Source organism: Siphateles boraxobius, unplaced genomic scaffold (assembly GCF_051911475.1).
Source record: "Siphateles boraxobius isolate OS27281-9 unplaced genomic scaffold, OSU_SipBor_1 141, whole genome shotgun sequence".
Taxonomy (NCBI): Eukaryota; Metazoa; Chordata; class Actinopteri; order Cypriniformes; family Leuciscidae; genus Siphateles; species Siphateles boraxobius.
The window spans coordinates 714,760-786,848 of NW_027508746.1; the positions used below are offsets into that span (position 1 = coordinate 714,760).

Sequence of the window (72,089 nt, forward strand, 5' to 3'; positions counted from 1 at the left end):
TTGTTAAACTTTATGGATAAATTCGTTATAATGTACAATCTCTGTTACATTAATTTCCTATTATCACTGCAAAGCTGCTTTGACAATCTATATTGACAATCTTTGACGATCTACTACAATATTTGTTTGTTTTATCCTTCAGAATGTTTTGCATGAAATTGCAGCTATAATATCCAAGCATCCTTCTTAACTGTATGCTGAAACCTGTTAGGCTATGTGACATTTGGTTCAATAAAAAAAAACTTATTTGTCAAGGATGTTTGTTTCTGGCTGTTTTTTTTAAATAATTAATACTTCAATCTAGCTTTAGACTAGTAACACAAAATAATTCCTCTCAGCACCTTCAATCATACTGGCATATACAAGTGTAGAATATTCAGTTGGATGTTAGGGTCAGTAGACCTGAGTACATGCATGTTCTGCTGTTTAAAGTAGTCAATCCTTTTATTCCTTAAAACTCATATTTGATTACCAAAATTATATATTTAAACGTTTTTTCCTTTAAAATATTTAGTATACGCGATTCTATGAATATGCACATGAGCCGCGCCTCCACTACCTCATAGCAGCTCAGCAATGATGTTGACTTATGAATTTGCACATGGTTTGTATTAAAGCATATATTTTTTAAAAACACATAGACATGATACAAACAACATTAAAAACTTGATTTGCGCCACAGAGGGGACTTTTATTATGACACGCCGATGTGACGCGCATGCGCAGCTCAGAGATCCTGTGATCACGCCTAGTGAACCGAGAGTCCACACGATCATGTATGTTCTCCGCTTTACTCCCCGTTTAAAGCGCTTTTATTATTGATATCTCTAAACATTCACTCTTAAGAGGATGTTAAAAACACCGAAAGCTTGTCGCTAAGGAATAAGGTAGATGAACGTGTTATTTTATCATCTGTTAGTGTGTTTAGGTTAGGCCTGTTTACAAACTATCATACACAGGCAAGAAGGCTTACAATAGAGGACAATCGCACATTTATCAAGTTAAAACACAATAACGAAAAAAACAACAAAATTCTTCTGCGGTGATGAAAAGGTGTAGTGTAAAAATCCATAAAAGAAGGATGCTAAGCTAAGTAAAAGCTGTTCAATTCACAATGGCTCTCCTAATCAGCGAAGTCTCTTATAGTTAGCATGTTACAGTTAGATAATAGGAATGACACCAGACCTATTCATGTAATAAAACCAAATTATGTTTATTTTCATATTAAACATCAAAACACAACATTTATCACTCAGTTTAGCTCTTTTAAATATGGTTATTTATATATGTTAAATTAATGATTACATCTATAGAATGCATTATGTACGTGTATATTAAATAAAAGTATGGGAATTTATATCATATTTTTTAATGGAAGTACATTATGCCATCATACCGCATACGGGTACTAAAGCATTTATTGTGCAGACAATATTGTATTTAACCAGGTGTTTTATCTTGAGATGTCACATAATTGGTTATGCAATATTAATATATTTTTTATTGTTTGAGTGATGGAAAGGGTCTGGGGTGGCCGGTGCTGTCAGACAGGTGCAGCGTGATCTCAGAAGCATTGGATCTGACACAGACTCTCACACACACCTCATGGCCTCCATCTACGCGCCGTCACTGGAGGACTCGGCTGAGGTGAAGGAGGGCTTCTTGTGCCCGCTCTGTCTGAAAGACCTTCAGTCCTTCTACCAGCTACAAGGCCATTATGAAGAGGAACACTCTGGAGACAACCGGCACGTCGGTGGTCAGCTGAAGAGTAAGTCTGAATTTAAAAGAGATTAAAATTGAAGTTTTTTAGCTTTTAGTATGAATATGTTAGTCTTAAGGTTATGAAAAAGCTAGGGTGTTCCAAAACAATGACGGAATTCGCTTTAGGAGATATAAGCATTCAAAACTTGCAGTCTCTCACTACTGCTAAAATGGATCAGGGATTTTTATGACATCACCGCGGACTTCAGCTTCTCCTCACATCTTCTGTCCAATCACATGCTCTCTAGAATCTGAAGCTCCGCCCCCTATGCTTTAAACACCACCTCGCCGAAGCGAGTGTTGACACGTCACGGAGTAATATGGGTTGAGATGTGTGTGTTCAGTAGGGCTGTCAACGAATATTCTAAATTCGAATATATATTCGAATAGTTTTAAAAAACATAATTTCGAAGGGAAAATTAATATTCGAATGTGGAAAAACACGCCCGCGGTAGCAGTGGCGCGGCTGTCTGCTTTGCGAGTGGGCGCGCTGCCTGAGGGATCCATAGGGACACGAGGGATCAGTGACAGGTCACAGGAGTCGCACTGGCACAGCTGAAAGTTGATTTACATGGAAGATGGCAGAAAGTGCAGAGCCCAACTCGACCGCAGCAGATTAAGTGACTTTAACCCCCCAAAATCTAAAAAGCCATGTCTGGAAGTAGCCTACTTTGGATTTTTGTCGGTAGAGGGTAAAATTGTGGAGCCGCGAGATGAAGTTGCATGCAAGCTATGTAAGATACAGTTAGCATACCATTCGACCACTAGCAACATGAGATCACATCTCGATAAAGTCGCGACCTTAAATTGCTTTCAAAAAACTCTTGATCAGCACTCAACATCTGTTTATTGTTGTTGTTAATTTAAACCATATGCGCAGAGGGCGTGAGGGCGAGAGAGAGAGAGAAAGAGCCAGAGTGAGATCTGCGGTCTTGGCCATTAGTTGATTTACTTGTTTTTGTGTAGGTAATACATTGTCAGATATGTTTAAACTTAAATAAACTACCTATACAAGTAGTTATGTATCTTTATATTAATTTGTCCTGTTATTGACGTAATGTGCGTCATTGACAAAATGCGCAACCAGATGTTCGAATACGTTTTTTTTAGAGGGAATATTCAAACGTCATTTTTGAGCAATTGTGACAGCCCTAGTGTTCAGTAGCTCAAGCGCTCCAGTTTCATGAAGTTTTCCAATTGTACGTTGGTTAAGAATGAAATAGCTAGAATTTATTCACACTTCTACTATTGAGTCCACTATAGATTTGGTCCTGTCAAGTATGACTCGCAGTCTGTAAACTATTTGCTATTTGAAAAGGGGGAGGAGCCATTCAATGATTCGATTACGATTCAGAGGGCTGCGATGCTAAAACGATTATCGGTGCGTCTTTTTTTTGTGTGTGTGTGTGTGTGTGTGTGTGTGTGTGTGACTATTTGGTACTTTTAAGGCAAAGAATTTATAATGACCCATAAAGGATTTACTTCCAATATCTTTTAATAATAAAACAAATGGAAGTGATTTGGCAGGTCAAATGTAAGGTTACATTAGCCAGCATATGTCCCAACATTGCAAAGAACCAACAGGAAAATAAATGTGTGTCTGTAATAGCAGCAAACTTGTAGTCAATGAATACAAACTTCTGAATCTCTAACATAAAATATTAGACTTCTAACCAACATCCTCCTGTTATGTGCAATGAGCAATATAATCTTTCAGACAAAAAAAAAATTGAATCCCAAGAATAAAATCACAAACAGCTTTCATACAAAAATATGTAATTATGTACCAGCAGCTCTCATACAAAAATATGTAATTATGTACCAGCAGCTCTCATACAAAAATAATGCTTGAGGACTTACTCATATTCTGAATAATTAGTGACATACAAAGCTCTCCAATAAATAATTATTCTAAGACTTATGACTTGAAATTTTTGCTGTATACCACAATCAAAAACAGCTTATACAAAAAAAAGTACATGATACAAGTACACACTGTGCCTGTGGAGGCAGTACAGTAAACCTACGTATAACAGATGTGTTTACAGCACATTGATGTGAGAACTAAACGATAAAGAAAGTAGCTCTCATACAAAAATAAAAATGGGCCATAATGAAATTATGCCAATTTTCCAAAGTAGCTTTTAACAAAGCTAACAGCCAGCCATCATGCGTCTCTGTTACGCACAGATTGCGCACACCACCGACTTCCGCGCTTCAGAGTTACGCCTTTTTTGTTTCGTCAATATTACGTTATTCACATTTTTTTTAAATAGATTTTTGAAATTTGTGAATCGATTCAGAATCATCCACGTATCCCGACCCCCCCCCCCCCTCTGAGTATTTACTTTTTCCCGAATAAATTTCGCACATCCAAGTACAATTTTGTAGTTTTGTTTCATAAATACAGTGTATACATTTTTCTTTCTATTTACCCCAAAAGAATGGAAGTGAACTGTGACAACATGCCCCATAGGTTGGGGTACATTATAACATGACCATATGACAGATTAATATGTTATCTGATCTAATAAAAAAATAAATGTAAAAGTTATTATGAACTTGGTCCCAAGTCAGCAAAGTTACTTGCTCGTAGATTGCGGAAACAACCAACGGAACACTGCAATTCACAAAATTAAAAACCCAAAATCACAGAAAATTGAAACTAAGCCTGAGGAGATTGAAAAGATTTTTCCTGTATTCATTAGATTTACCTAGCATTGGGGAGATACAGAACAAAACAATCACCGAAGAGATTTCACTAGAAGACGCTGGGAAAAATGAAGACTAATAAAACTGCAGGTGGTGATGGGTTTCCTGCGGAGTGGTACAGAAAATTTTGTGACAAACTGAACCCTATTATATTAAGATCCTTCAATTGGGACGATAAAGGAAGGTCGTATACCACCATCTTGGAAAGAGGCCATTGTGTCTTTGATTCCCAAGGAGGGGAAAGATAGAGATGATTGTGTTAATTACAGACCCATCTCCATTTTGAACGTGGATTATAAATTGTATACTTCAATTACAATTATTGTATACTTCAATTATTGCTAAAAGACTGGAATTATTTGTTACAGAATTGATTGATGAGGACCAAAGCGGGATGCTGAAAAGGCATTCGATAGGGTGGGGTGGGAATTCCTGTACCAAACGCTGGAAAGATTTGGATTTTATCAAGATTCAATAGATATTATTAGGGCAATTTACCAACAGCCTACCGCCAGAATCAAAGTGAATGGGTCTCTAATAGAGCGTTTCTATTTGAGCAGAGGAAAGAGGCAAGGCTGTTGTTTAAAGGGGTGGTAAAACACAATTTCACTTTTCTAACTTTAGCTAGTGTGTAATGTTGCTGTTTGAGCATAAACAACATCTGCAAAGTTACAGCGCTCAAAGTTCAAAGCAAAGGGAGATATTTGCTTTTAAAAAATTCAATTTCTGAGGACTACAGCAAACGGCCGGTAGGGACACGACATTCCTCCAGGGTTGCTGATGTCAGCATATCCCATTATTTACATAAACCCCTCCTCCGAGAATACTTAATAAGCGGAGCGAGGCCATTTTATATTGTTGTTTTGGAGATGATTTGCCGCAATAACGTCGAAACGCTGCTGTTATTTTCATCCGGATTTCAGGTCCGGTTTGTTCAGCTTTCCTAGTGACGCGGGAGTTAGGGATCAATGGTTAAAATTTATTTTTTACTCGGTCTCTCATAATTATGATCCAAATCTCGCTCTCTGTGCTGCACATGTTACGGAGGAAAGCTTCCACAATCTTCGCAAGTTCAATGCAGGATTCGCACATCGGCTTGTCCTGAAAGTTTGAGCAGTTCCAACTTTAAGAACAGAAGCTGTTGTTTACGGGTCACAACCTGTAAGTATTATTTATTTTTCGTCGATGTGTTTTCCTGTAATAGTTCCTATTGTTAATTATACGTTGTAGCAAGAAGTAAACAAATGACAACGCTGTTTGGCTCTGCTGGTTTGTTAAATGCTCATTCATACTTAACATTATCCGACAAACACCTAACGTTACAAACTTTTTTTTTATCTCAACAGCGAACTTGGAATTAGTGTAAATTATTCTTTGATTAGAGCTTTTATGTTTATCTACATGCTTGTTTATCTACAGGCATGCTAAACATGGTTCTGTGTTTGATTTGGCAGCGATGTTTAGTGTTTGTTTTGGGTTAATAGTTCTTTCGACAGATATTTGTCTACAATCGTTCTAAAAATACAAGAGTAACGGTGCCGTACAGTCAGTAACGATCACTATAGATCCGCAGTCTTTACTCAAAAAAATCCCTTTGAGGACTGTGTTATAATATGTTAGAACGATTATATGAAATTCTTGTTTATGAAGCTTATTTTTTTTTTACAATTAAATAACAGCGTATCTAAAAAGTAATGAAAGAACAACAAAAAACAAACATTTCTGAAACGTCGTTTAACAGCCGTTCTTGAACAGGTTCTGCTTGATCATCTTCACTAACATTCTCTTGGGCCGATTGGTTTTATTGACGCCATTGTTTATAATACACCAAAGCACAAACTACGGTAAAGGTACGGGGCGTGACGTTTCCGGGAAACGTGCACTAGACAGTTAGCGAATCACAACACACTGGGCCAGCTAACCAATCTGAGCCCATTGCGTAGTTTTGAGGGACTGGCTTCATAGAACCCGGAAACCATCAGACCGTTTTTAACAAGGAGGGGCAGAGCAGTGTAGAATACAGGTAAAATATATGAAAAATTATGCAATTTTTAAAAAACGAAGCATGAACACATGTTACAGTGCACCCCACAAACACAATCAAGCCTTCAAAAAATGTATTTTACCACCGCTTAAAACTCCATCCTCTTTGCTCTGTATATTGAACCACTGGCACAGGCCATTAGACAAGAGGAGGGATTAAAGGGTATCACTATGGGACAAATGGAGCACAAAATAGGACTATTTGCTGACGATGTTATACTGTACTTGGAGGATTTGGATACCTCTCTTCCTAAACTTTTGGAGGTAATTGAACAGTTTCATGTTTGCTCTGGTTATAAACTAAATATCACAAAAACTCAAATTATTCACTTTAATTATACCCCAGGAGAAGAAATTAAAAATAAATTAAATGTAAATTGGAAAACAAAAACACTGAAATATTTAGGTATAATCATAACAAAAAAACCTGAGCTGCTATATAAAGCAAACTATAACCCAATAAATGATAACATAAAAAAAGCTTTGGAGAGGTGGTCGACCTACCCGCTAGATTTTAGTAGCAGAATAAATGTAATAAAAATGATATTCTGCCAAGGATCTGTTCCAGTCGCTACCAGTGGAAATACCACTTCAACATTTTGCACAATGGGACAAAATGGTGTCAAGGTTCATATGGGGAGGAAAACGCCCCAGAATACATCTCTCTACTTTACATCTGCCGAAAGAGAGAGGAGGAATGGCTCTGCCAAACTTAAAACTATACTTTCAAGCTGCACAACTACGACCTTTGTGCCTTTGGTGTGATAACTCTTATATTGCACGATGGAAAGATATTGAAACGCATGTACGAGATTATAATGTTCAAACCCTGTTGGGAGAGGAAGGCCTAGATGACACTCTAAGGAAGGGTCTGAATCCTATAGTTATATTTTCCCTTGGGATATGGTTCTCTCTGATTAAGCAATCGAAACTTAAAAATGATCAAAAAATACTGAGATGGATTGCACTGGATAACAGATTTAAGCCGGCTATTTATGACAGTGCTTTTAAAGATAGGATGAGTAAGGGCCTGACAGCTCTCTGCATAGCTATCAAAAACAACAAGATGAAGAGTTTTCAGGAGCTAAAGGATAGTTTTGGTCATAACCAGGATATATTCAGATACTTACAGCTGAGGGATTACTACTGCAAAGAAATTAAGGGATTTTCTTCTGACGTGGTAAACCCTCTTATTGAAATAATGTGTGGCGCTTATCAACAAAAGACTAATAACATTGTGTCTAAACTCTATCGGAGTCTGATGGAGAACTTGAAAAACACTACACTCTATGTAGAAGCAAAATGGGAGTGTGGATTAAAGTTTGTCCTCACGGAGGAGGAATGGTATCAAACATGTTGTCTACTCCAGACCTCCACCAACTCCCAACAGTGGAGAGAATTTAATTGGAAGTGTTTTATGAGGTTTTTCATCACTCCTCATTTGAAGAGTAAACAACTTGGGTTACCGCAAGACTGTTGGAGGGGCTGTGGAAGTAGGGACGCAAACCACGCCCACATCTTCTGGACATGTCCTAAAATTCAACCATTTTGGTCTAATGCTAACAATATTATACAGAAGGTGCCGTGCTGGGGTACAATATCCCAAAGGAATGTAAAGTTATGTTCCTCGGAAACATCACAGAAAGTGTGCGGGAGGACGACCTGTATTTATCCAAGATTTTATTATCTGCGGCCCGAAAGGCTATTACTTAATTTTGGCTCAAATCGAACATCCCAGATCTACAGCAATGGACAAGTTTAATTCAAAGCATTTTTATAATGGAAACATTAACCTACACTATAAGGTTAAGAGAATCATCATTTAAGTTAAAAATGGGTCCATTTTCTGGCACTAGAATCTGCAGAACTGTTCTTCCCAATACAACTGTACTCTGTGTGTTAAGTTTGTGTGATTCTACTGATTGGGTTTCCGATAAATTTATGTAAAAGATGGTAGAAGTATTGTAAATGTAAGGTTATTGATCAGTGATTCGATGAGTACAACTGGACTTATTTTTGTTTCAATTGTACTAGGTACCTCCTCATTGCCTTCCTCTGATTTTGTTCAATGCATGTTATTTTATTTTTTTTGCCTTCTTTTTTATTGTTGTTGACATAAAATTCTAATAAAAATTGAAAGTATAAAAAAATATATATATATACAAGACAAACTAAAATATTTTCTCAATAAAAAACAATTAGTTACTTTTTCATAAAAAAGGCATTTTTTAATGATTAAAAATATAAAAAAATATTGAGCTGAACACTGACTCTGTCTTTATTCACCTTTTTCTCATGGTTTCTCAATCGAATTGATAAAAGTATAGAATAGAATATCATAGTTCTAATAGAGGCTCATTGTAAAGCAGTGTGACAACATGCCCCGGCTGCACAACTGGGGTTTAAACCCGGCGAGTGTCTTCTGCTGTTAGATCAGCATTAAATAACTATCTCAACTGTTAAATAACAGATATAAGATTAAAGTAATATCAGATTTGTCTCATTTTAAATAAAAAAACGTTTAAAAAAAAAGTTTTGTGATATATTCAGTGATATCTTCCAAAGATTTTTGGTGTAATTTTTTCTCTATATAGTGTTGATATGGCAACTAGTAAATATAATAAGTTTCGTCATCCTTGCATGTGTGGAAGTATTTAAAACAAGTGTTGTACAACTGGCCGTGCGTTAGTTTGTGCCCCCGCACTCCTACACTGATACTTCTAACACACCATGTTAGTTTACATCCTAGTTTCCAAGCAAGTGAAGGAACTGACGTATTCAGTTGTATTGTTCATTGTTTCTCAGGCCTGATGCAAAAGGCAAAGAAAGCCAAAGACAAGCTGTTAAAGCGTGACGGAGATGAGCGGACAGACAGCAGCTATGAATCGTTTTATTACGGAGGAGTGGACCCGTACATGTGGGAGCCGCAGGAGCTCGGTAAGACTCTTACTAACAAACACAGATCTATAACGTTCTTCAGCAAGAAGTCCTTCACACTGCTTTCAGTGCTATGCAGTTAAATGTTGGTTGTTATTGTACATGCTAGTGCTGCACGATTAATCATATCGCAATCGTGATGTCAAGCCTATGCGATTATATGACGCAAAATGCTGCGATTTTATATGAAATAAACAAATTAGGGCTGTTAACGCAGCATCTGTTCTTTTTTGTCATTTTGTCAGTGTTACATAATCCCGCTCTTATTCATGCGAATGCTTTTAAACCATTCATGTGCGACAAGACAAAAAGAGAGCGCGCTGCCTGTGAATGTCCTGACTGTGACTCACAGAAAGACGCGCGCCAGTGTCATGCGCAAGCACAGACCGCACGCCAGAATACAGTTCTCTTTCGCGCTTGAACGAACAATAACACACACAATTATGCCAAAATGTCGTTTTGTCGAGTATCTTCATAACATAAGGGCAGTCTTATGAACGTAAAGAGTTGTGAGAGAATGAGGCGCGTGAGACCCTCGTCTCTGTCAGCAGCGGCTGCTCTTAAAGGGCCAGCAGCCAATAAAGCTTTCTATCAGTAAAGTTAATCAAAGAACAAAGGAAACAGAGAAAATTACTCACATAAACTTGACTTAAGAACTTTTGTAGCTTTAATAAGGATTAGTCAATATATAATTTATAATTTATGCAGCGCATACTGTTCATTTTTGTCCAGACATCAATGGCTTATCGATCATTATAGGTGTTATCAATCATTTAGTTGTTGTTGCTAGTTTGAGTTGAGAAATACACATTTCAGAATTATCACTAATCTGTGTGTGCATTTTGCTTTAGAACCAAGCAAGTTGACTAGGGCTGGGCATTGTTAGGAATTTCACAATTCGATTCGATTTCAATTCTTGAGGCTTCGATTCGATATTGATTTATTAGCTTCAATATCGATTCAATAATAAGTAAATACACAAGTAATTGCATACTGAGTATATTTTTAAATAATGTGTGCAGTGTTACCAATGTTTAAGAACAAATTGACCCCAGCATGTTTCCTGTCATGGTTTATTTAGCAGAACAAACTGTACAGTATTGTGCATGTGTTGAATACAAACCACAACTGTAACAAATAGTGCTTTATTAACACCTCTAAAGTGCATGTAACTGTAATTAGTAGAAAGTATATTTCTTTCTTCCTATACATTCAAGTTATAAAAGAAATGTAAAAAGAAGCACAAAATGTGCATACTCATAAAAAAAATGCGCTTCGTGCGGCACACACACGCAAGGACTCTCCCTCTCTGTCGTGCGCGCGCTACGCGGTTTGAAGCTCGCGAGCTCTAGACTTCGGGAGATTTGAACTAATTTCGGACATCAGGGAGCCGCTATAAATATGCCGGAGACTCCCGGAGACTTATTGTTGTTGTTCTTATTATCATTTAGGGGGGCTTAGGAACATTTTGGGGTAGCTTCAGCCCCCCTAAAATAGGCCTAAAGACGTCCCTGGTTGGTGGTGCAGGCTTGAACGGAGTTCAGCTGCTGTCCGTCATCTTGCTGTTTAAAGCGCGTCTTGTACATACAACGCTGAACGCTGTCACTAGAGTGTTGCCCACAGCGCCGCCACTGGCCGCTAGGCTGAATCGATTCATAGGATTTGATGAATCGATATTGAATTGAGAAACAATTAATTGGAATGCATTGATGAATCGATATTTTTACCCAGCCCTAAAGTTGACTGATGAAACAATTTGTTTATTATATCGCAATATTGACCTCAATAATCGCAATATGACATTTTCCCCAAACCGTGCAGCCCTAGCATTCAAGCTGTTTCTGGATCAGTGGGTGTTGACTACAGTCAGTTGTCATTGTCAGACTGTAATGTGTCTTCTGTTAAAATAGGAGCCACTCGCAGTCACTTGGATTCTTTCAAGAAGCAAAGAGCTGCAAGAATCGACCATTATGTTATTGAAGTCAATAAATGCATTATACGACTGGAAAAGGTGAATGTTTTAGCATTACGCTCCTAGTATTTCATCTTACTTGATTATTGATTTACTCTAGGCAAGTATTAGACACTAATGCTTTACCAGCAGCACATTGCATGTGCATGGCTCTGTTGAACATGCTTAAAGTGCCCTTGTTTTGTTATTTTAAAGGTTCCTAATTTTTTTTTTAGAGTCTCTTACAATACGTTTACATGCATCCAAACATTTCATAACATATATTGCACATCACCTAATTTCTCAAAGAGCCTGAAAACAGTTTATTGGAAGATTCACCCTGCATCCCGTACTATCCACCCTAAACAGTGTGTGAGATTAGAATAAGTGTGTCCCAAAGCATAGTATGTTGAAAAGAGTCTGTCAAAAGTCCCTGGATGGACTACTATTCCCGGTGGATATTATATTACCCACAACCCATTGCACTTCGTAGGAGGAACTACAAACACCAGGAAAAAGACATGGCGGATATTCGCGACCGAGATGTTTAGATAAAGGTTTGAGTGAGTGATCAAAGTTTAACCTGATAGAAAAATATTTATTTAATATTATCCGTGTTACATTTCATCAACAACAATAACAATGTAGACTTTTATAAAGATCTGCTTGGCCATATTTTAAATGCATCATTATGCATTTATATGAGGAGCGTCTCCACATGAACGACCCGCGACTGCAGATCAACGTGCTTCTGCATTCCTCTCGATACGGTAGGATGAAAAGTGGAGGATTTTAACTGTGAAAAGATGATTGACAGGCCAGTTTACGGCGACAGAGAGCAACAGTTAAAGAAACAATTGTATGTTGTGATAGTGTGTCTCAAAGCTTGTCTACTCTTCTGCTACACACTCAAAAGTATCTACTTTTCCTTCACAAAAAGAGTACATACTTTTAGGGCGTAGTATAAGTAGGCGAATTGAGACGCCGCATCAGTCTCTCTAAACCCCGCCTCTCTGAGAGCTGCTCTGCTCTGATTGGTCAAATGGCTCAGTCTGTTGTGATTGGTCGACTGCTTTCAGTGTGTGTCAGAAACCAAAAAACAGAAACCGGCCATTAGCAAATCTGAATCTCAGCTCTTGATACACAGTGATACGGACAGTAACGATGGCGTCGGTTTTACCGTATTAATTCCAGCGCGAGTCCTCATCTTTTTGACTCGCATCAAAGTGGATTCGCAGCAAGAAAACAGCGTCTTCTCAACATGAACAACACAAAAGCAAACTCTCTCAGTCTCAGATAAACTACAGTGTTTGAGGGCGGAGCTAAGAGATGCTGATCAGCCAATCAAGACCAGAGGCGGGCATTATGCAACATTATTACATAGATATGGAATTGCTGACGACTTGTTTCAGGCAGTTCAGAATGGATTCTTTCTTTTAGGAGACATTAACTTTATTTGTCGTTCACTTGGATCATTTACATTCACAAGCAGCTTTATTAGACGGGTAATATTCGAAAAAGCATAACATGGGCACTTTAATGCAATTTCCGCAGAAACTTGACCTTTGCTCACGTTTTGGAACATGCAACTTGCAATGCTAGAAGTACATAAGCAGATTTTTGGGGGGTCTTAAGTTTAATAAACAAAGATAATGGGTTAAATCTTTAACAGAACTGGATTTAATTAAATTGCTTCACATGACTACTTTTGCTTTTCTTTTCCAGCTAACCTCCTTTGACAGAACCAGCATGGATGGAGCGCAAATAAGATGTATGTGAATAAAATATCAAAAATATGCTGTGTACCATTTTAGTAATAGCTTAAAATGTGACTACTATGGGTTTTTGTTTTTTCAGCACTTGAAAAATCGGTGGTATCGTGGGTAAATGACCAGGATGTGCCGTTTTGTCCTGATTGTGGAGGCAAATTCAACATCCGCAACCGCCGCCACCATTGCCGGCTCTGTGGGTCCATCATGTGCAGGAAGTGCACAGAGTTTCTGCCTCTGCCAATGGCATGTGAGTTACACACGTTTACATATTTTAGATGAAACTCTCTGGTGCTCATCACATAGGGGAGCATACACTTACACTCCTGGTCAAAAGGGGACAAACACCTCAAATGTAACCCCCCCACATTAAATTCAATGCATTTTTTTATTTAACATTTTGAGGGAATATTATGGTACTGAGTAATATGTAGCCTATGCAATAATTATGATTCCACAGTTTTGCATCACAATAAAAAAAAATTAACCCCTTCAATTGACCTCTCGCCAGCCCCTCCCCCAAAACGGCCATTGTCCAATCACACATCATAGCAACTGTTACTATGTGAGCAGGTCCGTCAAACATTGACTCTAAGCAAGATGGTGAAGCGGTGCGCCCACGGCGTTTGTAAATCGGACACTAGGTACCCCGAGAGATTGTCTGGAGGAGTTGTGTTCTTTCCGTTTCCAAAGCCAAAAACACAACGTGAGCGGTGCCTACAATGGATAAAACAGTGCGGACGGCCCCACTCCCAGTTAAATGTGTCGAACATGGTCAACTCGCGTGCAGCGTGTGTGAGACTGAGACACTGAGATGAGTCAAAGAAACATGAAGAAAGCTGATCAAGAGGATCCACAAAGGAATTACGTTTTGTAAAGGGTTGTTGTTAACATGATATTTTCGGGGGGAAATGAGCAGCAGTCACTAGCTGTTATAGCAGTGCAGCACCCGTAGGCTAACGTACAGTTTAGAGGACTGCAGGTTCGTTAGCGACCGAGAATTCTTTAGCGAATTCTGTCATTAGCTTATTCTGCCGGTTTCAGCGCCGAGTTTATTTTCACGCTCAATTAAAGTGAAATAACGCTTTTGATAGACGAAATAAATATGATTTCACACAAAAAAATGCCAAAAATGTAGCCTGGTTAAAACCAGACCATTCTCAGTTGTAACTGAGTTAGGGTCTGGCAAAGCGTCATAGACAAATAATTTCGAGAGGGGCGTCACCAACGGACGTCGCGGATAGACCTAAACCCAATCAGAGCGATGAAGGAGATGACGTATGCAGAGCGGAGGAGAAACGTCTCCGAGTGTTGTTCTTTGTTCTGGTTTTAACTAAAAGGAAACGTTCAAATCGCTTAAAAAAGACACGATAGCTGATTCGAACGAGTGATGTTCGACGGCGGCATCCATCTTTGTAATGTAGGCTACAAAATCTGCTTCAAAATCCCAGCGCTGTCGTCATCGTGTAAAGCCCGCCCCTACGTTTCTGATTGGTGCCTTGATTTCGACGGATTGGAAATGGGTTTGAATGAGCTCTTTGCCAGACTAACTTTCAGAGCAAATCTAAATTTGCCGGAAGTTGTCTGGGTTTTCCCAGGCTACCAAAAATGCACAGAATAAACATATCTAGTGAGGTTTAACAAGAACTGGAGTAGGCAAACAAAAGAAAATGAAGACTCACAAATATTTATAGATGATTTACCTGTAGGTTTTTCAAATATTATTTAATAAAAATATATTTTTTCCCTCAAAATCTCTTTTTTTTTTCCTCCTCCAACAGCCGACCCCCCCTCCCAAAAAAGAATCGAGGTTCGTATTGAATCGTGGGTCAAAAATCGTGATACGACGCGAATCGTGGGTTTGGTGTATCGTTACAGCCGTACTTTTTAACCACAAATGCTCGTCTTGCACGCGAAGTCATTAATTTTCAATGTGAGAGTTGAAGTCAGGTCAACTCTATGCTAATGACGCGACCCGCTTGAGAGGAGTCCAGAGAACGCAGTCCTGTAAACTTTGGTTCTGATCACATTAGTTCCCAAGCAAAATGTAGGAGAGGTTGATCATGTGAGTTTGATAAAGGCAACATTTTTGCACTAGAACACTTGTTTTTCAGCGGGAATCCAAATTAGACTGTCACTTAACCATGAACACAACAGCCACGCCACACAAATGGCTTTTAATTAGATTATTAAGTTAGAAAACATGTCACTATAATTGTTATTTCCATCGATCAATTTCTTACTTTCACATTTAAAAGATTCCATGAGGTTCACTTATACTCTACTTGTGGGCAGTCTGCACAAATATTTATCAACATCTTTGTTTGCTTTGTGGCCCCTTTAAGTAGTTTAAAAAAAGACCAAGCATTCGCTCCACGTCAGAGCGTCCACGAATCTTTCTACGGCGTGGTTGGCAGGGCGGCGGTGTGAACGCACAGTTATGAAATCACGTTGACCGGTCAGGTGATAAGGCGGATAAGGCGGAAAAGGTAGGGCGATGCGAAAAACTCTCCATTTATTTATTTTTATTTCTGTAAATGGCGTTTGACTTTCGTTACATCCGCCTAAGGCGTGACCTTTCAACCTGATTACATAATGTGTGGCGCATCACAGCTAGTGCAAGATGAGCATTTGTGTTTATAAAGTAAATAAATGTTTATTTTGTTATAAATGTGCGCTGGTTTGTCTAGATCAGACTCTTATTCCTCGGCTGGATCGTGTCGAGACTTTGAAGCTGCACTGAAACTCACATTTGGACCTTCGACCCGTTGGACTCCATTGAAGTCACTATATGGAGAAAATCCTGGAGTGTTTTCCTCAAAAACCTTCATTTCTTTCCCACTGAAGAAAGAAAGACATAAACATCTTGGATGACGTGCGGGAGAGGAAATTATCAGGAGATTTTAATTCTGAAGTGAATTACTCCTTTAATTGATTGACTCGGGACGTGAACTTTTTCTAGTGATCTAGTATGATTTAGTACGTTTTATCTGCTTGTTGGTCATCCTGAGCATGTAGGTCAGATTTTCAGAACGTACTGTAATGTGCTTTCAGATAAATTAACCAATGGATCCAGGGAGGCGTTGTGGGCTCCTGGCCAGACTGGCTCTCCAGGCCCGGTGACCCAGCAAACCCTCCGGCGCGGGTCCATTAACAGCATCTCGTCCGTCACCTCTGTGTTGGAGGAGAAGGATGAGGACCGCGTGCGCTGTTGCCATCACTGCATGGACGCGCTGCTCCGGTACCAGCGAAGACTGGAGGAAAAAGACCATGTGCCTGATATCGTCAAACTCTACGAGGTACAAACTTCAGAGTTAAAGGAGTCCTATAATGTCCTTTTCACAAGATGTAAAATAAGTCTCTGATGTCCCCAGAGTGTGTATGTGTAGTTTTAGCTCGAAATACCCCACAGATATGGTTTTTATAGCATGTTAAAATTGTCACTTTTTTGAGGGTGAGCAAAAACACGCCGTTTTTGTGCGTGCCCTTTAAATGCAAATGAGCTGCTGCTCCCGGCGCAGAGGGCGGAGCTTAGTCTGGTTTTGGAGACCACATCTTCTTGATGTTCTCATGGAAACAAATAAAACATGGCATTTTCAGCTCAGATATCCATCAGACTTTAAAAACATCATGTTCGTTCTTCTTTTTTCATCTGATTGATCCTTAGGTGTGTCCAAATTCGCATATTTGTAGAAAAAGTTCACTTTAAATACACCGACGATGCACTTGATTAACTGAAAAAATGAAGTGTAAAATGTTTGACGCTTCATGCACTCAAACGTTGCAGGTTTAAAGGGTTAATTCACCCAAAAATTCAAATTCTGTCATCATTTAATCATTTTTAATAAAACCTGAGCCAGTTCTGTACTTTCCATTGACAGTCTACGCAACTACCACTTTGAAGCTTCAAATTGTTCATAAAGAGAGTGTGAAAATAATCCAAATGAATTGAGCGGTTTAGTCCAAAATTTCTGAAGAGACATGATCGCTTTATGATGAACTGATTTAATTTAGACATTTATTCACATATAAACATTGAAAATACCAGTAGATGCGATTATACAATTATACGATTATACTTAGTGCAGGGTCATTCAATGTAAATAGCATCTGTCGCTCAAACAACCCTCTACACACACACACACACACACACACACACACACGTAATAGAATTGACATTGACTATACAGTTAATTATGATTCTATGTCCAGTGTGTACGTAGAGGGTTGTTTGTTAAAGTGTTATGAAGATATAAGTGTATTAAATGGTCTGGCATCACTTGTTTTTCACTTATTGGGCTATAACTTCTGAAAGAAATGTCAAAATCTTGACAAAACTGACATCCTGAGAACACAAAGATGCATCAACAACTGAAAAAAATTGTATAAATCATCTTTGGTGGATGTCACATCATATCCTCTTATATGAATTGGATACATTAAAAAAACATGAATGCCAACGGCCAATCAAATTTCAGCAGCTAATAACTTTATGAAAATGAACATATTCATACATTCTGTACAAATGTGTACCAATTTTTTATGAAAATCGTCCAGTAGATGGTGCTGTAATATGTAACTTTGCATGATAGAATCACATTTCTAGTTTCTTCCGAATCCTTGCTTTAAGTCCTTCTTAGGTATATATATAATTCATCTAATCCTCCACATGGGTGTTTGGACCCTGATGATTTCCACATGCAGTTATATATGCATTGTTGTGATTGTATATGCTAATATAAATTATAGACTAGGGCTGCACAATATATCGAAATATCGCAAATGTATATATCGCGATATGCATATGAAAACGGCTTGCAATAACTGGAGTCATGAACAAAAGACAGAGAAATCACTCGCTGCTCTCGGCTGAATAACTTTTGTAGCTTTAATAAGTATCAGGATATTAATTCATACAGTGAAAACTAAGCAGTGTTTGATTATTGAGTTTCTGTTGTTAACTAAACCCGTGGTTTACACTGATGTTAAAATAACACTTCTTATGATACAGTAAAACACTGATGTTCACTTTCAGAAGCTGTAGGGATGTTTTCTTGTCACAAAAAGAATGTGAAACATGTATGTAGGTTATATAATTTTAAATATATTTTAAAGATAATTTAAGTCTATTTTACACACTTTAAGCATTATCGTATCGCATTATTTAATGCTTTATCGCATATTGCATTTCTCTTCAATATTGTGCAGCCCTAGCATAGACTTTCCCACAGTACTGTGTGTGTTTGCTGTGCAGAGGTTAAGGACGTGCATGGAGAAAGTTGAAGCGAAGGCTCCAGAATACACACGCATGGCCGAGTCGCTCAAGTAAGCCCACAAGCACAGCACTACTAATGTTCACTTTATCTGTTTCATTCACTTTAACTAGTTCACCTATCTGATGATCTTATAATCGTACAGAGACTGCAGGAGTGAGCGGGGCACAAACTAACGCACGGCGAGTTGTAACACACTTGTTTTAAATACTTCCACAAATGCCAGCATGACGAAACTCTGTGTATTTACTAGTTGTCATATCAACACTATATAGAGAAAAAACTGTGCCAAAATTCAGAAATCTTTGGAAGATATCACTGAATATTTGAGTAGATTTTTACTTTTTTCTTTTTTCATCTCTTTTATTTAACATTAGTCAAATCTGATATTACTTTAATCTTATATCTGTTATTTAACAGTTGAGTTATTTAATGCTTCGCTAACCAGCAGAAACACTAGCCGGGTTTAAACCACAGTTGTGCAGGCGGGGCATGTTGTCACACTGTTTTACAATGAGCCCCTAATAGAACTATGATATTCTATTCTACACTTTCATGAATTCTATTGAGAACATGAGAAAAAGCTGAATAAAGACTGAGAGTCAATGTTCAGGAATTATTAATTATTATATGTTTTGAACTATGCTGTGTTTTCCGGTGTGTTGAAGTCAAACTCAAAAATTAGTTTATTTGTAATTATTAAAAAATGCCATTATTTTATATGAAAAAGTCACTAATTGTATTTGACAAAATATTTTAGTTTGTCTTGTATATTTTTTTGTTTAAATCAGATAACATTTGAACCTGTCACATGGTCTTGTTATAATGTACCCCACCTACGGGGCATGTTGTCACCTTCCATTCGTTCAGGGCAAAACAAAACCACATAATTGTACTAGACGTGTGAAATTAAACACCAAGTGAATTTACACAGAAACTGAGAAAGTCAAGAAGTGTTAGGCTGTGTCCCGCTCTCCTCTACATATATGAAGTGTGTATTTCTATATAAGTGATTGTGTGTTCCTCTGCAGTGCTGGCGAGACGGCCTATAGTCTGGAGAACGCTGCTGGTCTGAGGATGGAGATCCAGAAATACTACGAGCTCATTGATGTTCTGAGGTAGTCTGAACACACACACTGTAGATGTGATGGCTGTATCTAAATCAGGATTCTCAGAGTGTGTGTTTCTGTGTGCATTAGTAAGAAGATCCTCACGCTGGGCCTGAAAGACGAGGTCCAGCCTCACCCGAAAGCCCTGCAGCTGCAGAGGATGGTGCGATACACAGCCACGCTTTTCATTCAGGTGACGCAAACAACATCCCAGAAGACATCATAATAAGAGTTACACTATCATCCTGTTTCAATGTTTATGCTAGGGCGTTGGCGTTTTAACAGCTATAGATTGTTTGTTACATGTTGCACTTTCTTCTTGGTTCGGTTCGCTCTCACAAGGCAACCTTTCAAAGTGTACCAAAATGTGTTCATGAAATCCACATGCGAGTGCAACTGCATGTCCTCTGCGTCATCCATCAAGATGATTGACAAGTTTGAGTTTTCATTTCTTCAAGTTAAACCAAACTAGGGATGGGGCCGATCCGATCCAGTATCGGTATCGGCTCCGATACTGCCATTTTTGCCGGATCGGGTATCGGTCAGACGAGGCCGATCTAAATCCGATATTGTGTGTTTACTATTGTGTTATTGTTAAGTCCCACAAAAGTATTATAAAGCACCATTAAGTGTTCGTGCACTATATTATAAGTCTTCTGAAGCCATTCTATAGTATAATGTGAGATAGAAATGAATATTTAAGTCATTAAATTCAAATTCACGTAAACTGTTCCCTCCGCTGCGGCTGTCAATCATTCTTCATTCAGCATTCAACAGCGCGTCGCGTTCGGTTATGACAGTCAACTCGATGAAACTCTCCAAGATGATTCAATTACTATTATTATACTTGATCTGTAGATAAAGCTCTATGGTTTCGGATAAAATGACTATCTTGCTGGACTTGCTGTACTTTAATCATGTTACTTTTAACGTGTGTCTGTTAGATCACAACACTGGAGAGCACTATAATTGTTCTTCACGCGCACAGTAACTGAAATTTAAAACTGTTAAAAGAAAAGGCTGAATAAACTATTGCATAGATAGATACTGTACAATACACTACGCATCAATATGTCTTTCCTTTGTGCGTTGAACTTTTCAATGCGGACTCGACGCTCTGCGCGCTGTGACTCCATGTTGCTTCAAGCGCATCATTCTGCGCTTGGGATGCGCATAAGCGCTTTGTGCCGCACTGTATTGGAGTCTTTCATAATCATATCATAATACTTTTGCGCAATGAAAGATTATTAAATGTCCCATCTATCATATGTTGCTGCCTCAATAAACAGCTGTGCTATACATTAAAAAAGTCTTAATTTTATAGTAGCTAGACTATATATAAAATAATTGATCTTTTTGATTTTTGTTATCTTGTTTTTTATGAATGTATTTTACAACAATACAAACAGCAATGTGTAACGTTTTACCAGATTTGGTGCTGGTGCCTACACTTATTGTCTCTTATTTGTTTCTAACCTTATACTTACCTCAAGTTGCCTTTTGGGACATACATGCATACATATCATACTTGCCTGTAGAGAGAAGTTTATTGCAGCATCATATAAAATCAACAATAATGATAATAATAATATTAAAGCAAACACAGCTCTGGTATCGGAATAGTATCGGTATCGGCCGATATCCAAATTCAGGTATCGGGATCGGATCGGAAGTGAAAAAATGCGGATCGGTGCATCCCTAAACCAAACTTTTATTTTGGCGGACCTTTGAGTTTCTTGTGCGCATTTGTCAATAGATTTTATTCTGGTGAAGTGACTCATGAAGTTCATTCATTATGAACAGTGTAAAACAATGCATTTACGCGTTACGTTAAAGGAGTAGTTCACTTTGAAATGAAAGTTAGCCCATGATTTAATCCTCCTCAAGCCATCCTAGCCTTTATATAGGGAGCTATACAGTTGTTTATATTAACATTATACAAGTTTTTACTTTTTAACGCATCCAGATGGCAAGTTTCTCACTTCAAAAAATGGATTTTAAAGTCCTCCACTCTATTTTAATGTGAAATATTGCATAAATTTTTTTTTATATATATATATTAGTTTTAATGAAAAAAAATGGCTCATAGAAATGGAATAAATATTGCATAGTATCATAAAATCACTTCAAAATTCTAAATAATAATCAAAAAATATTATTGAACAAAAATATATTACATTGGTTTTCCTGGGGAAAAAAAAGAGTTACATTTCAAGGCTTCGGTCACTTTTGAGCCAAGTGTGACCCCTGAATGTAAAGGACCAGAGGGTTAAGTAAAAAGCTGTAAAAAGCTCCTAGATTACTTAAAATGTTCCACAGTTTATATTGTCGGGAGTTTTTTGTCAACTGAACTTTCTTGGAAGGATATTTTTCCAGTGTTTCATGAGCAGAACAATCCAAAAACACATGAAATAACAGTACAGCCCATTGAAGAGATGCATGTCTGTCCTTCACAGCCTCGCTTTCATTCCCTTTAAAAACCAAAGATGGCGCTGCTGTGAATAAGGTCTATTGGACCTGGAAAGTCCTTGAATTTGAGGTTGTGGGAACTCTGTGCAACTGTCCTCTTATTGGTCAGTGTCCTCTGTGTCATCCATCAAGATGATTGACAGGTTCACTCCATGAGCTTTTTGTGGCTTTATTTGTAACTGTCGAGACACACGCAAACACTATAGCCGTCATTCCCGCTGTTAAAATATCTCTCTGGATCTCCCTGCCTAGAGGTCATCAGTGTCGAGACACACACAGGAATATAATAACGCAGATAGAGCAGACTTCACACTTATGAAATGGTTAATTTGTATAAATTAAATTATTTTGGCTTCTGTAAACAGCTTAGCTATGGCAGTACTGAAAAAAAACCTAATTAAATGTTAATGATCCGTCCTATATCTTTTTAAATGTTAAACATCTTTAAGAAGGTATGTGTGCGACTGCAGGTAAAGGTAGACGCTCACATTCAACACTTCTTTCTTGCGTCCCATAGGAGAAACTGTTGGGTCTGACGTCCCTCCCCACCAAGGAGAAACACGAGGAGCTTAAAGAGAAGAGAAGAGAAGAGCTGGAGAAGAGAGCTCAGCAGGAGAGACAGGTGACAGAACGGTCATGCAGTTTGATGATCAGTTTTGCTTTATTTCATGACTTTAAAATTGTTTGAGCTTCTCTATTGTTGCGTATTTCTGAGTGAAACGCTTCTGGAACAAGAACAAACGTTTAATTTTTCTTCTCACTAACATTCACATGTTAAAATTGAATAAAGTAGCAACAGTAAAAAAAAGCTGTTCATGTGACATTTGGCGTAAAGCGCATTGGATTACTTTATTTTAAGGTGTTGTTGTTACAGTGTAATTACATATGTAAGTACTGAGTAATATTAATTAGCAACATGTACTTACTATAGGGTTAGCTTGAGGGTTTGTTGCATGTAATTATTAGAGGTGTAAGTCAGACAGTTCATCACGATAAATATGATATCGATTCTCTCAGCCGACAATGTGATATTTGCGATACCTCAAAAAAATTCTGCGATTTGATTCGATTCATGGCTATATCGATTGATTTATCGATATTTAGATATTATGTGCCAAGTTTACACAACCAGTTACATTTTTATTAACTCACAAATGCAACCAAAATATAAAAGATAACTTTGTATTAAACTCTATGAAAATTGCACACACACTCCCTCCCAATTAGGACATTTTTTTTATGTATTAAAAGTTTGTTTTTTAGCAAAAGCAGATAACTCCACATTTCATGTTTCAGAGTTACACAAAACCAAGTAATTGCTATGATATATAATAAAACACTTGGTTAATCTTTGTAATGTCAATCTCCCCAGCTGACACAGACGCCTGAAAAACTTTATTGTTGTGATTTCTTTAGCAAGGTTGCGTGAAAAAGTTTCAGCTTTTAGATATCACGGGTTTGATATGAGTTTGTTGAAATGATCCATCCTCGATCACTTTTAGTCAGCTTTGACGAAACTCCTCTCATCTAGTGCGTCTTTTCGAAGTGACTAGCAGCGTGTCACCTGAGATGAGATTAACGTTACAAAGACACACCGGCAGACAGTATGGAGAGCAGAGTTGGGTATAATGCGTTACTGTATTCTAATTACTTTTCGTGATAACGCAGTAATGTAACTCCTTACATTTAAAATGTATGTAATTTGATTAGAGTTACTGATGTCAATAAAATGAAGCTACTTGTGTTATAAATGTATTGTTAAGAAGAAAAAAAATTAGGAAAATGCATGTCTAATCAAGTTTGGCCGGCTGCGTCAGTTAATTAGCAGGTGCTTTAATGAATTACCGGAGAACGCGCTTCATGAGGCACAGGCATCACACACGCACACACACACACACACACACACACACACGCACACACACACACAGGTCTCTCGCTCTCTCTCTCTCCGCCGTGCGCACGCTATACGGTTTGGATCACAGTCTCTTCTGTCTCACATGTGCGCTCTTGCTCTAGATTCCGGGAGATTTTAACTAATTTGCGCATCAGGGAGCCGCTATCAACATGCGGGAGACTCCTGAAACTTCCGGGAGACTGGGATGTCTGCAATATTAAATTATGGAAAGAACTGAGTTTCACTTTGTAGTGTATTCTTGTTGTTTTAATACGTTTTCAAAGTAACTTGAAAGTAAAGTAATTAGTAATCTGATTACTTTTTAAATGCAGTAATCAGTAATGTAATCAAATTACAATTTTAAAGTTGTAATTAGTAATTTGTAGTGGATTACTTTTTTTGAGTAACTTACCCAATGGTGGTCAGTAAACAAAAATGCTCGCTTTGGCAGAAATGCGTAGACGGACGCTATGTGAGGATGTGGAGAGTGCCAAAATAAAGGTACCTAACAGGTCCTTCTCAAAAAATTAGCATATTGTGATAAAGTTCATAATTTTCCATAATGTAATGATAAAAATTAAACTTTCATACATTTTAGATTCATTGCACACCAACTGAAATATTTCAGGTCTTTTATTGTTTTAATACTGATGATTTTGGCATACAGCTCATGAAAACCCAAAATTCCTATCTCAAAAAAATTAGCATATTTCATCCGACCAATAAAAGAAGTGTTTTTAATACAAAAAAGAGTCAACCTTCAAATAATTATGTTCAGTTATGCACTCAATACTTGGTCGGGAATCCTTTTGCAGAAATGACTGCTTCAATGCGGCGTGGCATGGAGGCAATCAGCCTGTGGCACTGCTGAGGTGTTATGGAGGCCCAGGATGCTTCGATAGCGGCCTTAAGCTCATCCAGAGTGTTGGGTCTTGCGTCTCTCAACTTTCTCTTCACAATATCCCACAGATTCTCTATGGGGTTCAGGTCAGGAGAGTTGGCAGGCCAATTGAGCACAGTAATACCATGGTCAGTAAACCATTTACCAGTGGTTTTGGCACTGTGAGCAGGTGCCAGGTCGTGCTGAAAAATGAAATCTTCATCTCCATAAAGCTTTTCAGCAGATGGAAGCATGAAGTGCTCCAAAATCTCCTGATAGCTAGCTGCATTGACCCTGCCCTTGATAAAACACAGTGGACCAACACCAGCAGCTGACATGGCACCCCAGACCATCACTGACTGTGGGTACTTGACACTGGACTTCAGGCATTTCCTTCTCCCCAGTCTTCCTCCAGACTCTGGCACCTTGATTTCCGAATGACATGCAAAATTTGCTTTCATCCGAAAAAAGTACTTTGGACCACTGAGCAACAGTCCAGTGCTGCTTCTCTGTAACCCAGGTCAGGCGCTTCTGCCGCTGTTTCTGGTTCAGAAGTGTCTTGACCTGGGGAATGCGGCACCTGTAGCCCATTTCCTGCACACGCCTGTGCACGGTGGCTCTGGATGTTTCTACTCCAGACTCAGTCCACTGCTTCCGCAGGTCCCCAAGGTCTGGAATCGGTCCTTCTCCACAATCTTCCTCAGGGTCCGGTCACCTCTTCTCGTTGTGCAGCGTTTTTTGCCACACTTTTTCCTTCCCACAGACTTCCCACTGAGGAGCCTTGATACAGCACTCTGGGAACAGCCTATTTGTTCAGAAATGTCTTTCTGTGTCTTACCCTCTTGCTTGAGGGTGTCAATGATGGCCTTCTGGACAGCAGTCAGGTCGGCAGTCTCACCCATGATTGCGGTTTTGAGTAATGAAACAGGCTGGGAGTTTTTAAAAGCCTCAGGAATCTTTTGCAGGTGTTTAGAGTTAATTAGTTGATTCAGATGATTAGGTTAATAGCTCGTTTAGAGACCCTTTTCATGATATGCTAATTTTTTGAGACAGGAATTTTGGGTTTTCATGAGCTGTATGCCAAAATCATCAGTATTAAAACAATAAAAGACCTGAAATATTTCAGTTGGTGTGCAATGAATCTAAAATATATGAAAGTTAAATTTTTATCATTACATTATGGAAAATAATGAACTATCACAATACGCTAATTTTTTGAGAAGGACCTGTATATCAATATTTTACGTGTAGCATCGATCCATATCGATAAATTGTTACACCACTAGTAATTATGCATAATTTACTATTATTACTATGGTAAATACATATGTAACAAGGACACTGTCAAATAAAGTGTTACCGCGCATTGTAACTCTCTTCTGGTGTTGTGTAACCCTAGGCTGGCCTGGAGGCACAGAAGCGTCGATTGGAAAACGAGAAGAACCGGCCGGCCATCAGCACGAACGGGGATGTTCCCGGTCCACGCATGACCAAAGCTGCCGGCTGGCTCCCACAATCAGACACGCTACACACGCGCTCGGAGCTGGACGACCCGCTTCTGCAGCAGATCAACAACATCGAGTCTTTCTTACGCCAGGCTCGCTCCGCAAACCGCAGCGATGAAGTGGCCATGCTGGAGGAGAACCTAAGGCAACTTCAGGACGAGTTCGACACGCAACAGACCAGTCGAGCCATCAGGCTTTCACAGAGACTGGCCGAGGAGACCGACCTCCAGCAGAACCAGATCCAGCATCTACAGCAGAGAGAGCTGGAGCACAGGACACACACTACAACCTCCTCAGACACGGCTCAGGACGAGGAAGACCAGCGCTCGATTGGAAACTCTCCTCCGTCGGACACACACACACCAACTCCGCCAGCCAGAAACCCATTCGAGGAGGTTGAGGAAAAACCTACGCACTCTCAGACGACCAATGGAAAGAAACAGTACAACCCATTTGAGGATGAGGATGATGAGGAGGACGATCCTGGGAAAGCAAAGTCGCCTAGAAATCCCTTTGAAGATGATTGTGTAGATGGGAACCCGTTCAAAGAGGTTTCCGACGAGATTCGAGCCGCGTCAAACAACCCGTTCGATGAAGAGGATGACGATGATGACACGATTGAGGAAGAGCTGCTGCTGCAACAGATTGACAATATCCGAGCGTATATCTTTGACGCCAAGCTGAGCGGACGTTCTGACGAGGTGGAGCTTCTGTCGGAGAACCTGAAGGAGCTGCAACGCACACTACAAGAGCAGAAGAGAAAAAAATAGCGGACGACGCAAACTCGTTTTTTAAACTGAAAAAATCAAATAAAACATCTTGTTTTCTGTTACAAAAACATGGAAGCTTGTTTCCGACAGAAAATAATAAAAAGGTAATTGCGACTTTTTCCCTCACAATTCTGACTTTATAACATAATTCCGAGTTATAAAGTCGCAATTGTGAGAAATAAAGTCAGAATTGGTAGATGTAAACTTGCAATCGTTTCCGACAGAATAAAAAATTAAAAAGGTAATTGTGACTTTTTCCTCACAAATCTCACTTTATATCATGCAATTGTGACTATATCACACAATTCTGACTTAATAACATAATTGTGAGATATATAATCGCAATTGTGAGAAATAAAGTCAGAATCGGTAGATGTAAACTTGCAATTATCTTTTAAAATGTTTTATTCTGTGTCGGACACAAGCTTCCATACAAATATGCTATTGGAGCACTAGACAAAAATGTAAAACAAATGAGAATTTTCTTTGCAAGAGAAACACAAAAGCATAGAATTGTAAATAAATTGCATTAACTTAAATTTGCAATTTAATACATTCTAAAAAAGCATTGGTAAATATTCAAATTCATGTTTTATGCGAACAAAACCTTAGTGTTATTATTCATTTATTAGATAGTTTCAAGTCATATAAATGGGTAGGTTTTAATGCAAAGTTGCTTGAAGTATCTAAAGTAAAACGTTTTCTGTTCAACAAAGTCAGTATTTCGTGCACAACGCAGTTATTTCATTTTTTTCTTTAATACCTGCAACTTTGAATCATTTTCTTATGTTATTGATCTAATGGATAAGCACTAAATAGAAATCCTGTGTTTTTATCTCCGAAACATCAGTGACTGATGGCAATTCAGTTTTTCTTTGTTGTTTGTGACACAAAATCTGATTTGTCTAATCTATGTCAGATATCTTGGATGTATGTAATTTAGATCTGTATATATAACTTTCTATTTATATACTGATTTGTGTTGCAGCTGAATGATTTAGCACTTACACAGACACATCCAGTGGTGCGGAAAGCAAGTGTTGAACTTGTTTAGAGTCGTCAGAATCTCCTTCTTCATTGATATGCTTACATTTCCTGTTTTGCTTGCATGTTTTATTAATCCTTCATTGAATTGTTCACTGTACCCATCACAAACACATACATTCTGTCTTGTATTAACTTACATTTTCCTGTACAGAATATACACTGAATTTGAAGAGCTGAAGTTAACATTTATTTCTCATGATTTTCCATTAGAATACAGTATGAGAACACACTAGCATATAGTGGCTGGATTAAATGCTTTTTGTGATTACTCGTTTTTTTGTCAACAGAGCAACATATTTGTGAGTAATATTACAACCGGTCCATTTGCTTTTGGAAAATGTTGTGTGTTTACACCGAGCAATATCAGGTATCATAAATGTAACACTAATAAATAATAAAACCGACTGAATGAAAATGTGGTCAGAAAGTATTAATTTTAACACTTTGTTTTTGTTGTTGTTGTTGCAAGTTTAAGTCTGCTTTCCAGTCCAACACAGTTTACCAAATGGGTTAAACTTACAAAATCATGTTCACTCACCAATTAAAGTGTAACTTACATCAAATCTGCATCTGTTTTGGAAAAAAATCAGCAGTGATAGATGTAACATACACTTTATTTGTATGTAATATGTATATTTTTTTTAGACTACATGCAATTTTAACTTCTACAATCATCGCTTACGTCTCTAACGATGTGTGATGTCATTGATAAGGCAGAACTAGCGACTGACTTCCAAAAACAAAAGCGTAAACAAACCACGGCTAGAAAATGTGGTCAGAAAGTATTTATTTTAACATTTTTTTGCAAGATTATAAATGAAGTCTGCTTTCCACAGACCATCACAGTTTACCTAATGGGTTAAACTTACAAAATCATGTTCACTCACCAATAAAACATTAGTATAATTAAGAATTTTCTTCCAGAGTCCAAAGCGTTGGTCACGTTCACTGTAACAGTTTTTAATCGTCAGATGTCGCAGCCAGTTTGGCCCTGTATTTGCCCGTCATCTCTTTGGGAAGCGGGACAAGACCGGGATGAGGAACTTGACCCTCCACTTCACTCATACACTCCCGCAGGAAATATTTCTTGTGCCCAAAGTTAGCGGGGTTTGACAACTCCATTTTAGCCAGAGCTTCAGCTTCAAGAACTTGACTGTGGGAAGAAAGAGCACAGCCACATTCAATCTCATTATATTATGGCATTTTGTGGTCAATGTGATCAGGGCTGTGTTTCCCGAAAGCATCGTTAGACAACTATAGTAGCAAGTTCTGTGGTTATCAGCAGTGCAGCGAGTCTGTGTTTCCCGAAAGCATCGTTAGACAACTATAGTAGCAAGTTCTGTGGTTATCAGCAGTGCAACGAGTCTGTGTTTCCCGAAAGCATCGTTAGACAACTATAGTAGCAAGTTCTGTGGTTATCAGCAGTGCAGCGAGTCTGTGTTTCCCGAAAGCATCGTTAGACAACTATAGTAGCAAGTTCTGTGGTTATCAGCAGTGCAGCGAGTCTGTGTTTCCCGAAAGCATCGTTCTAATGAACTTCTCAGAGTTGTGTGTTTGAGCGACAGATCTCGAGCTGCGGTTAGAAGCAGTTTCTCGTTTGCACGACATGTGACTCAATAAATCCTGATCTTGAGCAAAATAAGCAAGCTGACATTCAGCGCAATATGTATATTTTATTTAGAATAACTACAAATGTCATTAACGTATTTTAGTTTTTGAAGAGTGTGCATGTGTGTACGTGCTCTAGTGCGCAAGAACGAGTGTATGATTGAATCTGGAAATAAAGCGAAATAACAGAAAAAGGTACAGACGGATTCGAAATCGATTTGCTACTGTTGACAATCCAGCGTTTTCCGTAATTTTGTTTGGCGTGACCAGGCGTCAGTGGGCGGAGTTAGAGTAAAGAGCCTCTGCTAACAAGGTAGGCGACTTGTAGGGGTTCGTGTACATTAGGGTTTCAGATAGTCTTGGGGTCACGGTTTCGGTATGTGCTATGCTCAGGGGAAAAAACTACTGTCAAATAAACATAAAGAAAATAAGAACAAATAGTCTAACTTCAAGCATCAACACAAATAAATACAATAGAGCAAAGATACAAATAAATAAAGTAGGTAGGTCTAACATTAGTTTTCAGGTACAGAAATTGAAATAGAAATTATAAAAAGTAATAAAATGTAAAATAACACTGCATATTTGACTGTATAAATTAAAGATGAAAGATTAAATCAAGAGCAGTGAATGATTTCCTTGTCTTTTGTTGATTGATCTACATAAAAAACACAGGAATATTAGGCTGCTGTCACTTTAAGATATAATGCACGGATCCAGTATATTGATACGGATACACACGCCACGACCGTTTCATTCACTCAAGACTAGTGATGGGAAGTTCGGTTCTTTTCCGCAAACCGGTTCTTTCGGACAGTTCGTTTCAATGAACCGGTTCAAAAAACTCGTTCACCGGTTCGTTTACGTCATCACGTAATCACGTCATTTAGAGTGACGTAATGACGTAAATTCTTTCATCCCGCGGGGATCATCGGTTCTCAGATGTCGGACGTGTCCGAAAGAAACAGTTTTCGGTTCAGTGTACTGGTGATTCGAAACTGCAACACTTCTTGAGAATCGCTGTAGTAAAACGGCGCTGATCGCGCGCGTGCGAGAGAGAGCTGGCGGCTCCATATGCTTTTGAACCGCCCTCGCTGTACTTTAATGAACTTATTTAGAAATAAGCTGTTCCTGAAAATTTCATGCATTAATGTTAACACAAATAGCCTAAATGTTTAGTTTGACAGCTTTACAAAACATTAATTGTGTTTCAAACCTTTAACAATTTAGCAGTTGTGCTTTCATGTTAATTATTTTGCTGTATTTGTGAATGCTAACTAGATAGCCTAATTAAATGTGTGTTCAATATTGCAAGATAAGTTAAATACAGTGCAAGTGCACTAGTTTTCAACAATTCTTCTTTGTTAAACTTTAATGGTGTATTGTTTGAAACACTTTGACAGTTTTATTAAAACAGTTTATTTAATACAAACTAAATTTGTGAATGTGTCATTAACTATAATTACAGTACAGGAATTTCATAAATCGCCATACATCTTTCTGTTAAAACAGCCTACTGTAACTCAGTTATTTTTGTCCAAAATCCCTTATTGAGGTCATAAAACACCCTTATTTTAGCCTTCAACAGCATCTTCAACTAAAACAATGCACAGTCATTAAAGACAAATTTTAATTTTAAATAAACAATTTTATACTTTCGCTCCACCAGTTGTTTCAAAAGCTCATACAGTGATAATACAGTAATTAAGCCATAAACATTTCCAATATTTTTTATTTTGTAACCCTTTTTGGTTTGCAACAAAATAATAAAGTAGCCTAGCATGTATTTCGTCCGGGGAAAATAATTACACGCATGCTCAGTATCTCCAGCTCATCGGTTCTCAGTATGTCGGACGCGTCCGAAAGAAACCGTTTTCGGTTCAGTCAGTGAGTGTACTGGTGATTCGATTTCGAAAAACGTGCTGCAGGCTGTACCTGTGTGTGCGTTTGGTTCAGTAGTACGCGCATGCGCAGTATCAGCTGCTCGTGCTCATCACTTCTCTCCTCAGAACGTCTCAGTTCAGTGAACTGTTGGAGTTACTGGAGTAAAATATACTCCGGGATATTGGTTTATCTCGAGTCCGAGGGACTGTCAGGCATGTCTGAAAGTGAGTAACTTTAGTAACTTGTGGATCAGCTCTGACGCAAGACGCGAACTGTTTCGAACGATTCAGTCCGATTTAGTCTACTGGTTCGACCCGTTCACTAAAAAGAACCGGTTCAAAAGAACGATTCGTTCACGAACCGGCCATCACTACTCAAGACGTAACCGACTATGTCTGCTAGGAAACTCAAGACTGGCATGTTGATATTATTTGTGTGTGAATTTGTCTGTTGAAGTGCAGGACTTGAAAGAGAACTCAATATTCGCACGCTTCAGATGAGGGCAATTTGCTCTTGAATGTTTAAATTAGCAAGGTTTAAATGAGTTTAATTTAAACGCAGATAATGTGTAGTTTAGTCTCACCTGTGTTTGTGCACGATGAACACCCGGCTGGTGACGGAGTAATGACTGCTCGTGTTCGGCACTCGCATTGAACAAAGTTTACAAAGAGTGACTTTTGTCCACGTTTTTATTTTTTTAGATCGACGCAGTTGTAATGTATCGGGAACCCAAAATGTGTCCATCGACAGAAACATGCATTTGCCGAACTCTGTCCGTCTGTGTTATTTTCAATAAACCATATTATAGATGCGTCGTCAGATTTAAGATGAAGCGTGAGAACCGTGGATGGAGAACGTTTTTTCGTTTTTTACCAAGAACCGTTACACCCCAAGTGTAAATAGACACTCTGGTTTACTAAACAAGGCAAATTTACATGAGAGCGCAATCCCATTAAAGCGTGATGTGAGTAAGTTCTACGCGTGATTGACGTGCAAATTAAAGAACGAAGATGCAGACGAATAATTTCCATGCTAATAGAGGTATGATGTTAGAACCAGGAAGTCTAATTCGCAGCTGTTTCCTTCAAGGATTAACTACGGGAAAGTCATGAAAGACACCTAGTATAAAGTGTGACGTGAGTCGTGATCTCATGGGGATTTTAAAGCACATCATGCTCTGCCACTTACTCCGACTTGCCAAGGATCTTCTTCACATTTCTTTTAAAGTGTGATGGGAGTAGAAAGTTCTGCGCGTGATTGACGTGCAAATTAAAGAACGCAGATATAATTTCCATAATGACCAACACGAGGCTAATTCTCCGCTGTTTCCTTTAAGAATGCCCTATGGGAAAGTTGTGAAAGACACCTAACATCCACCTTATTCCTGACGAGTTTACTGCGTTTTGAATTATGGGCGGCACTTCCGGTTTGGGGAACTTCCATTCAAAAAGACTGAAACGAACCATTTTAAATCATAAGGTTGCCCTACAAATAAGACTGATCCGTCAGTTTGACTTAATGAGCTATCGGTTTTCTTTCATGTTTTATCTAAGAATAACATGAGAATAACGTAACACTTGGTATTTTAACATGACATGTTATAACAAGAATATCTATAGTAAGAGCTCTTTTCAGTCACTGCATAGGCTTTTTTCTCTTTTTTCCTTTTGAATTCCGCTGTAATAGTATGAAAAAGGTCAACATACACTGCACATTTGTGGTCTGTTCTTAACGATTTAATTTACGATATATGCGATTAATAATTCACTGGAATGCACGAAGAATCTCTTTTTTTTTCTCCCTAAATCCTCACGTCTCTTTCCAGGTTCGTTTTCACAGATACATACAATTAATCATCTGTCCTTTATCTATATATTATTAAGGCAACGTATGTTACATAATACAGATTACCACAGTGATATTTAACCGTCAGATTCTGCTGTGGAAATTCCACCTGCGCTTCTGGGGTACCTTGTTGATACTTTTACACTTTTAAATGTCCTTTTAATGTCCAATGGTTGAAGGGTGAGTAGAATAATGTAATGTCATTGTACACAGTTTAAAAATATATATATATTATTGCGTCCATAGAGCTAGTCTTTCACTGATTGTTTACAGCTTATTGGAAGTTACACCCATAATTCGCGCAAAGCGTCATGGGTCGCAGGAATACTGTGGATAAAGTGTGACGTGAGTTTGATCTCATGGGGACTTTAAAGCACGTCATGCTCTGCTACTTACTCCGACTTGCCAAGGATCTTCTTCACATGGTGTGTGATTTCTTTATGATGCTTTCCTTCTACATCCACCAACACTTGCTCTCCATCATCTGAACACACAGTCAGACGTTAGAGGATAAAGCCTATCAGAAAACAACCCTGAGATTAAAACACTTACCGAGGTAAAACCGCAGGAAAGGCGATGGCGTCGTGTTTTTAAACATCATTATTTGAACCCAGGGGTTTTTGTACTGGATTTGAGGAATGTTGAAGAACACAAACTTCCTGTTAAATACATTAAAATTATCCTTCTCATACATGAGTGACTTTGAAACATTTATCATGTTTTTAACCTTCAATTCTCAGATATTTAATCTTCCACTGACATTACACACAAATAGTATTTTATCTGATATATCGACAGTGAATACGATTAACACTCTTTAAATAAGACCTTTCTGGCTAATAGTCAGCTGTTGTTTTTCTGACCTTGCTCCTTCACTCAGATCTCCATGCGTGTTATAATTGACAGTCATAATCTTCACCGATTTTTTAAACACAATTTCTCCTTTCTGCAGATACTCCAGCGTCCTCCGTATCGGGAATCTTCCTTTCATCGGCATGATTATATGATTTATTTAACACTGATGATCCACAGACGTGATCCCAGCACATCGGCTCATGCTGCTCCTGTCTCGCGCTTATTGATGACGTCAGATACACGCGCCGCCTAGAGGAGCGAAAAAACACTCGGGTTTTTACAGACTAAACTAAATAAATCCATTCATAAGCAATTACATGCTTAAATACGTCATGATTCGTTGCGATAGACAAAAGAGTAAGAATATAAGGTGTCAAATACACTTTGAAATAAAATGCAGCAGACAACTATGAATAAGTTACATCATGAAATAAATATAGCAGCTTATTTCCGCACTGAATAATATTAAAAATAATAATAATTGCGATTTTTATCTCACAGTTTGTGAATGTCAGTGAAGCATCGCAACTGATGCTGGTAGGTCACGTCACATGATTATGACATCATGGTGGATGTAGTATGTCCATACAATATTACATTCTTACGATATCTAGAACATACTTTTGTAGCGTTGTGGAGTAATTACTTATTCAGAATAAGTGTAATTTCGGACGCAGCTATTGTCTTGACTCTCTGAACCTGGGTCAAATTAGTGGGATTGCGTTAACTTAAAGGACAATTCCGGCGCATAATGTACCTGGGGTAAATAACACATGGGTACCGAGTCGACCGTTCTCTAGGATGCGTTTTCATGAGAATCGAATGTACCCAGTTTTAGCTCGAACCACAGATTAGCTTATGTACGCTAGTGTATGGGGCATAGAGTAAGTAAAAATAAAAAACGCTATAGTTAATACCACTAAACAGACTCAAAATAGCCCCACACTAACACGCTAGCATAATGAGGGTCTCTACATGCAAACCGAAGCATTGAGAACTGGTGGTCCGTTGTTTCCGGAAGAAAGCACTGACTGCATAAGAAGCACTGAACGCAACAGAGAAAATAATAATTTCTTCCGGAAACAACGGACCATATGAGATTCCAAGTCACAACTCAGCTCACGTATCACGGCGTTCGTGGTTCGACTGGTCGAGACTGTTAGCCCTAGGTTCATTTTGCGCCAGAATTGTCCTTTAAATGGTCCTATGTGGATCCGCTTTAGCCCCGAATGATGTGTTAGGTTAATTCTAGTCAGGTTTTGGAATGTAATCCCCAATTTTCTTTGTGCACTTTATGTAACAGGCCTCTGAAGACCTTGTTTAGCTGGATCAGGTGTGTTTTATAGGTGTCCAGCCCTGTTCCTGGGGCCTCGTGTGACTGTCCAAATCATGAAACATCAACTTTCACAGGTGAACTCTAATCAAACTGTAGAAACATTTGAAAGATGATCCAGAGAAATGGGATACAACTTCAAATAAGATAAATTTCAAATGTCAAAGCAAAGGGTCTGACTCTTTTAAAGTCCGCCTCTAGTCAATAATTGTATCCCTTAAAACTCATCTTTGATCACCAAAATTACATTTTTTTCTCTGAATAAAAATCTTTATGCCTTGAAATATCTTGAATGTAACTCGACACCCTTGCCTCATTTAGTATTCGCGGTTCTATGAATATGCAAATGAGCCCCGCCTCCACTCACTCACTCACTCACTCACTCAGAGATCCACTCGCTGACGATCACACGTTGATCTGGTCTGTGTTTCCCGAAAGCATCGTTCTAACGAACATTCGCAAACAGCATCGCAGCGTTGTGTGTTTGAGCGACAGCTTTAATGGTGTGTTTTAAAGCATATTAAAAACACCACATAGACATATAAACAACATTAAAAGCTGGATTTTCACCACAGGGGGACTTTATAAAAACGGCAAAGTTATCACAAATCTTGGTTTTAGCTGTCACTTGTTTCGTGCGATGAACTGAACTCTAGATTAATATAAAACATTTAAGCGTAAGGTTTCAGCAAGGTTTTAAGGTCCCCCCCCCCCCCCCTCAAGCAACGACATTTAAACTCCACATCATATAGAATTTAATAAAATTCATGAGCTAGTTCATGCACAGCTTTTCTTATCGTCTCACAGATGAAAACAGAGAATTACACCATGGCATTACAACACCTAAAAACCAGTCACTGATGATTGAAATCAAAAACTTTAGGCATCTTAACATACATACACAGTTTTGTTCAAAACAACTGTATGCCAGTGCTAAAAGCATATAAAAAACGGGTCATGCTTTTCAAACAATAAATATTTTTTTGCTTTTGGACATAATCAATGAGACCCAAATGTGAAACAGACACCTCTCCTGTTATAGAGGTCAGAACCGAGCAGCTGCTATAAAGATTAATTTTGATATTGCTAATGATTAAAGTTGAGGTCAATGTTTGTAAACACATTTATAAAGTGAATACACTCTCTTTATTATAATTAATGGACACCAGAAGGCCAAAGTATACTTCACTTTTTACGCGTACGCGAAGATACAGTGCCGCGAATGTCATCATCAGGGGTTTGATTTATAAGCGTCGCACAAAAGAGCCGTACGCCACTTCACACGCATAAGTTATGCTTTATTAAAACAAACTTGACGGAAGAATGTGCACCTGTATGACACACACGAACATCAGGAGATGGGCAGTTTGGCGACACCGATGGTGATCTGAGGGACTGATGCAGGAAAACATCTTTAATATTCATCATGAGTCCTAATCATAAATACAGTGCATCTTCACAATAACAGACAGTTTAAAGAAAAATAAAGGAATGATTAAAACTGGTTTACATCTGATATACACATTTAGATTAAAGATCCCAGCCTCATTAATGGAATTAAGCATTTAAATTACATGAAATCATTACCAAGAAGTTACAAAAAAATTATATTCTAATAATAAATATAAGTATTTGTAGTGGATGCAACACTTTTATACACTTTTCCTGTGGCATGCGGTGTTAATGTTTGCTTAGCGCATGATAATAGCAAAGCTCGTGGTCTGAGAAAATATTTTCACGCAAATAATGATCAATAATGCACAATAAGGCCTATCTGTTTCCATTAACAATATAAAGCAATTAAAATACTGTTTGGCCAGTGGAAAAGATATGAATTTCGTGAATTCGTATACTATTTGACTTATTAATTCAAAAACAAGGCAAGGATAGGCTACTAAATGATTTTTAGCAATGTAAAGTCATGGCAAATCCATATCTCTTATTTTCCTAGTGTCTAGTACCGTTAAACATGGCCTCACGTGGATGAATATGCATATGCAAATGATATGCAGATGAGGATATGCATAGTAAAACAAGGCTTTAAAAGCTCCATATATGGTTATTTCGAGGATAGATTGTGGCACATGTCTTTTTCACTGACTGGGATTTATAAAGGGAATTTCGCACAGGTTTTGGCAAACTCTGCCAATTTTTGGTTTTTTAACTCTGAATATTTTTTGTCGGATGCCATTTTTGGCTTTCAGGCGCAGGTCCACTTTAAGTAAGAATCCTTCGCACAGTTTTATAAATGAGATCACAGAAGATTAAGCGCGTTAAGATTAAACCCGCAGGTCAAAAAAATAAAGAAATCACAAATTTTTTGTTGTTGTTGCAGTAACTAGTATATCCACAAGGTGGCAACCGAGCCCTGAGGGCGTCGATTCACAAGGTAATCAAAGAAAAACGGCACAAGCATAAACAGGACAGACCAGAACAAGTCACAGCGACAGTAGGCGCGTTTCCGTTACAGATTTGCGCAAAACTTTTGCGTTTTTTTCTAAATGTCGTTAGAAATTGCGAAATGACTGCGTTTCCATTAACAGATGATATGTGGCTAAAACTTCATTTTTTCCTCTCGCGAGAAGTCATTCCAAAAATCATAGCAACGGACGTTGGTGGGTTTATGTAACTAATATCTCAGTCACCGCACTGGCCATTATTATTAATCGAAGGATTAATAGGATCATTAACGGCAAGGACAGACCCGTATACTGTAAGCGGCACATATGAGGAGTTTCTGTGTGTTTCTCACTCATTTCTGCTTCGAGGTCTTGATTGTGGCATTTCTTTGAGGTTTAGAATCCAGTATTCCTGTAATAGGCTCTATGCACGATCGCTTCCACGTTTTGTCTCAGCCCGCCCAGTTACATCCGGTGCTGCGTTAGAAGCCGGGTTTGCCTTAGGTGGAGATAATGGCAAATTACACTCGCTGTTTACCAAAACTTCCTGCGGTTGACGTGAATGATGTTAACAACACTGTGAGGCAGTTAGCTGTCACACATAAGAGTAAGAAAGAGAAGGGCTTTAAATTATATATTTCGACCTACATCGACAACTTTGAGGGTGAGTATTCTCTCATATCGTGCGAAATCCGACTAGCGAATCAGTTTCTAAAATCGTTGTCTCCGTTTCTGAGAAAATGAATTTTATTAAAGTTGTGCCGCTATACACTTCGCGCTATGCGGAAGTAAAGACGCTGGCTGAGATCCTACCGGAAATACGTCAGCAGCGTTCGTGCATAGAGCGTATTCTTTTGCCTTTTATGAATTTAATAAATAACTCTGTCTCGTCTTCTGTCCAAACACACCGCGTCATCTACGTCAAGTGACTGTAAATGCCCAAAAACTGTTTCCATTGCAGTTTTGCGATAAATGGGAGTTCTTGCGAATTCAACGTGTTTCCATTGGGCGTATTTTAAATACGCAATTTCAATTTGCGCAATTTAAAGGGTAATGAAACGCGGCTCCTGACGAGAGATTGTGCGAAGAGGTTAGAAAGTTAGTACCCTTATTTCTACATCTCTAGCATGAAATAAAACAAAGATATGTACATGGGTTGTAACTCGTGGCGAGATATTGGGTACGCGTAAAAAAACGAAGTATACTTTTTGCTTTATTCAACAGCAATCACTTTATAGCAATGTTTTTTTTTTTTTACTTGATTTACAAGAGATGTATTTAGACTCAAACATGTTCAGAGTTCAGCCCAAAATGGTCTTGATGCATAAGCAAAGCATGCAAATGCAAAACCACCAGTTTAGTTAGTTAGTCTGTAGGTTTTCAAATACACAAAGCACATTTTGGGCAGATTTCACCTCACAAGTATATGGCGTTAATGGTTAAATATACATGCTTTACCATGTCACAGTGGGAGTGTGTGGTTTATCTTTTAATAGTTAGTTTGGACATAAAAAACAATGTGACTAACCAATAATGTGTCAGGCTAACATAGTCTGGAACTTCAAGTATATTTACTTATTCTTTTTAAGCTACTGATTTTAAACCCAAATAAATATAGCCTAGATGAATATAGTTCTGTTTCAGAAAAATCCTGTTAAATAAGTGCATGTCCATCGCTATAGACCGGGACAAAATGAGAAAGTCTATGTGCACAGATCTGCAAATTAAAGCATGTTAGTAATCTAATTGCATTAAACCATCATGGTTGTGCATATATTACATCGGAAACGAGAAACGACACCGTTTGTGCATGGCAGCAGCGGTCGAATGCTATAAAGATACAGATCATATATGTCATTTAATAACACGGATGATTTCTGAAATCATCTACATTTGTATGGACGTTTGAGTTGGACTCAGTGAAATAATAAATAAAGGATATTGAGGAGAAGCTGATTGTCATGACGGCAGAAGTGACAGTACAGAGCAATAATGAGCTTTGGGAAACAGAATATTCCCATTCATATCAATATCTGCATTACGATGGAGAAATATTAAACCAGATCTGAACTGTAAAGTGTGACCTAGATTCAGGGATCCAGAGAACTGTCTTGATGTCAACGGTTACATTCAATCGAGGATCGCGTCTTCCATGGGAAAGGATCGTTCAACAGCCCATTGCTGTAGATATTGTCTCATAAGTCATAAAAAAAATGGAAAATGTCATCTTGGATTGTATCCAGTGGAATCATCATGAAGTGCTCAACTGTTTTTAAATAATGGTTTAAAAAAAGAAAGGCATTTGTTTATTTTTTGAGGCAAATGTCCTGTCTTTGGAACTCAAAGTCCCATAATGCACCTTTCAGTGAACTACAACACAATATTTCTTGGGTCACACACTGAAAGGCTGTCGCAGCTCCTCTTGAGGTAGAGCTTGTTGGTCGGTTCGGTATAATGTGATATATGCGAGGGATGATGGGAGTTGTGTGTGATCACACAGCGAGGCCTGTCGTTTGGCTGTTGTAGTCTGCGGTCTCCATTTTAAGGATATATGGGATGATACTGTCGATCGGTACGTTGCCGATAAGGCCTGTAAAAAACAGCTCCTCGGTTATATTGGAACTCATCGACCGCAGCGCTGGCAATCGCAACAGGATTCGGGCCAACCTGCCACATCAATCAGCAGTTAATCAGAGCACATCAGACACTTAACAAACACCTACGGCTCAATACGTCTACATTCATCCGGATATATCGGAAAACGTGGTTTCGTTTCAAAACACACCGCTGCAAAACATGCTTTTCTTACTTTGTATTTTTGTCTTGTTTTCAGTCCAAATATCTAAACATTCTTAAATCAAGAAGCATTTGCTAGATAAAATGACATAGGAAATTATATCTTGTTTTCCCAAAAAATTAATTAAAATGATGCAAGTTTTTCCTTAAAATAGGCAAAATTATCTGCCAAAAAAAAACTTAATTCAAATGGAACAAAAATATATTTTTCTAAAGATAATCTATTTTTTTCTAAATAGATAACATGATGGAAAAAATATATAATTCAATTAATTTCAACTTTTTCTTTTTCATCCAGGGTACAAGGCCAGGGAGATGCTTGAAAGAAACATATATTTCCATTATAAATTAAATCATGATTATAAATAAAATAAATTTTTTTTTTTAAATACAATAAATAAAATGATCTGCCAATGGGGTAAGAAAAAAAAATGAATTCAAATATAAAACAAGATTATTTTTCTTGCCCCAATGGCAGATAATTTTGCCTATTTTAAGGAAAAACTCACATCATTTTTATTTATTTTTACCAGAAAACGAGATATAATTTCCTATGTCATTTTACTCATCTAGTAAATGCTTCTTGATTTAAGAATGTTTCGATATTTGGACTGGAAACAAGACAAAAATACGAAGTAAGAAAAGCATTTTTTGCAGTGTCACAGTACTTTTATAAATCATCTTACAGCTCATGTGTAAAACATAATAAAAACTCACTGAGATGATACGAGAGACTCAGACCAGACATAATAATCTTCTGCGATGATCATTTTATTAGCAACGATTCGAGTCGCGCTCAATCGCCACTCCACGTCTGGTCTACACTGCAAAAAACGCTTTTATCACTTTAGTATTTTTGTCCTGTTTCCAGTTCAAATATCAAAAAATACTTAAATCAAGATGCATTTACTAGATGAGTAAAAAGGCATAAGATATTATGTCCTGTTTTCCGGGGGAATTAATCACAATTGCGAGTAAATTCATCTTTGTTTGCAGGATTGTAATATGAAGATTGTATGAAGTAACATGTATCTAAAGCAACACTGTGAAAGTGAACAGCACATTGCAGTATAAATATATATCTATGGGTACAATATGCATCAAGTGACCAAATGCGTCTTCATTTTTACAGTCCACACTACAAACAACGTTTCAAATTTTTTTCCACTTTGTCCGGTCAAAAAGCTCAGTTTTCACAGAACAAAAATGCTGTCTCGGTGTGGACGAAAGGCTGAAACATAGAAAAAAATGTTACATTTCAAATATATCCGGATTTTGTAGACCCAGCCTATAAGAAATTAAACCTCAGCTCTGTGAACAGCAAATGAGGCATGTTTTCAGAAACCACATACAAAAATTATATTTGCAGCAGCGAAGAAAAATCATGATTAGATAAATAAACATAAAATAAGTCGATGGTCTGGAGAATTTAAAAGCAGTGAAGTTTAACTACACATTTACAGCTCCTGTAGGTGAGGTTTGCTTCACAGAAACTATACTTTATGGACTCTCATGTCCAAGAAGGTCTATAACACTTGAAGCTAGCATTCATTAGCATCTCAACAGCACTTTAAAGGAAACCACAGGACCTGTTATTATGGTTACAGATGCTAAATGATTATAAAGTGCATTCTAAATTCCCACTATCCATGTTTTTCCTTAAAACGGTTAAAGTGCCTCTATTGTGCATTTTCAGATATTATTTTTCATGTAGTGTGTAATAAAGTTATTGTCTCCTAAAAGAAGGAAGCGATTCTGAACTGCCTGAAACGAGTCGTCAGTAATTCATTCTCACTTCATGCTGAACCTGCTAGGTTTGTAACTAATTTGCATAATTACAGCCTATTGTCTTGATTGGCTGATCAGCGTCTCTTAGCTCCGCCCTCTAACACTAGTGTATCAGAGACTGGGAGAGTTTGGTTCGTGTTGTTCATGTCGAGAAGTCACTGTTTTCTGCTGACAAAGCAAATCCACTTTGATGAGATTGATACGGTAAAACCCACGCCATCGTTACTGTTCGTATCGCTGTGATCAAGAGCTGAGATACAGATATGATAATGAGCGTTTGCTTTCTGGCCAATAACAGCAGAGCAGCTCTCAGAGAGGCGGGGTTTAGAGAGACTGAATCCTTGATTGAACCCTTTCAGACACTGTGAGAGCTGATGCTACAACATATATTATAAGAAAATTAAAGTGTTTGACCTTGGATGCATGTAAACCTGTTATAGGAAACTCCAAAAACACATTAGGAGCATTTAAAACAGCATAACTGGGGCACTTTAACATCCCTGTGGTAACTGACAGCATGCCACAAATGCTGTTGATAGAGATAAGAGGCATTTCACCCAGAATATCACTCTAATATGGAGCAGACCTGTAGGTATCATCAGGATACGTCTTTTGCACATAATCCTGGAGCTCCATCTGCGCTTTTTCCTGGAACTTTTCAATCTGGCCACAGCTACTCAAACCTGGGTGATCTTGAGAAGAAACAGAGTTTATAAGTGTCTTACAAACGCTCAAGGGTTGTGTAAAGCTGTGAGCTCATGTACCCGCACTGAAGAGGACGATGGCTTTTAAGTAGGCGTATTCGTATCCGTCAGTCTGTAGCTTGGCCATGCTGTTGCAGAACTCCTGCAGCTTCCAGATGTGCTCCATCACTAGTTTAATGCGCTCACTCGATAGCTTGTCTACTGAGAGGAGAGCCGCTGTTAGTTCAGTTCCATCAACATATTAACTTATTCCTGCAATGCTCCTGACATCAGCCATTTTAGATACTGGAGATATTTTCATTATAGATGTTTCTTAAAGGTGCATTGTGTAATATTTCTGGGGATCTATTGACAGAAATGCAATATAAGATCCATAACTATGTTTTCAGTGGTGTATAAAGACCTTGCATAATGAACCGTTATGTTTTTATTAGCTTAGAATGAGACATTTATATCTCCATAACCGCGGGCGCACCCTTCTGTGGAGGTCGACATATTGTGTGGTCAATAATTCTTAATTCAGGCGCTTACCACGCGCTCATAATTAAAGGCCCTACATTTGAAATAACAGTAGACAAGCTTTTAATTCACTTTGCACTTTTTGACCTATGCAAGCCAGAAAATAATTGTAATTTTGTATGTTTGAACCATACCGTCCTGGATACTGGACTGCAGATGATTGACGATGGCAGCGAGAATAGCGGACAAACTCATGATCTGAGCGCACTGACCCAGACCCAGAATAAACAACTCATTCCAGCATGCTCGTACCAGAGCCGTGTTACACTCCTGCCTACACACACACACACACACACACACACACACACACAGAGAGAGAGAGAGAGTGTAAATGTATTTCAATTTAAGTAATGTCATAATATTTTCTTCTATTATTTTGACGTGTTTTATTATTATTCTATGTATTCCCAGCTTTGGCAATATTGTATTATTTACAGTCATGCCAAAAAAGCAATTTTAAATTGAATTGAATGGAGAGAGAGAAATGGCATACTTTTCTATTTCTTTCATACTTTCTAGCACGCACAAGTATAAAGATGACCTCTGCAATATAAATCTCACCCGAGAGCAAGGAATGCTGGGATAGAGCGCGCCCAGTGCATGGAGAGGAAGAGCAGGCGTGACGCAGACTCACAGATGTAATGCACATTCAGACACTCAGGCATCGGGCTTGGCATCGTCAACTACAGAGAGAGAGAGAACGATCAAACACACTCCACAAGAACATGTTCCTTTCATCCTTTACAAAAGCAAACGGGGATTTTTATCTTAGAATATCAAAAGCTGCAATTAAGAAACTTTATATTTTCACACATGCCTTATCAAGTCGAGCCATTCTTATTTATTGATGTAGCGCTTTATAAAATACAGCTTTACATTATAAAGAACAAGAGTCAATGTTGCATTATATAATAAATTAATACGTTTATTTATAATTACAAATTCAACAACTATAAATCAGCTGAACAGAAGAGAACATAGGGTCGTTATTCAGCTCTATTCAATTATTCTGTATTTATATAATTTACTGAATTAATAATAATTGTCTTTTAAAGCACCCAATATTATATCATAATTATTACTATATTAACTTAACCAATATCAATATTCTTAACCACACTTTATGCCTAATTATTCTGTAACACATGCATTATTAAACTCAACATAAAATGGCATTCAAAACCCATTTTGTGACATTTATTTAAATAAACGATGTAGAAAAAGACATGATTTGAATCCATCAGGATTTGACAGGACGGTGAAAAGAGGATCAGTGGGGAAAAGGAGTCAGATATGAACGTGAATTTGCAGTGGATTGTGGAAGATTAATGTGACGTGTGACACTTCATCAACCTCAACTTTATTACATTAATGCTAACCAACTAAATAAGAGCATTGGAAAGTTTTTATGATGGCTGCATTATAATCTACAAAAACAGCATAAAACAATCGCTACATGACGATTTGGTTAGAATTACCCTACAGGAGTCAGGGGAAAATAACTGTTGTTTACAATTTTGATGAAGGATTATGATTTTGATCGAAGGATCTTGATGTTTCTGAAGGTTTTTCTGAAGGTAAATTTAAGACTTTTTAAAGACCATGTTAAAAGGTCTTTTTTAACCTTTAATGTTTCCTTAACGAGAGGATAGAGTTTCCTTTATTTAGAGGTTTCTTTAGAGTTTCCTCTCTAAAGATAGAGAAAATAGAGTTTCCTTTAATGATTTTAAGGAAATGTTTTTAAAATTTTAAAATTTAAGGGAACAATACGTCAACATGTAAATGTCTAAGGGAGAAACACAATGATTTATATTAGCAGCACTTCAGAGTTTGATATCCTTTTTTTTATTTTATTTTTTTTTATTAATTTGACAAAAAGAGTGTCTTGAATCGCTCTGCTCTCGAACGCTAGAAAATAGAAATAACTTTTCCTGAAGCTTCTGATTATAATGCACAAAAGTGATGCTCTTCTTCTCAGTATTTCTTGTTTTCCAGTGCAAATGTCTAAAGATTCTCAAATCAAGATACATTTACTGGAGATACACACCGACATCAAATATGAAGTCTTGTTTTCGGTGAAACTGATCAAAATGAAGTGAGTTTATGATTAAAACAAGAACACATATCAGTAAATGGGCTCTGCTTAATTCAAAGGGTGACAGATATTTGTTCTTGTTTTAAACATAAACTGAAAGAGTTTTTCAAGACTTCCTTTAACATTTGCTTCTCAAGTGCATGTATCTCGATTTAAAGATGTTTAGATGTTTGTATTGGAAAACAGGACAAAAATACAGAGGAAGATACTTATTTTTTATATGCATGCAACATTTAATGCCACGATTTTATGACTTTCTGCTCTGAGTCATGACCTTTTTAAGGCCCTAATTTTTGCATGAGGGTCTATTAAGACTTTTTAAGACCTGCATAAAGTGTACTGATGGATTGAAGATCTGAAACATGTTCTGAGAAAGTAGTTTTTATAACACTTTAGACATTCTACTATTAACTATAAATAATTTTGCACCTACATGTCAACTAGCAGTCATTAGAGTTATACAGTAGTAGTCTGCTTAATATCTGCTAACTCTTTATTCTGATGCTCCTCAACAGACTTTCTACTGACTAATACTAACTTTGCAAGTACAACCCTAACCTAATAGTCTACTAATACTCCTTTGGGAGTAGTTGACATGTAGTTGGAAAGTTATTAAGATGTATGATGTAAGATGAATCGAAATGAAGTGTAACCTTTTTTAAATTTAATTTCGACAGTAAAAGAGTGTGAGAATGCTGTGTACACACCTTGAAGCTGACGTGCGTGTCTGTAAGCAGAGGTCCCTCGACTTCTATGAGCGGTGTGATCTGGTCCCTGCTGATCACCTGTATTGTAGCTCCGCCCCCTCCGTCCACCTGCGACAAGCTCCGCCCCTCCGCCACATCACTGGGGTTCAGGGCTTTAGCCAGCGTGTCGAAGGCACTGCAACACCAAACACATCACACTCAGGAAATGCATTTTCACCTTGTTTTAATGGTACAGTTAGAAATGAGCTCTTAGGAATACAACATCAGTCCATAAACATAGAAGGACAAAAAGAGCAAAGGAATGGCAAAGGAACTGGAGTAAGCGTGTATAAAAAAAAAACGTAATGGTAAAATTGTGTGTGAACATTTTGAGTAAACACTGATTATTCATTTTGCACAGCAAAAAAGGCTTTTCTTGCTTAGTATTTTTGTCTTGTTTCCACAAATACTTTAAACATTCTTAAATCAATAAGCATTTACCTGATAAGTAAAATGAAATAAGAAATTAAATCTTGATTTCTAAAAAAAAAAGGCCAAATTAAGTGATAGAGTTGGGGTAGACTGTGTACAGTTGAGACACCTTAAATAACTTGCGTGTGCAGCATGCACATGTTGTGATATTTGCTGTGCACATGTGTATTAGTGTCCTCTTTGATTGTGGGAAATTTGAACAATTGACGCATCTCCGATCCGAAGATATCAGCAAAAGTTTTTTTTTTCTAAGACTTTCACTTCACCATGCACACTCCAACAATGAACATCTTATTATCCTTATGTGACTGTTAAACGTAACTGGTGTCATCACAAACGTTATTCTGTGCCCTCAAAACTGGCATATTGCATGATATTGTGTCATGCAAGGACACTGCAAAATCTAGAGAAATGTGCGAGGTGGCCAGCGGGGTAAGTTGAGACACACGTGTAGAGTTATATTAGGAAATGCGCTGTTTAGTTGTTCAGTGTTATGATAACAGGTTAAACGTCGTAATTAGCAAGCATAGGACGCAAATGAAATAAAATTTGATATTTGTGATATTTAAACTGTGTATTATTAATGAATATATTAATATTGTTCCTGGTTTATACATTTTAACCAAGTAAACAAGTAAAATGAAATAAGAAATTAAATCTTGATTTCAAAAAAAAAAAAAGGCCAAATTAAGTGAGTTTTTGCTTAAAGGGACATTGTGTGGGAATTTCTCCCATCTAGTGGTGAAACTGTATTTTGTATTTAAACGAATTGTGCTTTCCAGTGCATTGTTTTTTCAAATTCGTGTTGCATCTACGGTAGCTGTTATGTACCAAAAAGCTATGACAGGATGTCTTCTAATAGCACTTCGTCGAGTTTTCCTTCGGGTGAACAATTTTGTTATTTCAAACAAACTGCAACTTGACACAACGTACAAACGAATGTTACAGTATGAATAATAACAGTGCAATGCAGCCTTTTAAACTTGCTCTGCTCCTCTGTTTCTGCTGCTTTCAGTCACGTGACGCTGGCTCTGAACGAAAACGCCTTGTGGAAACGCGTTGGTCTAGTACTTTTTGTCCCTCTCTGCTACTATAGTTTTTCAAGATGGCGGAACGACATGGACGCCTCCGTGGACCTACCCGTCACATGTATATAAAAGATAATAAATTCTTCGTTTACGAGGATAAGTCAGATAATTGGCGGAGGTATTTGTACACCATTGAGGACATATTTATTAATAAAAATATTGATTTTAGCTAATAAAATACCTAAAAAACTACACATTGTCCCTTTAAAATAAGCAAAATTATCTGGCAATGGGGTAAGAAAAATAATCTTAATTCAAATGGAAAACAAGATTATTTTTCTCACTCCATTGCCAGATAATTTGGCTTATTTTAAGGGAAAACTCACTTTTGACTTTTTAATGGGAAAACAAGATCTAGTAAATGCTTCTTGATTTAAGAATGTTTGATATTTGTACTGGAAACAAGACAAAAATACTAAGCAAGAAAAGCATTTTTTTGCAGTGTGAGGTGACATTTCTTTGACTAATACACCTCTTAACGGTGTAAACACATACACATGTATTGTTTGCATTACTAACACACCGTGTGATTTCACTGGGTGAATCCTCCAGCTGAGCGTCTGGCGATTCTCCGTTACTAAGCGAGTCGTTCAGGTTTGCTAATGACGAAACCACATTAGCCAGCGTCCCCAGATCACCCTGTCCTGACTCCACCTGATCAACAAATCATTTATATTTCAGCATGAAAAACAAAACATTAAGAATGTTTATAACATGTAAAATTATAATAAAAGAAAAGAAAATTTCCACAGCAATAAAAACCCCAAGGTTTGCTTGGACTGGACTACACACAACCCAAAAGAAAAGACAGACAGACACAGAGAACTCATGTAGATGTTTTTACTCTGTCTGTTGCTAATAGTAAAGTGCCATCCGCCTGTATTAAAGGTTGTTGGATATTGACAAGCATCCCAGAATCCAACAGCCTGGACCTGCACAGAGGATTAAATCATGATCAAAACATGTATTCATTTAGCAGAAAGTGGCTAAAATCGACTAAGATTTGTGCCCGAGAAGTACTCTAGTAAGTAGTCAAATGAAATAAATACACGTACTGAAGTACTACATTAAATCCCTCATTCTAATTTGAACGATCTTCATGCAAGCTTTGTTTTGAAGCTAAACCTCTGCTTTAAGCTAGGTGTATCGCATGCAAATTGTTAGTAATTGTGAATGCAGGTCTCACCGTGAAGCGTCTTTCTCAGAGATGAAGGTTGGCGTTGCGATGAGGGGACTTCGCAGGTCTTTCCTGATGTAGATTTTCTCTGTGGACGCTGCACAGTTGCCCGGTTTTTCTCTGGGAAGATCGATGGGTTTCCTCTCACTCTGTACAGCTATGAGAGTAACATATAACAAACACACTGTCAGAAGATTCAGGCACTAAAATCATTTCACTGAGCAATTAAGATAATATAGGATAAGATAAGATAATAATTATGAAACATTCAAAGGAGCCACAATCTACACATTTGTGCCATTTATTTTTGCCCTGGAGTCCACTTGAAGAGGTCCCATTATGCTTTTTCTCCATGTTCATCTGTCTTCAAATTTCTGCAAAGTTGCAAAGCATGATATAGTTCTTCTCTATATCAGTGTCAGTGTTTCTGAACTCCTGAGTTTCTTCCTGGGAACGAACACGTCACAATATCTGATGTCACATGACATCAGAAAAGCCTTTTCAATTACAACATTTAAAACCAGGCTCAAAACTCACCTCTTTATATTGGCCTTCCCTGTGTTTTAGATTGTCTAACCCTGTTGTGTCTGTAATTAACTGTTTGTCTCTTGATGTTGTCTTAGCGTAGATCACTGATCTGTAAGTGTATTTATTTTATTTTATTTTAATTATTCTGTGGTTATTGAGCTATGTACAGCACATTGGTCAGTGCGAGCTGTGTTTAAATGTGCTATAAAAATACATTTTACAAACTTACTTATAATTCATGCGCAGAATAAAGGGGCGGGGCCTGGTTGAGTTAGTTAGTAGTGTGTTAAACTGGTGGTTATGGTAAGGGGCGGGACTTTTCCCAAACACACTCAAAGCGCTCAACCAATCACAACACACTGCTCCAGCCGACCAATCAGAGCACAGTGTGCTTTTCAGAAGGAGGGGCTTCATAGAGACAGGAAGTAAACAGAGCGTTACTGACAGGCTGGGAAGAGAGGAGCTGCAACAATGGAGAATATGAGGAAAATAATCAACCTATTCTAGTTGAGGCCAAAAACAAAACCAAGACTTTGAAAAGGGACATAATAGGTCCTCTTTAAAATGTATTCTTGCATCATTTATTTCTTCACGATAACAATACCCTCGAAAAAAACTCCAAGACTGTGAAGTACTATGCTTGTTTGTGGGAATGTTTGTTTGTGTAGTATCATAGTCATCAAACACAGTCAGTTACTGTACATCAATGTTTGTCTCACATTTCTGTAAACATGGGCCAGTTCTGAGAACGGTTCACAGATCCCTCAGATGAGCTCCAGCATAATTTTGATGGTTAAGGGGTGTAAAAAAACACATGATCATGTGGTCTGAATTGGATTTAAACACTCACACTCCATCTTCATGCCCATCTCCAAGCACTTCCGGAGACGGCAGAACTGGCAGCGGTTGCGATGGTGTTTGTTGACCACACAGTCCTGGCTGCTGCGACAGCTGTATGTCAAACTCTTGCGCACACTTCGCTTGAAGAAGCCTTTACAGCCTTCACAGCTGACTGCCCCGTAATGCCGCCCTTCAAATACACAAACCCGCAGAGATGAAACATATGAATGAAGGTTTTGAGTTTTGTGTGTGTTTTAAGTTTCACGGAAAATGGACTGGAGTAAGGGTGTATAAAAAAATCTTAATGTTGAAGATATATATATATATATATATATATTAAAACAATTAAGGTGATAACTTGTTGAATAACGTGTTTTTTTTGTGTGTTTTTTGAAAATTAAGTAATAAAACATACATAACGTTTGTTTTATGTTCTTCCAGGGAAAAGAATTACTGTAATTTAGAATGTTACAAATCAGAAAGTGACATCAATGTAAAAAAAAACAATCAAACATCATATACATACATAATATAATCCAAAACTCACATGTAAAAACAGTGTTTGGCCTTGTTTACAGCTGGTATTAAGATGTGTTTGGTCGATCGGATCAGAAGTGGACGACTTTAAATACTGGAGTAAACGGCTCTAAAACGCTTCGAGCTCGTCCAGTTTCCTCACTTCCAGAGTTAGTTGAAAACACATTCGACCGGATTGCTTTCGTACTGTAAACGCTCATGTGATCGAATGTGTTCAAACAGCCACTAAAGCCCGTCTTCTCTCCGTCTACTGATCTAATGCGGCAACATTATGGGAAGAGCGATAGCCAGACGGGATTTAAACTCTGTCGACTGAAGACTCAAGTTTGGTTTGAAGATGAAAAACATATCAAGCACAATGTTCTCTCTCCATTCCTGATGTCTAACACACACTCACAGCGTTCGGCTGATCTCGCGTCTGTCAGAGCAGAAACTGAAGCTGATGTGTGTTTCTCCGTGTGTTTCTGTCGTCTCCGGTCGCGTTCATATGTAAATTATATGAGCTTATTTCATCCATTAGATCGTAAGATCTGAAAAGCCCAAACATTTACTCACCCATAGATCCTCCCCTCGAAGAAAATCAGGACAGAAGTGTTTGAAAGTGGACAGAAGAGACGGATTAAAACACCAGCTGTGAACGGGAATGTGTCTCTCGTCTACTTGTGATCCGTTCAACCAAAATTTATCTTTATACCAGCTTTATAAACAGGGACATAGTTATGGTCAAATTAATCTGTAAACTAGAAGATCCAGGTAAACAAAAGCACCTGAGGAAGAGTAGGGTTTCTAACTCCTTTCCCCTGATCCCATATTCCCTTAATATTTGATTAAAACTGTGTTGCTTCCTTGTTTTGCCACTAAATCGTCGGCAGATGACAATAAGCCAATAAGATTATAACTGGCCTAGGCTGCGTTTTCCCAAAAGCATTATAAGCAATAAGTACATCATAGAAACCATTGGCACTTATGGTCTTTACAATCTATTTAGGCTTGCAATGCAGGAAAAAGCAAATTCAGCATGCATGTCTGCGGGTGCAGTGTGAGAATGAGACTAATATAATGAAGCTCTCTCATATGTAATGTTGTGTAATGTGGCATTATTTACATTGAATGTGTTTGTACCTGAGGCTTTATCTCCACACACCAGGCAGTACTCTATAGGCTGGGCTCGACTCATGTCTGCCCCTTTACCCAGAAGCCTCTCCACTGACACTGCATCTGTCACAAACTACCAGAAAAGGCAGAAGGTATTCATATTCGTCATTCGGTGGCTCTGAATTGTCAAAACACAATTCAAAATGCTTGCTACGGATGTGAAAAATGCAAATCAAACCTGATCTGATAACCAAATTACCTGATCCGAGTTTCGGAGGCATTGTGCATACGTGATTGACATAACATGAGGTCGTATATATATTTTAACGTGCGAAAATTTCGGACTCAGTGTGTAAGGACCTTTACTTACTACCATTCAGGGTTAGGGTTTTCACAGCAAGGTTAGACACCCATACATCGACCCAGGGCAACATGCATTTTAACATGCTGGTAGGGAAACTTAAATCACAATCTACTGTCAGAAATGGGAAATGCATCCCGTCTGGCCAGAAGCGGTGATATATAACGGGGAGGAAAAATAAATGACCAGATAATCAAAACGTGTTAGTGTCTATTTACATTAATCATTTATGATTAAAAGTGACAGTAAATAAATGTATAATGTTCCTCAAGATTATATTTCAAATAATCGTGTTCTTTTGAACTTTCTGTTCATCAAAGAATCTTGTTTGTTTCTTGAATCTTGAAACTGTTTTCAACATTGATAATAATAATGAATGTTTCTTGAGCAGCAAATCATCATATTATAGTGATTTCTGAAGGATCATGTGACACTGAAGACTGGAGTAATGATGCTTTGATCACAGGAATAAATTGCATTTTAAAATATATTAAAATAAAAAAAGAGTCATTTTAAATTGTCAGAATATTTAACAATAGAACTGTTTCAGTCTTGGTGAGCAGACGAGACTTCTTTTAAAAACATTAAAAATCTCAACGATCCAAAACTTTTGACTGGTAGTGTAGTAAAAATAAATGTGCCCACAGTTGAAGAAACACTCATGCATTTGTGTGACTTCATACCTGTATCCGTCCGGGCACCAGACTGTCGGCAGTGGCAAAGATGAGCTGTTTGGCGCGAGTACTCTCCGGGGATGCCAGGATAAACTGCTGTTTGGGAACAGTGTTCGAGTCCAGTGCCGTCACTATCTGAATCTTTTGACCCGTCTGCTGGTCAGTGACTATCTGTGGGAGAGGAAGTGTGTGTGTGTGTGTGTGAATGTCTATGTGCCATCATCTATGACAAAGCATGCATGATGTGTGTGTGTGTGTGTGTGTGTGTGTGTGTGTGTGTGTGTGTGTGTGTGTGTGTGTGTGTGTGTGTGTGTGTGTGTGTGTGTACCTGTATTCTCTGCGGGGTCGTGATGGAGGGGTCAGTGGAGATGATCTGAATGCGCTGAGGAGAGTTGCTCATCACTGAGCTGTCTGACGGAGACGACTGTACCTGCAACACACACACACACACACACACACACACACACTACATTCATCTTCATCTAAGAGTCAAAGATAGTGTGTTTTCATGGTAACTAAGTGGTTCGCTTCAACAAAACAATTGAAACATAAAACTTATTTTCATGTGCTTGCTAAATTAAAGGCATTCATCAAAGACAGTTTGAGCACAGATAATGAGAACGAAATATTTCCCACTGTTGTCAGTACATGTTAAAATGAATGGCTCAAAATTTTTACATTATTGGCATCCGTCAAGCACTATTGTTAACTCCAGTGAGCGGGTATATTATCACACAAAATCACTTTCCCAAACATTTTCATTCACAGTTCCACACCGTGCGATTTATAATTTATAATAGTCCTTTACGATTGTTTCTTGTCCGACTGTACGAACATGATCATCGCTGTAAGTCATGTCACACTGTAAGATCTCAGCTGTCATTAATGTCAGACTGTAATAACTAACGCACGCAAGAAAACTCGTCTGGAGTTTTACATCCTCAATCAACGACATGTTCGGTAATGTGAGCTTCATTACACGCGGGATTGAAATGGTACAAAGAAATCTCTAATGTTCATTTTGGTCACGGCTTGTCTTGAAAAACGGTGTTCGTAGGAGAATCAGTGCAGGACTGAGAGTCAAATCTCCTGACACCGCCAGAACTTCATCAGAGGTCAAATCTGATCGCAACGCTCATTAATCGGCCGTCGGTGAACACGTCAAACTAGCGATCAAAGACTTCAGATTTTAACCAAGGATCAGAGCAATCTCTTAGGATTTGCAAAATTTGTCGCAGACGGCCAAATCGTGGCCAGAATCACACAGTGTGCACCGACAGACAGACAATATTTAACCCTTTATGGTATAGAGTTGCAATATGGCAATTAATTTCTACTCATTTCCTTGCAATTACCCGTATTGATTTTAAACATATAAATTACTCTTATTTTAACATATCAAGCTGTATGGAACTGCACCATCATATATATGTGATTTAATTACCCAATATATGCCCTCTCGATCTCTCATCTCTGCCAACTCTTTTCTCCTTCTTGCAGACTACAGACTACGGGTGAAAGAGCCTTCTCTGTGGTGGTGGTGGTGGGATGCACTTCCTTTAACTGCTAGGAATGCCCCAACATTAAGAAGTTTTAAGAAACAGTTAAAAACCCATGTGTTTGTGTCTTAATTGGTGACACTGGATGTATTCTACCTGTTGTTGCTTTGTTATGTTTTCTACTTTTGTACTGTAGGCTACTTGTTGTAGCGCTTTGGGTATAAGAAAAGCGCAATATAAATAAAATGTACAATATATTGCACTATGGGAATTAAAAGGATAGCCCTTAAAGTAGCCAATGATGTGCTGTTTTTATGTCACATGACAATTGAATGTCCCTCCAAAACCGTTTTTCCCTCTGTCACCCTCACTCCCGTTGAAGTGCTCTATTAACCTCATTAACATCTCTTCTCATGGGAGATTTTTTGCAGCATCTTTGATAAGTAAATTAGATGTTTTTATTCACAAATCAACTTTGTCTAACACAGTTTTACTGTAAATTGAGAAAATATCAATGCTTCCACAGTACCACAGTGGAATTGCTGTAATGTATTTCCCCATTGGGATTTTTTTAGATAGAAGCCTCAACAATATGATTGCAGTTATTTATTTATTTGAAGTGTTGATTGTAGTATAGCTGTATTCATGTATAAATAACAAACTGATTTCTTCTTTTCAGAAAATGAATACAGCAGTATTTTACGTAAAGGCCAATAGGAAGAGTGCAGAGTTAGCTCTTCCATGTAATGAGTGAGGATGAGTTGGCCAAATGATAGGGAATGATAGGGATTAAATGATAGGGATATATATTTATGAATGTAAAAAGTCTACAAAGTCTCAAAGCGTATGACAGATGAAGTGATTTTCATCCACAAAAAAACAAGCTGAATTTCCTGAATAAGTCGTCAGTAGTTCCAAACTTATTCCTTATTCCAATTCCTGTTGAACCTGCGTAGGTTTGTAGATAATTTGCATAATCATAGCCTATGGTCGTCATTGGCAGAACAGAGTCTCTTAGCTCCGCCCTCTAACACTAGTGTATCCGAGACTGGAAGAGTTTGGTTCGTGTTGTTCATGTCGAGAAGACGCTGTTTTCTGCTGACAAAGCAAATCCACTGATGAGATTGATACGGTAAAACCCACGCCATCGTTAGTGTTCGTATCACTGTGATCAAGAGCTGTGATTCAGATTTAATAATGAGCGTTTGCTTTCTGACCAATCAGAGCAGTGCAGCTCTCAGAGAGGCGGGGTTTAGAGAGACTGAATTCTGATTGAACGGTTTCAGACACTGTGAGAAAAGAGCTGATGCTGCAGTGGATATTATGAGAACTGTTTTTTTGTATGTTTTTTGACATTGGATGCATGTAAGCCTATTGAAGGAGACTCCAAAACAACATTAGGAACCTGTAAAATAGCATAAAGGGGGCGCTTTAAATCTCTCCTTGTTCTAACCAGTACTATTTCAGAACTTTGTATTGTTCGTGTTTCTTGTGTTTTTTCAGAAACAGTATCTGTGAAGAGTTTCATTCAAGTTTCAGGCGCCATCACGGCACAAAGATGCACTTATCAGAATTAAAAATGATTTGCTCCTATCATCTGACCACGGCTCTCCATGTCTCTCTTTATCTTCCTTTATAGTGCTTTTAGAACTTAGTGTTGACTTTGACACTATAAACCAATGACATTTTCTTGGATAGGCTCAAGAATTACGTTGCATTTGTGGGCAGATATTAGCATGGTTGAGGTCTTAACTATCCAATCACAACTAGTTTGTTAGTGACGAGATCAAAACGGGGGCAAACACAAGTATGAGTGCCACAGGGCTCTGTATTCGGTCCTATACTTTTCTCCTTGTATGTGCTTTAGTGCAGGACATTTTTAATCAATCATAACTAACATCCCTTTTTTCTTGCAGGATTAACATTTCTCTGTTTTTGAAAACTAAATGAATTCTGACAATATAGGTATGAATTACTGAAAACAAGACAGTTGTCTAAGATTACTTTAATTCACTATTACTACACAAGTTCAATAAATAAACTTTTCAAATGGTTAAAATTTTATCAGCAAGAGTGCTTACTAGAGCCAACAAATACGATTGTATCAACCCAATTTTATCATCACTTCATTTTAAAATTCTTCTCATGAACATAATGTCAGGTTTGGGTGAAGGGATGAGACGAGCACTCAAGATGCAGAACAACGGGCTTTTATTTTTTATAAAAAATTACAAAAACTACCCCGTGGGGTAAAACAGGACCGGTCAGCTTGACTTGGCAGGACAAGACTTGGTAGCAGGAGACGACATGGCTTCAGGGATCAAGACACAAGGAATGTATGACAACGCACTGGCACAGGACTGCAAACACAAGGAGAATAAATAGGGCAGCAAACGAAGCAGGTAACGAAGGAGGACAGGTGGGGCAAATTAATCAGTAGTTAGATAACAAGAAGGGCACGATTACACAATGCGTGTGACGTCGCGGTCGGCTGGAGTGAATGCAGAAACACACACTGAGTGAGCATTGGTCATCAGCGTGAATGCTGCGAAAAACACACACAACACATCTAAAAATGGGAAAGAGCTTATTTGAGATTAACTGTACAAGTAGATTAGTATATTAGGTATATATGATAGATAGGTATGATTTTACAGACTGCCGAAAGATACAAAACAGAGAAGCAAATGGATTGCTGCCATTCACAGAAACAACTGGATCCAGGCAGAGAAAGGTGTATTGCAGATTTTATTTTGTGTCAATTTGCTGAATTTGGGGTAAAATTGATACATATTGTTACAACTCATCAATTAAATATTTACCATCGTATATTCTGCATAATTGAATGTTTTTAATAAATACAGACAAAAAAACAAAAATTTTTAGGACTGTACGATATGATGATATAGCATTTATATAAGTGATCACATTGGATTTAAATCTACCTATATTGTATTTATATAAAGTGTTCACAGACAAATTTTCCCCGGCGCTGAAATCCGGCACATATAAATGTCAGGAAACAAGATTCATGTCAATATCCACGGATCACTGGATCTTTGGTAAGTTGTGAGGAACACAATATCGAGTTTTAGTTTAAACTGATAATCGTTTGTTTTACTGTTTTCGCAGTTTCCCCTATTAAATCCAGTCACGCAGCCGCTCTTCTGCCACTCAGTCCGGCTGAGGGAGTGTGTTCTGGCAGGAAAGTGACGTCAATGCAAACCCTCTATAAACTGGCATATAGAAACAAACATGACAAGCCAAGTGCTCGAACAAAACATGACACGAACATGCAGCCAATGAGAGCACTCGCCGACTGAGAGTCATGCAAAACAAAACAAGAAAGCACGTGGCCGAATTGACAATAAAGCTCCTCAATACTTAAATGACCTTGCACAACATCACATTCACAATGGTCGTAAATCATCCTAGAATATCAAAATTCACAAAGAAGTAGGCCTCCTTTTTAAGTATAACCTAAAGACCTATTTTGTTTAGTCAAGCATACACCTAATAAATTAATTTATACCTCACAGCTCATGGTTATGCTTCATTATTGAGGTCCATTGGAACCACTCATTCCATTCCCATCCAAACCGAGTTAAACTAAGTGAATGGCATCTACACCAATAGTGTGTTTGCAGTCCTTCCTGTAATAGAGGACCAACTGCTGCTGATTCTGGGTGGACACTACATCTAGTACCCGTCACTCACCTCTGAAACCTGCTCATTGGTCAATATCTGATGAGCCAGCACCTCCATATTGGTTGTCATGGTCATGTGAGGTCATTAGAAGTGTCTGATTGGACCAGTTCTGCATCTGCCAACAACACCTCCACCTATGTGCCAATCAAATATTGATTATGAAGCATAGGCCAGCCAATATGTTTCACAAGCACAACATAATATCAAATACTTTATAATGGATAGTAAATGTCTGCATTATTCCGAACGATTTTATAGGTGGTTTGATCTAGGCAGGGGAAAAAACAGTTCACAGGTTTAATTCCAGCACAGATATACTCATCGTCCTGAAAGAAAGAAAACGTGTGTGTATCAGTATCAGTTGGCTATATATGATCCGTGCATTAGGCTATATCTTAAAGTGACAGCAGCCTAATATTCCTGCTGCTTATGTTTTTAATTCTGCAAAAAATCACTCACTGCTCTTGACTGAATAATTAATAACGATTCACCTATATTTAATTTATACAGTGAAGTATTCAATTTCTCTACCTAATCTGAACTCTGTTAGAAAAACCTGAAAAGCAGTGTTTATTTCATTTCCATCTTTGTTCTATTGAGTTTATCTGTGCTTTTGCTTGTAGTTTGATTATTTGTTCTTAATTGATTACAGGCTTACTGGACTTTAATAGTGTTTGAAATTAAAATTGTATATTATACTTGTGTATAATTTTTTATTTTGCATTGTTCTTGCATTCCATGTCTGGTGAGCAAAATAAAAAAATGACTAGCCAATTGCGACTTGCTCATCAGTGTGTCCATAGAGGGTTGCAGTTTATAACATTTTGCGGGGAAAAAAGTCAGAATTGTCAGATAAAAAGTGAAATTTAGGCTACCTTTTTTATTTTTATCCCATGGCAAAAAGAAGCTTCCACACAACTGATCATATTTTCTTTTATTACATGCAGTAATTGCCTACTTTATCTAGAAACCATGTTGTATTTAGAATGTTGTTGGATGACAAAAAAAAGCTGAATTTTTTAAACAATGCAATGTTAATTCTGGATAAATTCTTTATCAATTAATGTAAGTGTATAAAAGACAAAAAACTAATTTCTTTGTATTTAAAAGTGGTGTAGATGTTTTTCGTCATTTTTTATTTAATTATTTGTGTGCCTTGCTTTAAGTGGTCTCCTTCTACACTTACAAATGTCATTATAAATATATATTTCTTGTATGTTCAATAAAAAAGCGCCGTACCGCCTCATAGCGGAAGTCATGTTCAAAACACAAAACAAAATGGAGATTCTGGCGCGAGGCCAAGAAAAGAAACACAACATAAAGGCTTGGTTAAACGTCCGTTAGAAGAATTAATACTCAAAACATTCGTTATTCCTCATGGCAGCAATACTCATGTCAAGTCAGACAAATCGACCAAAATTAATGAACACTGAGGCGAAATCCTCCCACTGAAGGACCCGCGGTGGCAAAGGTAAAAGGGTCGAGTTCATATGTTAGCTCTCATGCTAACCAGCTAATACTAAAAATGTATTAACCATATACAAATAATTGATTTAATTATACTTGTATACAGCAGTTGATGTAGAAAACGTGGAATATACCGGGCGATCTAAAGCATACTATGCTCGGTTTGGGCTTTTATCGTTAAATAAACACACCAGCTCGATTATTGACATCTCGGGTGAGTTTTGAGAACAGCTCAGGCCTGTTTCTCTGCAGCCACACAACAAGCTGCACAAATGGGGTTATTATGTATTTCACGCGAACGTTTTTACCAACCATTGTACGACATGCAGAAATGAAAAGCTGCTTACCTGTGATATGAACAGACGTGTTTTTTTATGCCCTCGCGTTTATTGCACATTATTTGTTATTGTTTTTACTCCAGTGAAAGGTCATAGTTCGTGACCCCGTTTGCCAGCGTGCGAGAGTTTCTTTCTCGGGCGCGTTCACGTGCGTCTGGAGCAAGGCGCCGCTGACGTCATCGTGTCTGTCTTCAACACGAGCGCGGATTGGTTGCTTGTTTTAGACACTTTATTCACTAAGATTTGACGTTGGATAACATGTGAAATATAGCATGTGACTTTTTTATTCCTACGGCGATCTTAAGTTAATTATGGGCTTCTGTTTTTCTTTTAATGCTTCTTGTAAAAAACAAACGGGCTTCTTGACCCTGATTAACATTGCACTATTTCTTTCTGCCTCCACACAAGTAATACATTATTCAGAACAACATTGAATCTTATGTTTAAAAATCATAATGAATATATTTCCAGCTTTGTGTCAGATTTCTCATTCAACCTGTGGATCTTGTTATAGAACTGTAGCATGTAAAACAATTTTTTTTTAAATGAAAGCAAGAAAGAATAATGAGAGGTATTAATGCAACTTTATGAAATAAATGTTATATGGTTATTCTATAACTGACTGCATTTCTGTTTTACAGAATAATTATATTTCAGACAAGCAGGAGAAAGCGGTGAACTATAGCAAATAATGATTTTGTTTTTACAACACGGTCATACAACATGGAATAAGGATTTGTACATGAGAGTATAAACATATAGTATATAGTTTATATAGTATAAATCAAAAATGGTGCTGAAAAAAAACACTGCTGTTAAGGTTGAGCAGGGAAGACGTGGATCTAATCGCAGCAGTTTATTTGAAACACAAGCGAAGATAAACTAAGCAGGTTAGGCAGATGACAATAATCCAAACATGAAACAATAATCCAAACAGGAGAAGACTCAACACAATGTTTTATTTATAAAACACTTTCAAAGCCATTAATATGGACCAAAGTGCTGTCCATAAGTAGTAAATAACTCTAAAATACATAGTGAGAGGAGTCTCCAGAGGGCACTTCAGCATCGCCCTGTAATTACTTCTCATCATATTAAGAGAGAATATAGCAGAGCAATAAAAGGGTGATCTATCAGAAGGCAAGAGTCTAGTGTGGAAAAGGATCATGGAAATATGGCAATATTAATGGGATCATGAAAGTAAAGGAAGACAACTATACATAATTCAAAATAAAGTAGGCCTAGGTATTATAAGAGAGTAGGGATGGGGAAATGAAGCAATGAGGCTTTCGGGCTTTCCCCTGACTGTTCCGGGAAAGATTCAAAGCTTCGAGAGTGTGGAGAACAGCGCCATCTGGTGCTTATTTCAAATAAAGCAGCCAGAAGCCTGTGTCTATCAGATGAAGCAACCACAACACACTCCATAGTTTCAATGTTATGTGTACAAATAAAAGCCTTACACATTCGTGTTTGATTTGTCCATTAAATAAATTCCTTTACCCATTAAAGTGTGACAATAAAATATAAAATGAGCTTATATGATTCAATAAGATCTAATGTAGGCCTACTATCTCTCGCTCTCCACTTACACACACACACACACACACACACACACACACACACACACACACACACACACACACACACACACACACACACACACACACACACACACACACACAGTGAATAAGGACATTGTCTGATAGGATCATGTTATTAAATGTGCTTATGAAACTTGGCACTGATAGTGCTTATGTAACTGTAATGACAGAAAGGTTTTTTGGATTATTTTTATTAAGAAATAAAAGCTGTTTCACAGTGTTGGGGCTGAGTCCTCCTCTTAGAAACACTCTTTCACATGGCACAGAAGAGGCCGGGGCACACAGAAACTGTAATGCCAATATATATAAATGGGGGTAGAGATGTTTCTGCATTCTCCAGTATTCAAGTGGATCTCCAGCTCTTTGTATGTTTGTCTCTGTAAGGTATTTATCCACTTCTACGATCGCATCAGAAGTGGGATTTGAGCTTGTTTGTGCTGGTCTGCAACACTGTCCAACAGAAGACAAAGGTTTCCACCTCAGAAGTGTGAGGAGAAAAACATTGATTGGGAGTGAATGTACATGTTTTGACTGAATATAAGACACATCAACAGTCAACAATTATAAAATTCAGCAATAAAATAAGTAAAATTTTAAATAATAAATAAATATTAATTTTTTGTTCTTCTTTTTTAGAAATGCATACATGCATTGGAAGCTATAAGCTCAAAATATTCCCAGATAGGGGAAGTCGTCTTTTTGTTTTGGCGGTTGCCATTGCTCTAAATACAAACCCTTCACCAAACACACACACCCTCTCCCCTAAGCCCAAATAACAATAATAATACTTAAAAAACACCAAAAGTGCAAAGATTTTACAAAAACAAAAAGACACAACAACAACAAAAAAGAATAAGTAAATGTCATACGTAACATCACTACAACACTGCACTAAAACTAGTTCACTGCACAAACCCCCCCCCCCCCCCCCCCCCAGAAACAATTCTTAAAGGATTAGTTCACTTTTTAAAAAAACTTTTGCTGATAATTTACTCACCCCCTTGTCATCCAAGATGTTCATGTCTTTCTTTCTTCAATCGAGAAGAAATTAAGGTTTTTGATGAAAACATTCCAGGATTTTTCTCCATATAATGGACTTCAATGGGACCCAAACGGTTCAAGTACCAAATGACAGTTTCAGTGCAGCTTCAAATGGCTTTAAACGACACCAGACGATGAATAAGAGTCTTATCTAGCGAAACGATCGGTCATTTCAAAAATAAATAAAAAAGTTTAAGTTTTATAAGCACAAATGCTCGCCTTGCTCTGTTCTGTGATGCGCGTTCGTGACGGCACGTAATACGCAATTACGTTGAAAAGGTCACGCTTCAGTGTTTACAAATGTGAGGAAGGAGGACCATGTACACATTCAAATGTCTTTGTCTTTGTGTCAGTTTACCGTCTAAAAGGCCCATTTCGTGTGCGTATCCTGTGTTTTTATATTAAAAAGGCTAAAAGTATACATTTGTAAACACTGACTCGGTACTTCCGCTTACGTCAAGCGTGACCTTTTCATGTAATTGCGTATTACGTGCCGTCACGAACGTGCATCACAGAACAGAGCAAGGCGAGCATTTGTGCTTATAAAACTTAAAGTTTTTTATTTATTTTTGAAATGACCGATGGTTTCGCTAGATACGTCTCTTATTCATCGTCTGGTATCGTTTAAAGCCATTTGAAGCTGCACTGAAACTGTCATTTGGACCTTGAACCGTTTGGGTCCCATTGAAGTCCATTATATGGAGAAAAATCCTGGAATGTTTTCATCAAAAACCTTAATTTCTTTTCGACTTAAGAAAGAGAGACATGGACATCTTGGATGACATGGGGGTGAGTAAATTATCATCAAAAATTTTTTTTAAAGTGAACTAATTTGATCAAGAAAATCAAACAACAAATAACTCACAGTTCTCAGACCTAAACAAACACCAAAAGCTTGATAAAATAAATAAGTCTTCAAGTCATTTTTGAATATATCCATGCTTGACGAGGATTTTAAAGATAATGGCATTGGCAACACATTGCAAAGTGCAGGAGCCGCAACAGAAAAGGCGCGGTCTCCACTACGCCTCAAACTGAGACTGATAAGGGATTAACAAGTCCTTTATATACTCAGGAGCTCCATCATGCAATGCTTTAAAAACAAACATTGTATTGTATTCTGTATTTAACTGGTAGCCATGAAGGGATATCATTACAGGTGTTATGTGATCCCGTTTTCTGGTATTTGTTAAGATTCTCGCTGCAGCATTTTGGACACACAAGATGAGTAACCAGTGATTCACCTATGCCTAGATAAAGAGCATTACAATAGTCATACCGGGTTGAAACAAAGGCATGCAAAACAATCTCCAAGTCCTTGTATGAAAAGATCGGTTTCAGTTTAGACAATTTTCTGAACTGAAAAAAAGATGATTTCACAACGCTGTTAACTTGACGATCCAAGCGTTTTTCCGAATCGAAAAATACGCCAAGGTTCTTCACATAGTCATGCATATTGTTGGACAATAGTCCATAATTTCCAGCCAAACCATTCCCAAGCTCTTTGTTCCCAAACATAATAAACACAGTCTTATCCTCATTTAATTGAAAAAAAATAATAATAATTTGCTAGCAACCCCTTTTCCTCCGTCAAGCACTTATAAAAATTAGTAAAAGATGTACAGCCATCACACTTGAAAGGAAAGTACAGTTGTAAATCATCAGCATACAAGTGATAATTAATATTATGCTGCTTAAAAATGGACCCCAAGGGTAACATGTATAATGGGAACAGAGTCGGACCCAGGATTGATCCCTGAGGAACCCCCCAAGAAATAGTTGCGGATGCAGAGACATAATTTTCAATTTTAACAGAGCATGTCCTGTCATGCAAATAAGAGGTAAGCCACTTAATGCTACGCCATTGATCCCTATTATCTCTGAGGCATTCTATTAAAATTGCGTGATCTGGAGTTTCGAAGGCTGCACTTAAATCTAACATCATTAGAGCAACACTTTTCCCGGAGTCAATACTTAACAAAATATAATTAGTAACATTTAATAATGCTTGCAATAAAGACAATAGACAAACTAAACGAGCGACGCAACAGCTTTACCAAAACACGTACAGACAATGACCAACAAAAGATGACAGAAACACATATACAGGATAACAAGAGGCTAATAGGACACAGAAGTGGGTAATCAATAACCATGGTAACAAACAAACAAGGGTAACTATAGAAACAAAAGTAAACCAGGAACTAAACACTATTATTCAGCAAGGAATAACAAAACTATGACGGAAAGAATGGGAGAATAAAGGCATATATTATTTTTAACTTTAGCCAACAATAAAACATTCAACAAATATATTGGGAAAGAGGGGTGGTGTGGTTGTTACTAGATTAAGATTAGGGAACTGTGCATTGAATTATGGGCTGGCAGATGCATGTTTGCAGAAGCAGAAACTGTGTGAAACTGAAGTCAGAAAGAAATCTTCTATTCAGAGCGGTTTTAGTCTTGAGTTACAGACTATTCACTAAAATCAATTCTTAGTTCTATCCATTCTAAGGAATATGAGACAACAAAAGTGATCAACTTATTGCTTCGAACTGGATTTATATAATGATGTAACCTATGAAGCAGAGTTCTTCCGATGAACTGAGGAGAGTAGCAATACGTCTCTGATTCACCCACTCAGAAGAAGAAGAAGGAGAAGAAGAAACTAAACACGGAAGGTGAAAGTGAAACCTACAATGTTAGCAAAATAAAATAAAAGTGGTGCGCATGGACAGAGACCAGACATTTTTGGGATGTCAATGGAGGAGAGGCTTCACTACACTTTACCACAAAGTCGTAATTATGAGTGGGAAACAATGCATTTTTTGAGCCCAGATTTGGAGGCATGTCAGTGAGAGAACATGGTGGACACAATGGATGCAGTGTCTGTCTCTGCTTGTTAAGTCCTGACATACAGAAATCTGTTCCCGGGTCCAAGCCTCCACTTCGATCTCAACAGTCGTTTACAAGCACTATTTATCTAGGATGGCCATCTGGGATTTCGGTATGGAGATAAAAGGTTAAGATTATGAATTTGGTGTATATGGGTGAGCGGGACACACTATAACGCACGGCTAGTTGTAACACACTTGTTTTAAATACTTCCATACATGCCAGCATGACGAAACATAATGTATGTAATAGTTGCCATATCAACACTATATAGAGAAAACAATTGCGGCAAAATTAAAAAATATTTGGAGGATATCACTGAACATTTTATTTAACCATAGCAAAAGTAAATTTCTTAAGTTAACATTTCACCTGTTTTTTTTGTGTGTGTTTATTTAAAATTAGACAAATCTGATATTATTTTAATCTCCAATCTGTTATTTAACAGTTAAGATAGTTTTTTAATGCTGATCTAACCAGCAGAAAACACTAGCCGGGTTTAAACCCCAGTTGTGCAGGTAGAACGGTTCTATTCTATTCTATTCTATTCTATTGCATTCTATTACATTCTATTCTATACTTTTATGAATTATATTGAGAAACCACGAGAAAAGGGTGAATAAAGACTGAGAGTCAATGTTCAGAAGTGATTAATTATTATTATGTTGTGAACCATGCTGTAGCTGTTTTGCGGTGTGTTTGTTGTCAAACTCAAAAATGACTTTATTATTAATTATTTAAAAAATGCCATTCTTTTATATGAAAAAGTTAATAATTGTATTTTATTGAGAAAATATTTCAGGTTGTCTTGTATTTTTTTATTTTTTCATTAGATCTGATAACATTTTAATCTGTCATATGGTCTTGTTATAATGTACCCCACCTATGGGGCATGTTGTCACAATTCACTTCCATTCTTTAGGGGTATATCAAGAAAAAATTATACACTGTATTAATAAAACAAAACCATATAATTGTACTAGATGTGGGAAATTAATGTGAGAAACAATTAATTCTCCGAACCCCAAGTGTATTTACACAAATTGAGAGTCAAAAGGGTTTCTCTCCCCTATTAGTAGCGATTGTTGTTTGCTTTTGGCATCTGAAAGAGTGTTTGGACCCGGAAACGGTGATGCATGATGTCAGACTCGCCCAGAAGATACATGGTATTTTGTTGAAGTGACATTTTTGGAAAAATATTGACACATTTATTGCTGATATCCAGAAAGGTCTATCTATAACTTTTAAAGGCATTATTTTATGATATCTGACCCTACTAAAAACAATGTTTGCTTTGTTATAAATTTAATTTATCTTCTTTGCAAATTTTATATACACAACCGTAAGTTCACAAACAACAAACCACTGTTTCTTGTCTTTTTGTCACCATGTCATCGTCACTAAATAAGCACGTAGAATGACGTCAATTTGCATTGACTTTAATTTGTACACTAATTAACACATAAATTAATGTCTTGCTCTTTTTCTCTGTTTTGGGCTTAAGTTTTTTCTGTCTTTAACAAATTGTTAACTTGTTTTCCCTCTGTAACATATTGCTGATTTTAGTTTGTGTATTGTATACAAAATTATATATTATGAACATGTCATCTTTGTAATTTATGCATTGATGAATAATAATAAAAAAAATTGTTGATGTGAATAAAATATATATTGTCACGTGTGCTGTGGCTGTAATAAAGTGCACAACGAATGGAGTAAAACTCAAAACATTCTTTAATAAATCCAAAGCAGAAAGCTCAGGAGAGCATTGGAGAAACTGATAGTGCTGCCACATTTAACAAAGACATTTACAATACCAGACAGGGAACAAATGAAAACTCAGGGCTTAAATACATGTGGAGTAATCAGGGAGAACAGAAACAGGTGAGATGAACTAATTAGCAACCTATAGGAGACTGACTAGAGAACTAACGAAAATGGGAACACAGAAACTAAACACAAACAGAGTAAACATGTGATATAATTTACAATAAAATAAGCTAAATTGCATTCTACAATATAGACCGATAATAAATCAGTTTACAGCACCTTCATATTCACCTTATACTTCGCCCGTTCTATTTCCCATGATTCATAGCGGGTTCAACTGACTAAACGGTTTTCAACTTCCGGTTGAAGTGTTTGTTTACATAGCATGCTAGCACTAGCGTAAAGGCTACGGTGATAGTTTGTCACGATCAATACAGATGAACCCAAGCGCAAACAGGATGTATAACAAATAGTTTATTTACAAAAACAGGGGAAAAAAAACCCACGAGGGGGCAAAACGTAGACAGGACACGAAGAGAATAAACTACACTTTGACTAACAATAACTAGACAATACTCTGGAACAGGATATCACAAGGTCTCAAAAACTCACAATGATCACACAGAGGTAAGGGTCACAATGAACCGAGACGAGACAGCAAACACAAGGAGATTAAATAGGAGAACCAATAAAGGGAACAGGTGACACTAACTAGACAATCATGACAAACGAGGAAAACAAGGGGGTGGGGTTAAGTAACGAGACACACAAGCACATGGCCCAAACAAAAGACCATGTGTTGTACACAAACATGGGTCTGCCATGATCCTGTCTCAGAACTAGAGAACTCAAGGACAGAATCATGACAGAACCCCCCTCATAAAAAGCGGCTACCAGACGCTTCTCAAGAGGATACCAAACTCGAGACTGACCGAGACATAGACATGAACCAACACAACATAACCAATAATAACAAAGGCATACATGAAAACCGAATGACAGGATTAGGGTGAAAAATTAAGAACAGTAAACAAGGAAGGGGAGGCGGAGGCACAACAAAGTTCACGGGGGATTGTCCAGGGTGGGTGGGTGGGACGTTGGTCTTGGGTCTACGGGATGTAGACTTCTGACGAGGAACCCGGGCGGGTTTGGGTGGGGAAATGGTAGACACAGTCCGGGGTTGAGCCTTAACAGGGGAGACCGGGGAAACATACATAGGCTGGGTGATAGTGGGGACTGCTGCAGCCGGTAATGGAACGAAGACAAGAGGTGTAGCCGGTGGGAAGTAATCGGGAATAAGCGGCGCTGCGGCGGACGGTGATGCTGGAACAGGACCCACGGTCTCATCTACAGATTCGAAACCCTCTAAAACAGATTCGGAACCCGCACACTCCAGCATTGACTCAGAAACAGAGTTCTCTGTAGTAGCCATGGAGACCGCTCTCTCTGCAACTGACTTAAAACCCGCACTCTCCTCCCATGTGGACGCAGGACTTGAGGATGAAACGGGTCTGACAGGAATTTCCAGAATTTTTACCAGACTTGACAAGTAATTAGATAAAGTCTTGGCCATAACTGCAATCGGCATGTCCTGAGCAGCTGAAACTGCCCGGAGGAGTGCTCCTGCAGCTGTGTCGGCTGCCGCCCTCTCTGAAACTGACTCAGAGATATCGTTAGCGGCAACAGACTCGAAAACCATCTTCACTGCTTCAGGATCCGGAATAATCCTCTCTGCAGCACCCAAAGGATCAACTCTCACCAGTGCTGACTGTGGACCTGTGCTCTCTGCAGCAGGTTCGAGAGTCCTCATGGACTCAGGCGAAGACAGGGACGGAGAACTGAAAGTTCCCCTCCTTCTCTTTCTCCTCGGCCGCGGAGCAGAAGCCAAAACCGGACATGAAACCGGTTGGAAAGACTCAGAGGGAACCACAGCAGGAACTGTAGTCTCTGTGGAGGATGACTCTGAAGCCGACTCCCACGACAGCCGTCTGTCTCGTTTACCCTGAAGACTTGTAGCTGTGGAGAATGCTTCCGAAGTCGCGCTGGGACGAGTCTGGTTCACCAACGTGGCCACGGTGAGGACGCGACCCTCCGGGATCACGGGTAGCATTCCAGGTGATGATGGTCTGATGGAAGTCCGTGATTCCTTCTGTGCCAAACAGGTAATCATCTCCTGGAACGGATGACGAACCAGTTTCTCCCGTTCAGCCAGAGGAGGCGGCTCATTTAGGGCCCGCGATGAAGTAACGTTTTAGTAGGGCGTCAGGCAAGAAAACCCTCCTCTCGTCCACGACCCGGGCGTACTCTCTCAGGGACCACTCACCCTGGGGAGGGAACGGAAGTTTGCCCCTCCTACTATCGGCAATCGTTTCCTGCCACCATTCTACCACAGGGTCCGATTGCTGATCAAGACATGGTGGCGTACTGTTTGCTGGGTTCTGGTCAGGTCGGTTCATTCTGTCACGATCAATACAGATTAACCCAAGCGCAAACAGGATGTATAACAAATAGTTTATTTACAAAAACAGGGGAAAAAAAACCCACGAGGGGGCAAAAAGTAGACAGGACACGAAGAGAATAAACTACACTTTGACTAACAATAACTAGACAATACTCTGGAACAGGATATCACAAGGTCTCAAAAACTCACAATGATCACACAGAGGTAAGGGTCACAATGAACCGACACGAGACAGCAAACACAAGGAGATTAAATAGGAGAACCAATAAAGGGAACAGGTGACACTAACTAGACAATCATGACAAACGAGGAAAACAAGGGGGTGGGGTTAAGTAACGAGACACACAAGCACATGGCCCAAACCAAAGACCATGTGTTGTACACAAACATGGGTCTGCCATGATCCTGTCTCAGAACTAGAGAACTCAAGGACAGAATCATGACATAGTTTTTAAAGTTATTAAAGTAGTAGATAATTGTTTGGTCGGCAAGATGGGAATTAGTCGGTGGTTATACACCGCCGATTAAATCGTGAAGCGACCGTATCAGAGTGCCACATCCCTAAAAATTGACAGGTTGGGTGGATGACATGAAGCTATGGCCGGGAGTTAGCCATATTGACATCTTTAATTATATGATCTTTTCGGAGGGTGTAGATCGTGAGGAGATGCGCAATTACAAAAGCACTGAGGCCTTCAGTTACTTCTATAGTAATAAAGTCCGGCGCATTTCTTTACTGAAGTCTTTTTTTGAAAGCAGAGGTAGACAGGAGTTAAAGTGCTAGCCAGCCGAAGCTTATTGCCTGGGTTATTCTGCAGCAGTCGGGGGCGAGAGACTGTCGGATGTTCATGTATTGCTGGATTAGGGAGATCATGCAGTCATGCAGCAGTTATCCTTTGGAAGGTATGAAGAAGAAAAAAAATCATTTTTTGATGAATGTTTTTTTCGATTTAGTTGAGCGATGTGGGGATGACACAATCTGAAACACATGGCAAATGGATATAGATCAGACTCTGGTAACGTATTAGGTGAATGTGCTCATTACCGGGAAGACAGGGCTTGCATGTACAGATGAGCAGCGCAGGGGGGAATGCAGTGACCAGGGCTGCCAACTTTTGAGTTTAGCTTGGAGTGAGAATTATGGAGGGGGGGCATTGGGGGTGTGTGAAATCTTGATTCAATATCGATTCATTTGGATAATTATTAGGTACAGTAGATAGCCTCACTAATCTAAAAAAATCTCACTAATGCTGTAAACATACAGAGAGCCCTGTCAGCTGGTATTATTATTAAAGGTTAAAAATAAAAACTCAAATGATAATGTTTATTATAATAACAACTTTATAATATTTTAATAATAGAAGTCAAAAATATAATAGGTAGCCTAATATAGTGGACATATTTAGCAAAACACTCCTCTCTATAGCTATTTTTCTAGCCTATAGCCTATTAAATGGCTCTCCTGAGGTAAATGTCACGTTATGTGACATTTTTCTCCAGCTGTTTTACCGCGGTTATCCGAGGCATATACATTTCAGTAAGTTGTACTATATCTTTCAACATATCTATTGTTCATTCGGGTTTATTTAGTAGTAAAGAAGAGTAAAAGATGATCGGTTGACGTGCCGCTTGCACTGAGGCGCTACAGCGATCTATCACGTCACATTTACAAGCGCCAAAACGGTAGGCCTATTTATTATTTGAATTTCGTAATAAAATTGACAGAATCTGTGAGTTGATAATTTGTTTTCTATCATAAGTAACCTGCTCTGTCTTGTCTGTCGGTGTCAGTGTCCTCTTTCCTTGGGGATTTTTCTCTGCGTGAGGAAATGTTTGTGTGAGAGCGTGCGAAAAGCGTTCCGATCGGGTCTTTTACATGACTTTG

General features: G+C 38.1%; 3 protein-coding genes across 8 annotated transcripts; 1 reads left to right on the forward strand and 2 right to left on the reverse strand.

Annotated features, from left to right (window-relative positions):
* The first annotated feature begins 718 nt into the window (after positions 1–718).
* rbsn (rabenosyn, RAB effector) lies at positions 719–28,535 on the forward strand. 2 transcript variants are annotated; one of them, XM_077230304.1, is made up of 12 exons: positions 719–776; positions 1,513–1,768; positions 9,322–9,453; positions 11,364–11,464; positions 13,130–13,175; positions 13,262–13,423; positions 16,228–16,472; positions 18,428–18,498; positions 19,478–19,564; positions 19,646–19,748; positions 22,542–22,646; positions 26,198–28,535. In XM_077230304.1, exons 2-12 carry the CDS (start codon positions 1,606–1,608, stop codon positions 27,071–27,073), a joined length of 2,091 nt encoding a protein of 696 aa, XP_077086419.1. In that variant the 5' UTR covers positions 719–776; positions 1,513–1,605; the 3' UTR covers positions 27,074–28,535. The 2 variants fall into 2 exon arrangements, with proteins under 2 accessions (XP_077086419.1, XP_077086418.1); XM_077230303.1 differs by having other exon boundaries at positions 721–887.
* A 355-nt stretch (positions 28,536–28,890) lies between these two features.
* On the reverse strand, positions 28,891–34,550 carry mrps25 (mitochondrial ribosomal protein S25). Its single transcript, XM_077230305.1, has 4 exons — positions 34,321–34,550; positions 34,010–34,116; positions 33,854–33,941; positions 28,891–29,273 (listed from the first exon to the last, which is right to left on the reverse strand). Exons 1-4 carry the CDS (start codon positions 34,452–34,454, stop codon positions 29,081–29,083), a joined length of 522 nt encoding a protein of 173 aa, XP_077086420.1. The 5' UTR covers positions 34,455–34,550; the 3' UTR covers positions 28,891–29,080.
* Positions 34,551–36,376: 1,826 nt separating this feature from the next.
* Positions 36,377–60,632, reverse strand: nr2c2 (nuclear receptor subfamily 2, group C, member 2). Of its 5 annotated transcripts, none has more exons than XM_077230311.1 (15): positions 60,446–60,632; positions 58,641–58,765; positions 53,753–53,854; positions 53,434–53,520; positions 52,417–52,522; positions 50,768–50,947; positions 49,399–49,546; positions 49,057–49,144; positions 48,736–48,866; positions 46,654–46,828; positions 44,413–44,534; positions 43,986–44,125; positions 43,393–43,530; positions 43,215–43,320; positions 36,377–40,711 (listed from the first exon to the last, which is right to left on the reverse strand). In XM_077230311.1, exons 2-15 carry the CDS (start codon positions 58,704–58,706, stop codon positions 40,537–40,539), a joined length of 1,764 nt encoding a protein of 587 aa, XP_077086426.1. In that variant the 5' UTR covers positions 58,707–58,765; positions 60,446–60,632; the 3' UTR covers positions 36,377–40,536. The 5 variants fall into 5 exon arrangements, with proteins under 5 accessions (XP_077086426.1, XP_077086422.1, XP_077086421.1 ...); XM_077230307.1 differs by having other exon boundaries at positions 53,434–53,595; positions 60,446–60,623; XM_077230306.1 differs by having other exon boundaries at positions 43,393–43,533; positions 53,434–53,595; positions 60,446–60,617.
* Positions 60,633–72,089: the final 11,457 nt, after the last annotated feature.

Coding starts and splice junctions, on each gene's coding strand:
- rbsn (XM_077230304.1), top strand. CDS start 1,606: ATGGCCTCCATCTACGCGCCGTCACTGGAGGACTCGGCTGAGGTGAAG. Junction 1,769..9,321: donor CGTCGGTGGTCAGCTGAAGA/GTAAGTCTGAAT, acceptor ATTGTTTCTCAG/GCCTGATGCAAAAGGCAAAG. Junction 16,473..18,427: donor ATATCGTCAAACTCTACGAG/GTACAAACTTCA, acceptor TTTGCTGTGCAG/AGGTTAAGGACGTGCATGGA.
- mrps25 (XM_077230305.1), bottom strand. CDS start 34,454: ATGCCGATGAAAGGAAGATTCCCGATACGGAGGACGCTGGAGTATCTG. Junction 34,117..34,320: donor GATCTGAGTGAAGGAGCAAG/GTCAGAAAAACA, acceptor TGTATTTAACAG/GAAGTTTGTGTTCTTCAACA. Junction 33,942..34,009: donor TTTCCTGCGGTTTTACCTCG/GTAAGTGTTTTA, acceptor CTGTGTGTTCAG/ATGATGGAGAGCAAGTGTTG.
- nr2c2 (XM_077230306.1), bottom strand. CDS start 58,706: ATGACCATGACAACCAATATGGAGGTGCTGGCTCATCAGATATTGACC. Junction 50,948..52,416: donor GTGTGGAGATAAAGCCTCAG/GTACAAACACAT, acceptor GTGTATTTGAAG/GGCGGCATTACGGGGCAGTC. Junction 44,126..44,412: donor CCAGCATTCCTTGCTCTCGG/GTGAGATTTATA, acceptor GTGTGTGTGTAG/GCAGGAGTGTAACACGGCTC.